Raw genomic sequence first — 72,089 nt, 5'->3', positions numbered from 1 at the left:
GCCATGAAACAGCAAACATTTGAGGGATGTGAGGCTTTGCTGGATTAGGGGGAAGTCTGACATCTCTGGATAGCCACTTGTTTACACTCGGTCTATGATGGTGAACTCTGTTCTCAGTGAAGGGCCTAAAAATATCCACCTCCTGATCTGTATGACCTCAGGTCATGTAAAGAGCTCACATAGCCCTCAGGATAGATTACTAGGCAAACACTTTCCTGTTAAGGAAAGTGCTCCAACAAGCATCTGGGAATTCCTATAAATGCATCACCCTGCTAAGGATCTTAAACTTCAGCAGTGACTTTCAACTGTACTTGGAGGTTTTCCCTCACATATAGGATAATTAAGTACTGTGTTCTCCTTCTTGCAATAAGACCACACTACATGAAAAATGAGGTATGGTACCACTATATGTAAGCCAAGTATCCTTGACCCCTAGACTCCAACAAATCAAACATTCATATTCAAAATCTTTCCCTCTGCATAAGGTTTATAAATCCCTGACTTCAAATAAACATGCTGGGGATGCATGCTGGCTGGTCATATGCTTTCTGATACCATCATCCTTCCATTACGGCCCCTGAGAATCATTAATTATTCCCCTATGGGCCTAGTCTCTGGCCCACTGGGCCTAGGCCTCACTGAGTCTTGGTCTCACCATGCCTGTGTCTTGGTTGCATTGCAACAAGCATGGACTTTCACCTGCACATCTGGGGTGCTTAGCACAGCAGCTTAACCAAGAATGGTAATACTTTTGTATTGGCATAGGCTCTGGAACACCTGTATTTCCACTACCACTAGTGGTCTCATCCTAAAAGAGCTAGCTAGTTGTAACAGTCTATTGAAAATTCTTTCCACACCCCAACCTAGTGAACATGGGTGCCACTCTAAAGTGCTCCATCTTCTACTGAGAGAAATGGATGCACTGTTCTCTATCTGGAAGTTGATCTCCAGGCCCTTGTTGAATGGAGATTAAGAGAATGAAAACATTCTTGAAATATGGAAGTAGAAACAGTAAAGAAAGCACAAACAAGCTGGCCATTAGGGAACACGCCTGTGATCCCAGCACTTGGGGAGGCAGAGGGAAAGAAATATCTGTGACTCTGAGGCTGGCCTGGTCAAAAAAAGCAAATACAGGAGAGCTAGCCATACACAGAGAATCCCAGCCTCAGAAAGAAGAAGAAGAAGAAGAAGAAGAAGAAGAAGAAGAAGAAGAAGAAGAAGAAGAAGAAGAAGAAGAAATTATTTAAAGTTTTTTAAAGCAGAAACTTAGGAAATCCTGGAATTTAAATTTTAAAGACTACAATAAGGAACTATAGAGGCAAGGTTCACACAGAAAAGAAAGATGAAGGAGAGAAATTTAAGATGTTCCATGATAAGGTCAAATTTAAACAATATGTATCTATAAATAGAAGAAATGGAAGACAGTGTGTTTTCACACTCCTTTAATACCAACACTCAGGGAATCAGAAGCAGTTGGTTTGTTGTGAGTTCGAAGCCAGCCTTGTCTACAAAATGATTCCAGTACAGCCAAGGCTATACAAAGCAACTGTGTCTGAAAAGAAAAGAAAACAAAAACAAAAAAGAACACACAAAAAAGAAATGGATACATATGTCAAAACAATGTTAAATATAAAAATCCCCTATCACAAAACATCTAGGAACTGTGGGACATTATGAAAAAAAAAACTGCTAATAATAAGATTAGAGGAAGAAGAATGAGAACAAAGAAGATTTTTTCAATAATATCATACAATAAAAAATTCTTAACCTAAAGAAGATGTCTATCAAGGCACAAGAAGCATACAAAATACCAAAGAGACTGGACCAGAAAAGAAAGTCTTCTTACCACAGAATAATAAAAATGCTAAACATGCAGAATATGAAAAGCTGCAACTGAAAACAAACAAACAACAAACCAAACTAACCAACCAAACAGACAAACCAAACAAACAAAAAACAACCAAGAAACAAATAAAGGAAGATCTATTGGAATTAATCCTGTATTCTCAATAAAGGTGCTAGAAGTTGAAGGGCTCAGATGGTGTGCTTCTGACTCTAAAAAAAAGTACAGAAACCAGCACAAATTACTAACTATGCCCAGAATCTTTCAATCAGCAAATGGAGAAATAAGATGTTCCATGATAAGGTCAAATTTAAACAATATGTATCTATAAATACAGATCCACACAAGGTGCTAAAACCACCAACACCACCAAAATACCAGGATTTACAATCTCTGTTCATTGATATCTCTTAATAACATTGACCCAAATTCACCAAAAAAAAAAGACACAGGCTCACAAAAATGGATGATAAAACAGAATCCACCTTTCTTCTAAATACAACAAACACAGCTTCACATCAAGATAGACACTATCTCAAGGTAAAGTGTTGGAAAAAATATTCTAAATAAATGGACTGAAGTATTAAGCTCATATAGCTATTTTAATATCTAACAAAACAGACTTCAAACAAAAACTATTCAAAAGATGGTAAAGGACACGACATATTAAAAAAAAACATCCAGCAATATAACATTTCAATACTTAACATCTATGCTCCAAACATAAGAGCACCCAAGTTATAAAAGAAACAATTCTGCAGGTTGCATCACATACTGGCCCTCATAAACTGAGAGGGGAAGACTTCAATATATTACTCTAACCAATGGACAAGTCCTCCTGACCACACTGAACAGAGAAATAATCCAGCTAACTAACAGCAAAAACTAAATATACCCAAACGATGTGTAGAGAACATCCACCCAAACACAAAAGAGTATTCTATCTTCTCAGCAACTCATAGACTGTTCTCCAAAACTGATGATATACTTGAACAGTGGAAGTCTCAAAAGATATAAGAAACTTGAAATAACCTCCTGCATCCAATCAGACCACTATATATTAAAACATCACTTCATCAATAACCAAAACAATAGAGAGCTTACAAACTCATAGAAACTGAACAGCTCTCTGAGGAATAAAAAAAAAAAAAAAGAAAAGAAAGAAATGAGTCAAGACTGAAATAAAAAAAAAATGAAAGACTTTCTAAAAGTCAATAAAATGAGTACACACCATATAAAAACTCATAGTACCCAATGGAAGTGTTGACCAGAGACAGTTAATAGCACTAAGTCCATATAGAAAAAAAATCAGAGAGATCTCTTACTAGGTACATAACAGCACACCCAAATTCTCTAAAATAGAAGTTAACACAACCAAAAGGAGTAGACAGTGAAAAACTATTAAAATGAGCCTTCACTGGTAAAACTGAATGATTAAAATTTGTGTGTTTCTTTTTAAATACAACATTTTGACACTCTACCTCCGTCAGGACAACACAAAGAGATTGCTCTAGCTGCAAACAATCTGAGAAGCCATTATTTTTGGTAAATCATCTCTGGATTCCTCAAAGAGAGAGTTAAGGATTGGTAGTACCATAATAGAAGGCTTTAGTACCATGTACGGTGCTATTTTAGAAGGCTTTTAAATAGAAGCACAAAATGGAAAACTAAATAACTTAACTGAAATTGGCTCACTGCCACTTATGATTATTATCATTTTGATAATTTAATTTATTCTTAATAGCTATATTGGCTTTTTGTGCCCACCCAAAGAGAAAGTGAATTCCTATGATGCAAGCTTTATGAGGAAAATTATAGAAACTTATATATAAGAATAAAGAAAATAATCAGATACAGAAAGAGGAATTTAGACAAGCCTTAGAAAGACAAAAGAAATATACTCAGACACAAACAGAGGATTTTAGACAGGAGCTTATCACCTATCATAAAAGTGCATAATGAACCTGGAAGGGGGCAGCACAAGGTTGTTAGAAAACCAACTTTAGTTTATCCAAATAGTATATGAGACATCAGGAAAGGATAGGCACCTCAAGGTTAAAATGAGATTCAGTGGAATTATATAGGCATATTAGACTTGGGAATATTTAAAGTAGTTGTCAGTTCCTATGATATGAATTTATCCTTTATGAATCAGATATTAAATTGTTGGGTAACTTATAACAGAATTAATCCCCAAGCCTGGAGAGATTTGGCAACCACAGTATTGAAAGCTCATTCTCAGTTACAATGGCAACAATGGTGGAAAGACAAAGCTAGACTTATAAACCAACATATCCAGCCAGTGGTATTGATATTTCCCAGGATCAGTTGCTAGGTGAAGGTCAATATGCTGAGTTACACAGGAAGCTGAATTTGACAATCACATATTGGTGTGATATGGTTAACAGTTTCAAATGCTTGGGATAAGGTTAAATAAACAGAAAAGAGCTCTGCATCATTTACTAAAAGTATAGAAGCCCCACTCCCCCAAAAAGCCTTCAATTATTTTTTTTTACAAAGATTGACTATCTGTAAGTGAAATATTATCAGATTCAGAAGTCAGAAAAATACTGATTGAATTTTTGGCTTTTGAAAATGCTAATTAAAAATGCAAAAGGGTGATTAGACAAGGCAAGATCAGCAGAAAGAAAGGAATAGATTAGAGATACAGTGGATATTGGATCTCAGGTTTATGATGCTAACCTGAAAGAAGTAAATTCTGAGAATCTTAAGAAAAACCAAAATGGCTATTTTTTTTTAAATTTTCTCCAGAAGGTGAATTTATTTATTTATTCCTAAAGTGCTCCATTGTGTTTCAGCTTTCCAAAAAGCATCATAGCAATGTGCCCTCCCTTTCCCCCACTTACGTTAACTTTAAGGTATTTAGTATTTGAATTAATTAGTTAAGTTTTTAACAAAAAACATTTACACTTTTCATTTTGTTGATTCTCCCCACTCGTGCTATGCCCTTCCCCCCCCCAGTAATCCCTCTTCTGTTTTGCTCTATTGGATCCTCCAACAATCTTAGAGCATCTTTCTTCTTTTTTTCTCTTATTCTTTTTTTTATTAATTACACTTTATTAATTTTGTATCTCCCCATAAGCCTCTCCCTCATCCCTTCCCGATCCCACCCTCCCTCCCATTTTTGCATGCATGCCCCTCCCCAAGTCCACTGATAGGAGAGGTTCTCCTCTCCTTTCTGATCTTAGTCTATCAGTTCTCATCAAAAGTGGCTGCATTGTCTTCTTCTGTGGCCTGGTAGGGCTGCTCCCCCATCAGGGGGAGGTGATCAAAGAGCAGGCCAATCAGATTATGTCAGAGGCAGTCCCTCTTCCCATTACTAGGTAACCCACCTGGACACCGACCTGTCATGGGCTACATCTGTGCAGGGGTTCCAGGTCATCTCCTTGGTTGGAGTATGAGTCTCTGGGAAGTTCCCTGTGTTCAAATTTTCTTGTTCTGTTGCTCTCCTTGTGGAGATCCCACCCTCTCCAGCTCCCACTATTTCCCACTTCCTACACAAAATTCCATTCACTCTGCCTGAGAGTTGGCCATCAGGCTCAGCATCTGCTTTGATAGTCTGCAGGGCAGAGGCTTTCAGAGGCCCTCTATGGTATGTTCCTAGTTTGTTTCCTGATTTCTTCTTCTGGCTTTCAGAGGCCCTCTGTAGCAGGTTTCTAGGTTGTTTCCTATTTTCTTCTTTCTCTATTGTCCATCCTCCCCGCCCCTCAGGATGAGGATCGAAAACTCTAGCCAGGGTCCTCTCTCCTGCTCAGCCTCTCTAGATGCACAGATTCCGGTGGGTCCGTCCTACGTTGCATGTCTATATGAGTGAGCATGGCTGATGTTTTAGTTGTAGTAAGCAAGATCATTTGAAAAGGGATTGTAGTCAACGTGATCCAATGTTTTTTGTTTTTTTTGTTTTTTTCTAGGAATGATCCAAAAAGAAGGCCACAGCCTTCTGGAATATTCATAAGATCTGGCAACAGCCAGCTGTGAACTAATGAATGTAGATCACTAAGAAATAGGAAAGGTAACCCTTTGTCATCCAGAAATGCCCTAGGGGGACTGTATTTGAAACAGTCCCCAGTTCCCAGTATTAAACACAATTCATTCATTTCCTTTCAGCTTTGGAGAAACTCATCCACAGAGTAATTAAAAGATTACTGTTGTTAAAAACACTATTGCCACCACAACTGGCCCAGGCACAGAGGAAGATGATGAAGCCAACCTTGGTGAGATCTGCTAAGCTAGGGCCAGATAGAAGGAGAGGAGGTCCTCCCCTATCAGAGACTGGGGAAAGTACATAGGGGGACAAGAGGGAGAGTAGGTGGGACTGGGAGGATATGAAGGAGGGGCCTGCATCTGGTATACAAAGTGAATAAATTGCAATAATAAATAGATAAATACAATTTTAAAAATAACATTTCTCTGGATGTAATCATGTATAGAAATGCTTCAGTAAATAAAACAAAAATTTCAGGAGAGATCACTGAACTAGTTTTCTAGTAAACTGATGTAAATGATCTGAGACCAAAGCTGAAGTTAGAAATAATTGGCATTGATATGGAAGGATTAATAAACACAGGAAAATATGTAATTAAAATTTCACCAAACTCTTGACATCCAGATTGGCCTCTTCAATAGGTACATATTCAGCTTTTAGAGACTGGAACTTTATCTCAGATAAAACAAAGTGCAAGATGGGTCAAGCGTATAGGGACAGACAGACAAATAGAAAAATTAAAGCCATATGTAGCTAATGAATTTATGGGGGTGTAATTTGTTTGCAGTAATGGAAAACACAGATTAACATTCCTGAAATCTCAAAAACAAACCATAAAATACAGAAGACCTCTGAGGAAAATGATAAAAGGTATTATCAAGAACAGTCACAGAATGTTCAGGTTGCCCTTAAGGAGATTACAACAGCTGTGAAGAGACATTGGATAACAGGAGAAAAACTACTGCATTAAATCAGCTTGTATATTTTAAAGAAGTTCTGAACTCAGCATTGAAACCAAGATATGTGTTACGTTGGGAAAGATGATTTGCCTTTGTTTTAAAAGGTAAAGAAAGATGGACACCATCAAAATTGATAATAATTAGATATGAATAGGAAAGATCTCCTGAATAAGTAGAAGTAACTGTTCATTGGATAGCTTGGTCATTCAGTCCAAACTGACTTATAAAGTCTAAAGTTTTCTTCTTAAATAAAAATCATATTTTTATTGTTTCACATTAAAAAATTAAGAGATTTTAAATGTTGTAAGTAAATTCAAAGGGTACAAACTTGTTTGAGTTGGAATAATTTGGAGTGAAAATAAAATATCTGAGCAGTGTGGTAATATACCATGCCTTTAATCCCAGCAGAGATAGGAGGTTCTCTACTAATTAGTTGTTTTCTAAATTCAGGAGTTAAAATGAACAGGGTGTGAGTGGTTCATGGCCTTAATCCCAGCATTCAGAAGCACATGCCTTTTACATACCACCTGGGAGGCAGAGATGGGCACATAGGATTTACAGTGATTTCATTTAAAAGCTACTTGTAAAAAGGCTGAAATTCAAAGTGAATATCTTTTGTTATTTAAAATTAAATACACTTGAAGATATATTTAATTGTAAACTTTTAAAAGATTTTTAAACTTTAATTGAGAGATTATACTTTTTCTATTTCCAAAAAAACCATTTTGCCCTATAAAAGATATAACCTGCCTAAAAAGGAACTACCCTCTCCCCAGAATTAGGGATGGGGCAGGATTTGGATTTTATGTTTCTAGGAGAATAAAAACATCCAACTAAAGAATATGGAGACCACTGGACAAATGACTCTTCTGAAGAAAAAGGACAGATCACCAAAGGATGCCCCAAAAAGGAGTAAATTGGACAAGTGGTATCACCCACCTTCATGTTGTCTCTTCTGCCTTCTGCCGACATAAGTGCAAATTGTCTTTATGTGTTTGTTAAAGGACAATCCAAAATCTCTATTTATTATCAGAAAAGCCACCTGGTAAGTAACAGAGGAAAACAGAAAACTAAGTGACTATTCTATTGCCACTAATTTCATAATCTTCTAGCATGATGTGACTTCTGTATTTACCACAAACTTCAATAATCAAGAATGTGTACTGTGTTTGTGAAAGAATGAGGGTATGAGAGAAAAAGCCAAAAACATATAGCCAAGTTTACATGAAAAGACCTAAGGAAACTCTAACATGAAAAATGTGCACTGGACCAGAGATACCTTTGATGTTTTTTTTAATACAAATTAAATAAACACAGATTTCACAACTCCTACAAGCCAAACACAAAGTGACACCTAAAAATCTCCTCTCCAGAAAGTCCTTTAGCTCTGGAAGTCTCTTAGAAAATGGAGGTGATCATAAAGATGGGCTATGGCTTGCAGTCCCTCATGTCTCCTTGTGGGTTCAGGCACATCCCAGCCCTTGCCGACATTCACACCCAAAACAATATTGGAGAATAATTTAATATGTTTCCTGCTGCGTGAATTATGTCAAGAGATGTGAAATCTGCCCTATCCACTTACCTAAATCCAGGCACACCTGACAAAATTCTGCATCTCAGAAATTCATTTTGTATGCTGGAATTGAATTTCTCTAAATCTCTATTGGGCCTGGTGGTAGTTGCAAGGTAAAACAAAAAAAAATCAAAATCAATAATCAAGTTTTGCGGAAGGATGATCACCACCACCTCTTTTCTACCAGTTTCAAAACTATTTGTAAAATTTGTCACACAAAACTGTATGTGGAATACAAAATTTATCATTTCTAGAAATAAAACCTTCAGTTTTCCAATATGTCTCTCTACTGCACACCAAAAGCAATGCCTGTGTGTGCACACTATATAGTGATATTATAAGCACCACAGCTTTCTACTTCCCAGGCTGCAGGGTCCCATCCTCCCTGAACAATCAACACTCAGGAAGGGTCAGAGTCCAAGAGACTCTGCCCAGGTCACCACATGGAGAACAACAGAACCACAGTCTGAACCACAGTCCATCTCAGTCAAAGCAGATCAGGCTGTGATAGCTCAGCAGACCTGCTCTGCCTGGCCTGGGAACAATGGCCCCACACTCACCATGGTATGGCATGGCGACTCACTCACAGCTTCCTACAGCTACATCAGAGGAAAATCCAAGAACAAACTAGAAGCTACCTCCCACTGGTGCTCCTCACTGCTAGGCCTGCCCAGAGTCTCCAATTAGCTTGAACAATACAGCTGAGTCTCAGGACAGTAGTAGCTCCTCTACCAGTGGATCAAAGGTCAAATGATGCAGATAGTAGAGGCATTCTACCTTTTCTCTAACCCCTATGGGCACACAGAAACTTAGAGTTGTTATAAAAGAATGAAAATCCCAATTGTTCGATTTTACCAATACAGACCCAGGAGCCAGATACTGGGGAGAAAACCTGCTAGTTCAGAAAGGCAGAGAAAGCACCCATCTGACCTGCTACTCACTTCACCTCTAAGAGAGAAAAGCTCCAAAAGCTCACCAGTTCAGATGACAGCTCAGGGGAGATAGGCCAAAAGAACCGAAGGCCAAATACTTTCTAGCTCAAAGCTCAAAAAACCCAAAATCTACCAAGCTAAAACTCCTTCCACTTTTACACACTGTCTTAAATACATTTCAGCTGAAAGCTCCACTTACTCTTTAATCCCTGTCAGCTGGTTTCTTGCTTTGCCTCCTGACCTAGGGTTAACATTATTTAGTCTGTGCATAAAGAGCTTTTGAATTAAAGGTATGTTCAAGGGCTGATGGAACCATGCCCTAATCACCTGTTTACAATAAACAGAAAGTCCTTGGAATTAAGGTTTGTGTTAGGGCTCAACCACACCAAACAAGGCACAGGTTTTTTACAGTTCACAATCTAAGGATCACACTGGGATGAAATATCCTGCAACACCCTCATCTTAGAAATGTTTTAAAATACAATCTTCCACCTTCCTAGGGCATCTGCTCATTCAAGATACAGGTCATTTATGTTGTGCATTCCATTACATGATCAGTGTCCAGTGCAGTCATCTCTACCTCATAGTTGGGAAGTCCTTCCACCAAACTTCAGTCAAAGCAAAACATTAACAACTATTAAGGAAACAAATAGCCATTAACTTGAAAGCAAGGAGTAGTTATAGGGAGCTCAATGAAAATGAGAAATAAAACAAAAAGGATGTGGCTGTTCCTAGGTATGTTGGAGTAGGAAGTTTATTATAGATAAAAGAGAGAACAGAGTCAGACACAGGAATATCTGGGACAGTCTAGGATTGACATGACCTTGAGCCATGTGAGAAGAGAAGAGAGAGGGAAATGGAGAGCCAGATGAAAAGGGTGGGAAGGTAAATGATAAATGAAAAAGACCATGTATCCAAAATGGTTGGAATACATAAGGAATGAGAGCTGGGAAGAGCGCAGCTCAACTTCTGGGGTAGAGATCTGTGTATGACACCCATACCTTGTAACAGGAAAAGATTGAGGTATGCTGGGAGAACCTGACAGCCACGTCTGCTTTTATTGTTAAGTAGGCACCTTAACCATTCATCCCAGCGTTTGAGATGTAAGAGCAGAGAGGAATGAAAAGGTTGAAATGATTTCATTATAACTTTAAAATTATTTTTAAAACTTGAAAGTGGCCTTATGGTCCAATATTCTTCAGAGACTTTGAATATGTTTTAGAGCACACCAAGTATTACTCACAACTTTTTTTCTCAGGTTGTGCACTTTCAAATGTGGGGAGGGGAAACATGCCTGTTAGTCACTACCACAGCAGTTTATCCAGAACTTCTGTGTTGTTTGAACTCATGCAGCTATAGAAATTTGCTTCCCAGAAACAAGTTCACCAACTAATCCATATTCTGGATTCCCTTTGTGTATGACTCCTCCCAAGTTTACAGTTTTCAATTTTATTGACCTTCTAAAATTGATTACCTGCCTCATTACCATCTTCCCTCCTCCCCCTCCCTATCTGTGTTGTGACTACACCCTCTTCAAAGTAGGTCAGTGAACTCAGTTCTCACACAGGTCCCTCTTTATTTGTAAATGCCCACCTCTAAAACTTCAGGGTGTTCAGTGGACAAACATTCACTGGTCTCTTTTACTTCACACTCACAAGTCAGGGCCCACCTAAAAAAACTGCAGGACTATGTTCTAGGCAGTGGGCAGTAGGGGCAGCATTCCATGTTCAAAGACAGTCTCAGTTACATAACATGTGAAAGGTAGATCTACAGGAGACATTACTTTAAACATAAATATCAAAGCACTAAAGAAAAAGGAATGAAATTCTTAATGACTAGGGATTATCAGAGAATATTAACTAATAAGAGACTAGAGCAGTGATGCATCAACAAAATAAAATTTAATCATACCAACAACTGACTTTTTAAAGATTTATTTATTTAGTATGTATACAGTGTTCTGCATGCATGTACACTTGCACACCAGAAGAGAGCACCAGATCTCATTATAGATGGTTGTGAGCCACCATGTGGTTGTTGGGATTTGAACTTGTGACCTCTGAAAGTCCAGCCAGTGCTCTTAATCTCTTAGTTGAAAAATACACATAGGTATACTGACTTTGAAAAACACAGGCCATTCTCTTGTACAGGGAAAGCCATTAATAAGATACTGTTTAAGGTTGTCCCTGTGTAGCATATTAGCTGATGAGACCTGTAATCTGACAGACACAGCTTTAACCAATAGCCTGTGTCTCAAAGTTGAACTGACAGAACTGTGTTAATGAGGATTGTACATACAGGCATAGGACAGTCCCTTAAATCAAAATTCAATATTCACTGGATCAAGCTACCTGACCCAAACTGTACACCCACCAATCTGGTCTGTTTTCATTCTCATTCATGAATTAATAAATACACATTGGAAAACTACAAATTAAAAAACCTCATCCTGCCACATTCCTAGATAATCCTGGTGAACAAACATGTATCCCCAGATCCTAATCTCTAACAGGCCTGGTTAGCATACTACTTATCTGTGGAGTGTTTTACAGGCAGGCTTCCCTCAGCTAAATTCTAATTGGTGCCACTAGTTTCTCGGCAATAGGAAATCTTTTATATCATCAGTTCTACTCTTCTATATCACAGTTTAATATTGGAGTGCTCTCTGACACATGACATACAATTGACAACCCCCACAAAATCCAAATGGATTTTTTGAACTGAAAGAACCAGACCTGACACCCCTCAAGGTCACCAGGAACTAGGCCTAAAAATCATCACCCAAAGGTCACCAGACTACTGACTCTACCGCAAGGTCACCAGGAGAGATGATGAATGTGCCCCTATCTGGAAAGGGTGGGAGAGAACCCAGTTTTCTGTGATCTCTGAATCTTTGGATAAGGACAAGACAGGTAGCTCCTGCAGCACTGATTCACTGATGTCCTACTTCCAGTTTTTCTGCTGCATGAGTAGTGGTATTTGTTGTCTGGCCCTCTGTTTTCTGCTGTGCAAGCAGTGGGTTGTGGCTGTTTGTGTCTTTTTGTTTGACTGTATTGTCTGTTGCTGCCAGCTGCCTTTTTTCATTAATTGGGACTGACTGAGTATATGTAACAGAATCCTTCTACCCCCCTTGACTTGATTCTTTCCCATTTCAGGAGGCTTGAGCCATGCTCCACAGGCTTCAGTGGCAGTGGCAAGGAGGCAACAAGGGATGGATAAGGTATACGGAGCCCCAGTTTTGGCACCTCTGCAAATGTCCTCTGGTCTCTGGTCTGTCAGAACTTAGCCTCTGCTCTGGCCTCTGGTCTGGAAAAGGTTGGCTGCTGCTATGGTCTCTGGTTTGGTAGAGATTGGCTGCTGCTTTGGCCTCTGATCTGGTAGAGATCAAAAGATATGTTGCTGCTCTATTCTATGGTCTGTCTGAATGTGGTCACCATTCCAAACTCTGGTGTACTTGGGTGGAGCCTGATTTGGTGATAGACCACCACTAATGGAACAGGATAGATGGCCGGTAGAGTGACAGGCCACTGTTCTGAGTTTTGGTATTTTCTTCTTCCATTCTCTTTGTGCACATTGTACCTGGTACATTCTTTTCTTGTGTTGTTCTTTTGTGGTTTTGTTTGTTTTTGATGGTCTCAGTAGGCCAGTGACCAAACAGCTGTGTTTCTTGGTGACTTTTCCTGCCCCATGCTCCCAGTACTACAAGTTGGGACACCTCTGGTCGCTAGTGGGAGCACACATTTCTACACGGTTGGCTGGGAAGGCTCAGTTGGAGAGGGGTCTGTGTGCAGCAAATCTTGCTGGGCTGGACCTCTTTGCCTCCTTGCTTCCTCTCTGAGAAAAGTTGGTGACCTGAGATTAGCTCTGGCTTGGAACAATGATTGCCAAATATGCTCTTAGCCAAAATGTATTGTGGTTATTACTCTTGCTATTATTTGGTTAGGGTCCCCTGTAGCCCACCCTGACCTGAAACTAAACAGCTATAAGATGACCTTGAATATCTGCTCCACCTCTTATCAACTGAGCTACAACCCTAATCCCTCAAACTTCTTGTATTGAACCATAGGTGACTTCAACAAGGAAGTGGACCGAACCTGAAAGGAGAAGGCTTGGCTGCACTGAGCTCCTGCGTCTGTGCCAGTGTACTGACACTTTCCAAGAATACCCACCTGAGCACCTTGGCACATGGTTCATTAGCCTTGCTGCACTTATGAAATTGTCACCTGAGAACTAAGCCAATTCTTTTTCTTTTTCTTTTTTTAAGATTTATTTTTTTATTTATACAGTGTTCTGCCTGCATGTGTGACAGCAGGACAGAAGAGGGCACCAGATTTCATTATAGATGGTCATGAGCCACCATGTGGTTGCTGGGAATTGAACTCAAGACCTTTGGAAGAGCAGTCATTGCTTTTTAACCTCTGAGCTATCTCTCCAGCCCAGCCAATTCTTTTTAGGCGAGGTCTCAGACTGGCAACTCCAAGAATTTTGTTAGAAAATCTTAGAAAGCACATGTATGATTGTGGTTTGCTTGGGTGGGGATGCAATACCAGGATCACATGACCCTCATAGACCACCAGAAGACGACTTGATGCAGGAGCAAGAGAGCTTTATTACAAGAGTTATTGAACTCGGGGCCCAAGTCTCACTGACACAGCAGTAGAGATCTGGGACCTTAAGCCCTGAGTGAGCAGGGGTTTTAAAGGGAAAGACTCTAAGCAGGTGGTTTCCATAACAGCAAGCAGGAGGATATATGTTTCCATGAGAGAAAGCAGGGGAGTCCATGCCTTGATGCTACAGAATTGGGTAGAAGCCATAGAGGAGAGGTGACCATTTACATGATCACAATTACCTGGGAGATTGTCTCTATTTTTTACTAAACATTTATTCTGTCATATTTCCTGGAGGCCATTGCTTGGAGAGCTAACTTTGTATTCTGCCAGGTGCACATTCTGTGATATTTCCTGGTACCTGAGTTAAGCTCCTGGTCAAGATGGTGCCTTATTTCAAAATGGAGTCACACATGTAACTTAAACTCCTCAGGGAACTTCTGTCTATGTGTTCTCCAAAGTACAAAAGGATTTAAGTGGAGGGTGCAGTAGAGGGATAGATGAAGAATTCACCATGTCTGGGGATCTACCCCTCCCCCACTGAAAATGAGTTGATTTACTTAATCACCAGTACAAGAAAAAACTAGCCAGAATGTATTTTAAGTTCAAGACCTAAAAGTGAGGCTGCAGGGGTCCTTTTGGCAATGCTTTTGCAGCATTGCATCAATTCACTTGCAATGTTTGTAAATTACACTGAGCAATGAAGGAAAGGAATGGGAGGAAAGTGAAGGGGAGGAGAGGGTAGGGGAATGGAGGGGGAGGGAAGGAACATGTTCAAAATCTTCCTGGCAAGAAAACAAAACGGAAAAAAATCCTGCTTAATGAATTTCCACCTTTTGTGTGTCCAAGAATTCTTAAGTTGTGTTTATTTGTACATCTTTTCATATTTACATATATGATGAAAAAGCTTGCTGAATAATCGTGTTTCAATGTCTTCCTTACATTTCAACTGAATTATTTTGGGGCCCTAAATCTAGACCTAATTCTTATCAATATTTGGAGGTTTTGCTTGTTTTGAATATGTTGTTTTATTTTCTTAGTTAATAGTGTGTCCACAATCCATTACACCAGGGTCATCATACTTGGGTCTCTAGAAAAGTAACGAAAACCAATAAACAGTACTAATAATGTTAGTGACTAAAATGAAAGTAACTGAGTGCATTGCACAATGATCTCAGATGATCTTTTCAGACAGGTCATTTTATGATGAAATCTTTTTTTCATGAGGAACAAACTGCCTGTTAAGCTTAGGGCTTGTTTACAGCATGCTCTTGAAAACAAGGTTCAAGATGCATCCTGAAGTCATAACATCTAATGATGTACAGAGAGAACACAATCAGCTTTGCGGATATGGTCTCCTAGTGATAAGTATGGCAGGGTGCAAAGCCCAGGATATTTTCTGAGGACCTGACCTCTCATAAAACCTAATGAAAATATAGATTCTTCTCAGAAAATGAACATGTACATAAAACCAATTATGTATAAAACATGTATACAGTGAATGTCAGGAGAAGGACCAGGATAAAACTAACAACAAATAAGTAGCACTGTTGTTGTACCTGTAATTTCTATTTATCTGGAAGGCAGAAACAGGAAGACTGTTAACCCCTGTATTTAAGGCAGAGCATCTGCATAAAGAAAAGCAATGCTTTGCTTCTCCTGTTCCTTTTCTTCCTCCTCTTCTTCCTCCTCTTTCTTTACCTCATATATGTGAAGGAAATGTTCTACCTCTGACCTGTATTTCTAGCTTCTGTACAAAACAGACAGATACAAATAGTCTTTGCATATGATAAAGCCATATGGTAAACCTCACTAAAGCTTAAAGGAAGTAACTTGTTATGAGATAAATGAAAGAGAACACAGAAAAGGCAACAGACATAGAGGCTGTCCTACTAGCAGCAGAAACAGAACAAAGATAAAAAATATTTCCGGAGAAGTTTATTACAGATGGCACAATGGCTGTCATTAACAAATAAAATGCTAAGTGCTCCCATCCTCTAGGTGGGAATTCTGTATTACTATCAGATTATGAAACCTTTGTTAATAGCATTTACTGTTTAAAATGCGATTTGTCCTTCTGCAGACAGTTACTGTTTGTGAATTAGGTACTCAATACTGTGCTAAGTCCTGAACACACAAAAATGATTCATGCAAACATCATTTTTTTCTCTATAAGCTTACAGTCTTGTGGGGTTATCCACCAAAAATAAACCTATAGACCATGCATAGAAATATGTACATCACTATAAATTACACTATGTAACCTAAAGAAAAGCAAGAGCTACTTAACACCCCAAAAGGGATAATATATATATATATATATATATATATATATATATATATATATATTCAAAGGCCTAGAGTTAAGAACATTTTAGTTCAGTAGGTGAAATGAAAGAAGGTGAATTTGTTTGGAATAAACTAGGGAAGAAGAAAGGAATAATAATAATAATAATAATAATAATAATAATAATAATTGAAGAGATGGCTTAGTGATGAAAAATACTTTCTGTGGGACTGGAGAGATGGCTCAGAGCTTAAGAGCACTGGCTGCTCTTCCAGAGGTCATGTGTTCAATTCCCAGCAACTATGTGGTGAATCACAACCATCTATAATGAAATATAGTGCCCTCTTTTGGCATGCAGGTGTACATGCAAACACAACATTGTATACATAATAAATAATAAATCTTAAAACAAAACACAACAAAACATTCTCTGCTTTTTTTTTCCGAGTTCCTAGCATGTTCATGGTCGCTGTCAATCTTCTCTAGTTCCTGTTTCAGGGAATTTGATGCCATTAGACCTCCTGGGATATAAGGCACACATGTGGTACACTTAGATTCATACAAGTAAAATACTCTTACCACTGATCTACACAAAATTTAAAAATACTCCCCTTCAAAAAAGGAGGTCAGCAGGCATAGTGGCACCCACTGGATCTCTGTGTGTTTGAGGCCACCCTTGTCTACAGAGCGAGTCCAGACCAGCTAAAGCTACACAGGGAAAAACTGTCTTGAAAAGCAAAACAACAACAACAACAAAACAAAGCAAAACAATACAAAAATAAACAAGATCATAAAGCAAGTGTGTTGACACATGCCTCTAAATGGAGCATCAGGAAGGTCAGGAATGAAGGTCAACCTGGACTATAAGAAACTCTGTCTCAAAAACAAAATAGCAATAGCAACAACAAAACAGCACAAGAATCTGAGTGTCTGGGAAGCTTTTGGACATTGAAATTTTTTATCTTAATTCCTGGCTACATAGGACGCTATTGAGGAGTGTAGTTGTTTGAATGATATGTTTGAAAATATGGTCCCCAGTTGATGGATCTGTTTTAGAAAAATTAGCAAGTATGCTCTTGCTGAAGAGGTGTGTCACTGTGGGTGGGCTTTGAGGTTTTAAAATCCCACACCATTCTCAGTTAGCTCTTTGCCTCATACTTATAGATCAGGATGTAGGCTCACAGTCACTGTTCTCTCTGGTTCTCTGCCTGCCATTTCTGTTTGCCACTATGGTCCTTTCCATGATGGTCATGGACTTACCCTCTGAAACTCTAGGTACCCAACCAATTGTAGGTACTTGAGGTAAGCAGCCTTGGTCATGATATCTTAGCACAGTGATAGAAAAGTAACTAAGACAAGGGGTTTGAAAACAGGAGAGAAATGCTTGGAGGTACACTTATCTCAAAGAGCCTTTTGTCCCGTAAAATTAATAGTAAAATTCAGGCCTCACAGCATCCCGACCCAGAATGCAGAACCTACTCGGGTGGGGCGGGGAGGGGCTTGCCTGAGGCGCAGCACAGGCGCACTGCGCGCCTCCATTGTCAAGGATGATGCAAGCGCCATTGCTATGGCTACAGACGCTGAGCTCATCCCGGGCCTGGTGGGCGACAGCGTCGAGGGCAGCGACGGGAACCCGCTTCCCGGGCGCGGTGGCGGCGGTCGTGGCACAACTTCATTGTGGTAGGCTGAGACCAGGAGAAGCCAGGTAAGGGTGTGGGGCGGGCGCAGCCTTGGGCTCCGCCTCCGCCCCTGGGCTCCCGCCTCCACCCCCGGGCTCCACCCCCTGGCTGGGCTCCTCCCCCACCTCTGCCTCTGGGCTCTGCCTCCTCCCCCAGCAGCCATCCAGTGGGCTAGGTGGTGCTGGGGCAGGCATCGCAGCTGGGAGGTGGGGAGGGGAGAGCGTTGGGTCCCGTGGCCGAGGAGTGGCAGGTCCACGGGTGTTGGCCATCGCGGAGCGGTTGACCCTGGCTGGCTGTGGGCATGTGTGAGGGACCCGCAGAATGGCAGTCGGGAGTGAGGCTGGGGCTGTGCAGTTGTAGGCTGGCGGGCTGGGCAGGTCAGGAGAGCCTGCCCAGGTCTGCCAAGAGCTTCTGTGGAGGCTGCTGGTACCTGGGACTGCGCCCTCGGGCAGCAGGAGTTGGGAGGGCAGGAGCACACTATGTGGAGTTCCTAGGGATACACTTGTGCCCTGCATCCTGAGGAAGAGTGATACTGGGGCCAGTCGTCCCGGAAAAGAAGTGCAGGGAGTCCAGTGTTGCCTCCTGCCTGGCCTGGGGCGGTGGGGTTGGGGAGTCTGGATATCCCAGTGGAATGAACACTTGCTGCTTGGAAAGGCCACAGGATCCTTGCACCTTGAAACATTTCTAGGACTATTGTTTCAGGACTTATGTGCCGGCATTACAGAATGAAGTGACTCTTCTTAAGTAAAGACAGCCAGCCTACCACTGCAGGTGCTCTCTCTCACTTAGCTTTCAAGTGATTTGATTGTTCTCTTTATTCCATCAGAGAATTCATCTTAAGGCACAGTTTGGTATATACATTGCTGTTTATACTTTGATGGACTTGCACAACCAGGAGTTTACAGGATTCATGTGGGCTTATTTTCCTATTTGTATTTCTTTAGGTTGCTATGTATAGATAATCAGCATGTAAGAACAAGGTTACTGTAGAGCTGGGAAAGCTCTTTTATTTCAAGTGTATTCCAGTTTTACACTTGCAAGGAATTTTCGCTACCAGCCCAGCTGCCCCTTGTCTCAGGAGGTGCTTAGGTTGTGTTTGCGTGATTTTTTTTTAATTTTATTTTATTTTTCTTATCAGTTACATTTTATTAACTCTGTATCCCGGCGGTGTCCCGCTTCCTCTTTCCCTCCCAGTCCCTCCCTCCCTCCCTCATCTCCACCGTGCCCCTTTCCAAGTCCACTGATGGGGGGACCTCCTCCCCATTCATCTGATCCTGTTTTATCAGGTATCTTCAGGACTGGCTGCAAAGCCCTCCTCTGTGGCCTAACAGGACTGCTCCTCCCTTGGGGGGTGGGGAGGCCAAAGAGCCAGTCATTGAGTTCCTGTTAGAAATAATCCTTGTTCCCCTCACTTTGGGAAACCAATTAGTTACTGAGCTACCACAGGCTACATCTGAGCTGAAGTTCTAGGTTATATCCATACATGGTCCTTGGTTGAATGTCAGTCTCAGAAAAGACCCTGTGCCCAGATATATTTGATCCTTGTGGAGCTCCTATCCTTTCCCCATCAGACTAACTCCCCTTCTGTCTTATGATTCCCTGTACTCTGCCAAGGGTTTGGTCATGAGTCTTTGCTTTGAAAACACTGCTAGTTAGAGTCTTTCAGATGCACTCAGTAGACTCCTGTCATACGTCCAATGCACATCCCATCTGTCTTTCTAAACGAGGATTGATCATCTTACCCCATGTCTGCTCAATTGATTATCTTTTTTAGGTGTATAGATTTCATTATGTTTATCATATCTTATAAGTCTATATAAGTGAGTATATCCCATGTTTGTCTTTCTCCTTCTGGGATATTTCACTCAGAATGATCTTTTCTAGATCCCACCATTTGCCTGCAAATTTCATGATTTCCTCCTTTTTGATTGCTGAGTAGTATTCCATTGTGTAAAAATGCCACAATTTCTGTATCCATTCCTCTGTTGATGGACATCTGGGTTGTTTCCAGGTTCTGGCTATTACAAATAAAGCTGCTATAAACATGGTTGAGCAAGTATCCCTTTTGTGTACTTAAGCAAACTTTGGGTATATACCTTGCAGTGGTATAGCTGGGTCTTGAGGAAGCACTATTCCTAATTGTCTTAGAAAGCACCAGACAGATTTCCAGAGTGGTTGTACCAGTTTACATTCCCACCAGCAGTGGAGGAGGGTTCCCCTTTCTCCACAACCTCTCCAGCATGTGTTGTCGCTTGAGTTTTTCATCTTGGCCATTCTGATGGGTGTAAGGTGATATCTCAGGGTTGTTTTGATTTGCATTTCCCTGATGACTAATGAGGTTGAGCATGTCTTTAAGTGTTTCTCTGCCATTCGATATTCCTCTGTCGAGAATTCTCTGTTTAGCTCTGCTCCCCATTTTTTAATTGGATTACTTGATTTGCTGCTTTTCAGCTTCTTTAGTTCTTTGTATATACTGGATATTAGTCCTCTATCAGATAAAGGGTTAGTGAAGATTCTTTCCCAATCTGTAGGCAGTTGTTTTGTTTTGATGACGGTGTCCTTTGCTTTACAGAAACTTTTCAGTTTCATGAGGTCCCATTTATTGATTGTTGCTCTTAGAGCCTGTGCTGTTGGTGTTCTGTTCAGGAAGTTGTCTCCTGTGCCAATGAGTTCTAGGCTGTTCCCCACTTTTTTTTCCAATTGATTTAGGGTATCTGGTTTTATGTTGAGGTCCTTGATCCACTTTGACTTTAGTTTTGTGCAGGGTGATAAATATGGATCTATTTTCATTTTTCTGCATGTAGACATCCAGTTGGTCCAGCACCATTTGTTGAAGATGCTGTCTTTTTTCCATTGAATGGAATTGGCTTCTTTGTCGAATATCGAGTATTCATAGGTGTGTGGATTTATTTCTGGGTCTTCTATGCGGTTCCATTGATCCTCCTTTCTGTTTCTATGCCAGTACCATGCAGTTTTTATTACTGTTGCCCTGTAGTACAGCTTGAGATCAGGAATGGAGATACCTCCAGATGATCTGTTGTTGTACAGGATCGTTTTGGAGATTCTGGGTTTTTTGTTTCTCCATATGAAGCTGAGAATCTTTTTTTCAAGGTCTGTAAAGAATTGAGTTGGTATCTTGATGGGAATTGCATTGAATCTGTAGATTGCTTTTGGCAGTATGGCCATTTTCACAATGTTAATCCTACCAATCCATGAGCACGGGAGATCTTTCCATCTTCTGATATCTTCTTCGATTTCTTTCTTCAGAGACTTGAAGTTTTTCTCAAACAGGTCTTTCACTTGCTTGGTTAGGATCACACCAAGGTACTTTATGTTATTAGTGGCTATTGTGAAGGGTGTTGTTTCCCTAATTTCTTTCTCAGCCTTTTTGTCTTTGGTATATAGGAGGGCTTCTGATTTTTTTTAGTTGATTTTGTATCCTGCCACTTTGCTGAAGGTGTTTATCAGCTGAAGGAGTTCTCTGGTTGAATTTTTGGGGTCGCTCATGTATACTATCATATCATCTGCAAATAGTGACACTTTGACCTCTTCCTTTCCGATTTGTATCCCCTTGATCTCCTTTAGTTGCCTTATTGCTCTGGCTAGGACTTCAAGTACTATGTTGAAGAGATATGGGGACAATGGACAGCCTTGTCTTGTCCCTGATTTCAGTGGGATTGATTTAAGTTTCTCTCCATTGAGTTTGATGTTAGCTATAGGCTTGCTATATATTGCCTTTACTATGTTTAGGTATGTGCCTTGTATCCCTGATCTCTCCAAGACTTTAAACATGAATGGGTGTTGGACTTTGTCAAATGCTTTTTCGGCGTCTAAGGAGATGATCATGTGGTTTTTCTCCTTCAGTTTGTTTATGTAGTGGATTACATTGATGGATTTCCCTATGTTGAACCACCCTTGCATGCCTGGGATGAAGCCTACTTGGTCATGGTGGATGATATCTTTGATGTGTTCTTGGATTCGGTTTGCAAGTATTTTATTGAGTATTTTTGCGTCAATGTTCATAAGAGAGATAGGCCTAAAGTTCTCTTTTTTTGTTGGGTCTTTGTGTGGTTTAGGTATTAAGGTGACTGTGGCTTCATAGAATGAGTTTGGTGGTGTTCTTTCTGTTTCTATTTTGTGGAATAGCTTGAGGAGAATTGGAGTTAGCACTTCTTTGAAGGTCTTGTAGAATTCTGCGCTGAAGCCATCTGGTCCAGGGCTTTTTTTGGTGGGGAGACTGTTAATGAGTGCTTCGATTTCCTTGGGAGATATAGGGCTATTCGGTCTTTCTACCTGATCTTGACTTAGTTTTGGTAGATGGAATCTTTCAAGAAAATTATCCATTTCATTTAGATTCTCAAATTTTGTGGCATATAGGCTTTTGTAGTATGACCTAATAATTGTTTGGATTTCCTCAATGTCTGTGGTTATGTCCCCATTTTCGTTTCTGATTTTGCTGATCTGGATAGTTTCTCTCTGCTTTTTAGTTAGTTTGGCTAAGGGTTTGTCTATCTTGTTGATTTTCTCAAAGAACCAGCTTTTTGTTTCATTGATTCTTTGGATAGTTTTATTTGTTTCTAGTTGATTGATTTCAGCCCTTAGTTTGATTATTTCCAGCCGTCTGCTCCTCTTGGGTGTATCTGCTTCTTTTTTTTCTAGGGTTTTCAGTTGGGCCATTAAGTTGTTTGTATGTGATGTTACGAATTTCTTCTTGCAGGCACTTAGTGCTATAAATTTTCCTCTGAGCACTGTTTTCAGTGTGTCCCATAAATTTGGGTATGTTGTGCCTTCCTTTTCATTGAATTCTAGGAAGTCTTTAATTTCTTTCTTTATTTCTTCCTTAACCCAGCTGTCATTGAGTAGTAAGTTGTTTAGTTTCCATGTGCGTGTCGGCTTTTTGTTGTTTCTGTTGTTGTTAAGGTCGAGCTTTAGTCCATGGTGGTCAGATAGTATACAAGGGATTATTTCAATCCTTTTGTATCTGTTGAGGCTTGCTTTGTGGCCCACTATATGGTCTATTTTGGAAAAGGTTCCATGCGGTGCTGAAAAGAAGGTGTACTCTTTTGAGTTTGGGTGAAATGATCTGTAGACGTCTATTAGGTCCATTTGATTTAGGGATTCTGTGAGTGCTTTTATTTCCCTATTTGGTGTCTGTCTAGTTGATCTGTCCCTTGGTGAGAGTGGAGTGTTGAAGTCTCCCACTATTAAGGTATTAGGATCAATGTATGATTTAAGCTTTAATAATGTTTCATTTACGAATGTCGGTGCTCTTGTATTTGGGGCATAGATATTCAAGATTGTGATGTCCTCTTGGTGGATTTTTCCTTTGATGAGAATATAGTGGCCCTCCTTATCTTTTTTGATTAACTTGGGTTGAAAGTCTATTTTATTAGATATTAGGATGGCTACTCCAGCTTGTTTTCTGGAACCGTTTGCTTGAAAAACAGTTTTCCAGCCCTTTACTCTGAGGTAGTGTTTGTCTTTGTTGCATAGGTGTGTTTCTTGGATGCAACAGAATGTTGGATCCTGTTTCCTTAACCATTCTGTTAGCCTGTGTCTTTTTATTGGTGAGTTGAGTCCATTGATATTGATAGATAATAGTGACCCATGCATGTTAGTTCCTTTTGTAATGGATGATCTAACCCTGATTCATTGCTTGTTTTCTTTTCATTTTTGTTGGGACATTATCTGTATGCCCTGTTTTCTTGGGTGAATTTGTTTTCATTGGATTGGAGTTTTCCTTCTAGTATCTTCTGTAGGGATGGTTTGCTGTGTAGATATTGTATAAATTTAGTTTTGTCATGGAATATTTTGTTTTCTCCATCTATGTTGATTGAAAGCTTTGCAGGGTATAGTAGTCTGCGTTGACATTTGTGATCTCTTAGAGTCTCCATGATACTTGCCCAGGCCCTTCTGGCTTTCATAGTTTCTGATGAGAAGTCTGGCGTGATTCTGATAGGTCTACCTTCATATGTTACTTGGCCTTTTTCCCTTGCTGCTTTTAATATCTTTTCTTTGTTCTGTAGATTTAGTGTTTTGACTATGATGTGACGTGATGTGTTTCTTTTCTGGTCTAGTCTATTTGGAGTTCTGTAGGCCTCTTGTATATTTATGGACATCTCTTTCTTTAAGTTGGGAAAATTTTCTTCTATGATTTTCTTGAAAATATTTTCTGGACCTTGGAGTCTGGAGTCTTCTTTTTCGTGAATTCCTATTATTCTTAGATTTTGTCTTTTCATAGCATCCTTGATTTCTTGGATATTTTGTGATTGGAACTTTTCTGATTTTACTTTTTCTTTGAGAGAAGTATCCATTTCTGCAAGTGTGTCTTCAGCTCCAGAGATTCTCTCTTCCATCTCTTGTAGTCTGTTGGTGATGCTTACTTTTGTGGTTCCTGATCTTTTCTCCAAGTTCTCCAGCTCAAGGGTTTTCTCATTTTGTGTTTTCTTTATTGATTCTAATTCTGTTTTCATGCCTTGCACCATTTCTTTCATGTGTTTGAATTTGGATTCCTGTCTCTCTACGATGGCCTCTATTTCTTTTTTCATTTCCTTCTTATATGCCACTAATTTTTCCTCTACTTGTGTATCTATTTGTTTGGCTATGTTTGCCTGTGTTTCTTTAAGGATATTGTCTATTTCTTCTTTCTTTGCCTCCAATTGACTGGCCATCTCTTTGAAAGACTTGTTCATTTCCTCCTTATGAGCCTCAAATAATTGGGCAAGCATGGCTTTAAAATCATTTTCCTGTGCTTCTGCTGAATTGGTGTATCCATCGATTTTGGGGTTTGCTGGTGAAGTCATGATGTCCTGATTTATGTTGGAAGTGTTCTTTCGCCTACCTCTGGCCATTGGCTTATCTGAAACCTTCCCTGTTTGTTTTTTGATTCTACAGATCAGACTGGTGCTGTCTCTCTCTGGTATCTGGAGAGTTCTTCAGGAAGCTGAGCACTCTCAGCGTGTGCTGAGGACTAGCTGTACCTGTGGGAGGAAAGTACACAGGCGCAAACGGGGCAAATGCAAGCGTGTGTGTGTGTGCGCGCGCGTGTGTGTGTCTGTGTGTGTAAGTGTGCGTGGATGAGTTTCTCGAGGGACAGAGTAATAGGCTCCTTCTTAAGAAATAATAGCATGAGAGGTGCAGCTGGCAGGAATTTCCCCCTCCCTTCAGTGCCTTGTTCCTAGAGAAGATCATAAATCTTGGGCAGGACATATGGGAGGAGGGTTAACAAAGATGTAGTTAGATTTTGATATAGAGAAGGACTTTGGCAGGCATCTGATTTAGCTCCTGACTTTCCTCTTCATTGGTTAGCAATAATAAAACTATATTTGAGGTTTCTTTTCCTTTGTTTGCTCTGATCAAAAAGTTTCTAGGCCAAGATTATTTGTGGGTACTGCTTTATGTTTAATTGCATTTTGAGTTAAAATGTAAACTTTGTATTCTTGGTAAAAGTCTGAATGTTCTGGAAAATATGCCAATTTTAAGGTGCCTTTTGTGAAATCATTATAAAAATACTAGCTTGATTTCAGTAAAGTTGCAGCAGAGTCAAAACCATCAAGGTGTCTCTGTCAATTCTTCGCCGAAACCGTGTCTTCCTTTCTAAAGCCTTGTTCTCCCGCGGAAGACGGGAGCCCGACTGGGCCGGTCCGTGGCAGGGAACCAAGAGGGAACTTGACACCTTCTGTGGCCTGCCCCTGAAGGAGAAATTCAGAAATAATTCCAGGAGTCTTTCTTCAGGATAAGTCTACTCTTTGCCCAAATGCTTAGACTTGCAGGGTCCTAACCATATTTAGATTGTTGAAATCATACACCGGGAGAATGGAGCTCAAAGGAACTAAAGGCAGATGGCACACGCAGAGTGCAAGATCTGTTCTAGCCACGTTCCTCCTTGAGCATCAGCCAGAGCTGAATGAATGACCTTGTGAAAGTAGGCAAAGACTGCTCCTGGCTTATGCCTCTTCTCCTTGCCTGATCATCAGAAGCCGTGCCTTAGACTCTCCCCTCAAACTCCTTGTGGGCCAACACAGGTGCGTACTGTGAGCTAAGCAGTGGAATTTGGGTAGAACACAAGGCCAACTGTTTCTGGAAAGGCTGCTTTAGGGTGGGATATGGGAAAATTCGCAAGAGGAAGGAAGGGTTTCACAGTTTGGAAGCAGAAGATCGTTCCACGGTTTGGCCTGTAATTGGAGGCCTCGAGGGAGTGGGTGGGGCTTCAGGTCGGTATTTAAGGGTGAGCAGCGGACTCCTTTACGCATTTGCCATAGTCTGCACTTTCCTGGGTGTTGTTCTGAGTACACACTGGAGAGGAAGAACTCCTGTCAAAGTGTCTTCAGCAGGATGGAAGATCAGGCAGATGTGGGTGGCTGCAGCACGGCAAAGACATCGCGGCGTCAAAAGACTGTTTCGCAGGCCAAGCAGAAGGAGGTCTTGCTCTCAGTTTTCGCCAAGACACCTTACCTGAGCTTCAGGACCAGGCAGGAACTGGCCAGGGAATTTGGAGTTCCAGAGTCCTCCATCCGCGTGTGGTTTCAAAACCGCAGAAATAGAACTGGCATGTTGAGGAAGACCTCAAAGCAGACCACCGCAGGCTCCAGCCATGAAGCCTCCCAACAGCCTCCTGAAAAGCTTGTCGCCAGGGTACAACAAGCAAGAGGCCCGCCCTCAGAACGGAGAAGGCCTTGAACACGGCTTAGTCCAGCGCAGATCAGCATGCTAGTGCAAGCTTTTGAGATCTCTCCATCCCCAGACTATGCCACGAGGGTGCAACTGGCACTGAGCACAGGTTTGCCTGAGGACACCGTCCACATATGGTTCCAGAACAGAAAGGCCAGGCAGAAAGGCCGCGCTGGAGGCAGCACAGCTAAAGGTGAGGACCTGCCTGCCTCTCCTGGCCCGGAAAGGGCTCCTGGAGCATCATGTTGCATTGAGCAGGAGGCTTCCCGGAACAGCTTGTTGACATCGGGTTCTGCAGGAGGCCAGTGTGCAGAAGCGTTGATGTCAAGACCCGAACTCACCTTCTTCACAGAGGCCTACCCAGAATCCAGCAACTCCTGCCCTGTCCAGCTCTTCCTGGAGCAACTGGTGAGAACAGTGGAAGAGGAACCTGGACCAGCCACTCTGGACCCAAATGTACCATGGGAGCAGATCGAACCAACACTCGAGGCTCCTCTCACAGAAGAAGAATATCAGGCTCTGTTGGACGATATTTGATCACATTGAGAACGCCCAGAATTGGGACTGTAAAACCCGGTTGCCTGGACCCTAACCTGACCATTGTCTCAGAGACTCCAGCCAGAAATAAGCTTGGAAAGATGCTCAGACTTGCACCTAAGAAAGGTGCAGAGCTCTAGCGATCCTGAGTAAGTGTTGGGGAAAAGATGGAAGGCCCTGGAGGTGCGAGGAACCTCACAAGAAGACCAACAGAAACAGCTGCCCCAGCCCCCAGGGGGCTTGCAGAGACTGGGCCATCAAATAAGGAGCATGCTTGGTCTGGACCTAGGGACCCTACATACACATAGCAGGTGGGAGGTGAATCCTTGTGCTTAATGTGGGTTGCCCTATGAGGGAGGTGTTGTGGAGTGGCCCAGCGGCGGTGGAGAGTTGTTTCTAACCTGGACTTTGTTGTTTCGAACCTGGACGGTTTTGAAGGACAGTTATATAATGTTAGCTTCAGTTATTATCAAGATAAATATGTAATTTGTCTGCTGTTGTACTCTGCGTCATTAAATTATTTTTAGGCATTACTATGACCTGTTATTCTTTTCATTTGGAAGTTAATGTAAAGAGGAGATATGATTATCTTTCAAGCTGAAAAGAGGTGTGATCATGACTCTTGGTTTTTAACTTGACTGCATATGGAATTAAGCAAAACACCCAAATTAAGGACACAATTGTAAAGTACTCTTGCTTGTGTGAAATAGTCTTCTCTACTTCTCTTCTGGATCTATAAAGCTGAAAAATATAACTTTAATCCATATCTTCATACTGCAAAACCAACCACTCATCTTTGCCTCATCTTCTACTGGAAACCTATACAAGGACATGGAAGAAGGAATGCTTTACTCTTTGCCTGTTCTTTTTCACTTTGGTAGCAAGTCTATTTCTTCATTGACTATAGAACCTTCTTCTTGAGGAGTTCTGTGTATATGAAGGTGAGTTGAGCCAACCAGCCTCATGGACTAAGCCACTGATAGATGCCTCGATTTTCCATTTTTAGGCATCCACTGTTGAATTAATTGACTCACAGATTGTAAATCATTTTCCTAAATCCTTTCCTATAAAGAGAGAGTTAGAGGGAACATAAACTATGCATATAATTATCTTTCACATAGAACTACCAAATTTTCTGCTTTTAATAATGTTATGTAATTCATTCAGAAATCACTTAAACAACAGTACTTTTCATATGAGGAGTTATAGAAAAATATTCATCATCATGCAAAGGCAAAATGCTACATACATTTTTGGGTATATTGATGGCATAGGAATTAAATTTTTTGATGCATTTATATTCTAAAGTATCATAATTGAATTACAAGTATTTTAATTTTTTGCAGCATTTATATATAGTTTATTTTTACCTCAAATTAGTCCCTTCTTCGTCTTAATTCACTCAACACACATTATAGTGTGTTCATTTTTTATTTTCTTAGGTTACAGAGATTCTATTTTATATGGGGATGACACCATGAAAATTAACTGTTCTATGCATGACACTGCTAATACCAAAATAGCATTCAAATAATGAGTAGACCTATCCGAATCACACTAGAATTCTCAGCAGAGACTATGAAAGCCAGAAGGGCTTGGATGGATATCATGCAGACACTAAGAGACCACCGATGCCAACCCAGACTAATATACCCAGTATATATGCAGCCATCCAGCCCTACAGAAGATACTAGAAGGAAAACCCCAACCCAATAATGTGAAATACACTCCAGAAAACACATTGAGGCCCACACCATGAGGGGAAGTCCATGCCTGACACTGCCTGGATGACCATGAACCAGAGTCAAGATAACCTAGAGACACACGATATCTGTAAACATGACAGACAAAAAATGACAATGAAAGATACTATGCTATAATCATTGATGAGTGCCTAGCCCAGTTGTCATCAGAGAGACATCACGAGGCATCTCATGGGAACAGATGCAGAGACCCTTATCCAAACACAATGATGTATCCAGGGGAACCCCACAAATGAGGGAATATGTATTGTAGGAACCAGAGATATTAAGGACACAACAAGCACATGGCCCACTGAGTCAACTGAGTTCATAGGGGATCAGAGACTGAAGGACAAAATCATAAACATTCTATGAGTCTTGTTAGCTAGGTTGTTGGCATACACCTTATGATTATTATCCTGATGTCGCTGAGGGACTTCCAACAGTGAGAATGGGGGTTTCTCTGACTCTTTTTCCTGCTTTAGCTACACTTTCTCTCCTCATGTATTGCTTTGACCAATTCTGAGGTGAGGGATTGTTCCTAGTTTTATTATAACTTGCTATGCCATCACATTTTTTTTTTCATTGAAAATAAAATGAATGGAAAAAAAAGAAGTGGATGAAGGAGAGGTGAGCTGGGCAGAGTAGAGTTGGATAGATTGTGGCTGGGAGGAGTGTAGGAAGAGGAAACTGCAGTTCAGATGTAGTGTATGAAACAACAACAAAAATAAAATGCTAAAACAAAATAAACTGTCAGCAGCTCGGGCTATTGGTGAGCACCTGCATTCCTAGCACTCAGGAAGTTAAAGGTAGGTGGATCTCTGTGAGTTCAAGCACAGGCTGTTCTATAAAGAGAGCCCAGGACAGCCAAAATTATTCAGAAAAAAATCCTGTTTTCAAAGAAACAAATAACTGTCAGCATTTTGTTTCATCTTTAGAAACTTTGTTATATGTCCCACTTTTTTATTTTTATTTTTTAATATTAGATACAGTTTATTAACTTTGTATCCCAGCTGTATCCCAGTCCCTCATTCCCTCCCTATCCTACCCTCCTTCCCTCATCTCTTCCCTACCCCTTTCTAAGTCCACTGATAGGGGAGGGCCTCCTCCTATTCCAACTGACCCTAGCTTATCAGGTATCTTCAGTACTGGCTGAAATATCCTCCTCTGTGGCCTAGCAGTCTGATTCTCCCTTGGGAGGGGGGAGGTCAAAGAGTGACCCACTGAATTCATGTCTGAAATAGTCCCTGCTCCACTTAGTATGGTACCCACTTGGATACAGAGCTCACATGGACTACATTTGAGCAGGGGTGCTAGGTTATATGCATACAAGGTCCTTGGTTGGAGAAAGTCTCATAAAAGACCCCTGTGCTGATATATTTGGTCCTTGTATAGTTCCTGTCCTCTCCAGGTCACACTAACTCCCCCTTCTTTCATATGATTCCCTGTGCTCTGCCCAAGGTTTGGATATGAGTCTCAGCATCTGCTTTGGTACACTGCTAGGTAGAGTCTTTCATTGGTCCTCTGGAGCAGGCTTCTGTCCTGTTTCTTGTTTTTGCCTATATCCATCCCATTGGTCTTTCTAAGTGAGGATTGATCATCTTAACCTAGGTCCTCTTTCTCATTTATCTTCTTTAGGTGTACAGATTTTAGTTTGTTTATCCTATCTTATAGGTCTAGCATCCACTTAAAAGTGAGTGTATACCGTGTATGTCTTTCTGCTTCTGGGACACCTCACTGAGGATTATCTTTCTGGATTGTTTTTTTGTTCATGTTTACATTTTATGACTTTTTTGAATGGTCTAGAATTAAACCTGTCTGTTGTATAGCTTGAAAAGAGGTTTCCCATTTTATAAGCTGCTCCACCACCTAAAGAATGGATTGCAAAAGCATTTTAGTTTCATGTTGTAAGACCTGGAGTCTCACTGCTCAAGAGCTCAGTATTGTGCCCTTCCCAGGAACACTCATAGACCACAACTTGAGGCAAAAGCAAGAGTTTTATTCCAATTTCTATAGGGTCCCCCCTCCAAAGACAGGAGACAGCCCTAAATATGCAAAGGACGGGGTTTTATACCTGAAATTCAAACCACTTTTGCTCTATACATTGATTGTTCAGCAAGAATAACATGAAGATAGTTTACACCTGGTTTTAGATAGTATACAGCTGGTTGTAGATAGTTGTTCTCAGAACAGTTGACCCTTTCCTTCAAGAGTTATCTACACCTGACTTCAATTCAAATAATCACTGTTGTTTTTCTCATTCTCAGGTGGTCTCTCACACACACACCCTTTTGCCTCAATTTTAACCCTAAAATTGTGGATCAACCTCATGGAGAGGTTGATACTCTTTCTGGAGCATCAGGACCTGAACTGCACTTATACTTTCCCTGACAAAGGCGAGTTCTGGTCTGAGAGTTTATTGTCCCTGATGAGTTTCAGTTTTAGTGGGTTGCTGTAGGCTTGGACTTTCCAGGTGTTGCAGGTTGATGAAGAGCAGGCTTAACGTGTGACACATGGATCCAAGCTGTGATTCTCTCTACTTTGACGGCAGTTGGGGTGGTGAGCAGGATGTAATAAGGACCCTTCAACTGAAGTTCCAGATTCTGGCTGCCATGTCACTGCACATATACCAGATCTCCCACCTGGAACTGATGGGGCACCTCCAAGGACCCGGGTGCATATGCACTGCCAACCTTGCTCCATATTTCTTTCTGCATAAACTGCAGTCCTTTTAGCCTGGACAAGTCAGAGTTACCACTAGTTATGTCAAGAGGGTCCCCAAGAAGAGTCAAGAAAGGAGAGCAGGAACCCCATATTCAAATGGAGTTAAGCCTAGTAGGGAGTGAGTATTTCTGACTCTAAAGAGGGCCAAGGGAAGAAGCACCACCCAGTCACCCCCAGTCTCCATTGTCAATTTTGTGAGAGTCTCTTTTAGAGTTCTATTTATTCTCTCTACTTGTCCTGAGATTTGGGGTCTATAAGCATGATGTAACTTCCAATCAAGCCCCAGAAATCTGGCCACCTCCTGGTTTACCTGAGCAAGGAAGGCTGGCCCATTGTCTGACCCAATTAGCTTTGGAATACCTTACTGAGGAAAAATGTCTTCCAGAATCTTTTGGTCACGACCAGGGTGGTTTCTTTCTTTGTGGGAAAAGCTTCCACCCATCCTGAAAAAGTGTCCACAAAAAACCAGGAGATATTTATTGTCATACCTGTCTGGTTTAATTTCAGTGAAATCCACCTCCCAATGCATTCTGGGTCTAATTCCTCTCAGCCGCTTTCCTGGGCTCTGGAAATTCTTACCTATGTTTACTCTCTGGCAAGGTTCACATGCCCTAGTCACTCTCTCAGTCAGGATGGTGAGGTTTAGTATTCGGTACGGGGATTGGAGGGCAACTTCAGCCAATTTCCTTGCCCCCAAGTAAGTCCACTTATGCATCTGAGTTATCAGTCTCTCAGCATCTTCCTGGGGTAGAATGATCTTACCTTTAGAGTCAATCCATGCCCCCACATCGGTGTTAAATATCCCATTTTTGCCATATTAACTTTAAGTCATTTTCTGAGTAGTTTACTCATTCTTCTCTGGGCAGTTCAGTTGTTAATACCACTGAGACAGAGTTTCCTCTAGCAGCTACTTTAGCTTCCTGATGGTCCATGTTATTCCCTTTGGCTGCCCTGGAAGTCCCCTTCTGCTGTCCTGGGAAATGAATAATGCTTACCTTGTCAGGCAGCAACAGGGCATTGAGCAAAGCCAGAATCTCATTTTTATTTTTTATCTCTTTACCGGCTGATGTTAGCAGGCCTGTCTGATGATAGATGGCCCCGTGCACGTGGGCTGTTTTTAAGACGTACCGACTATCACTGTAGATGTTTATCTTTTTGCGCTTTTCCAGAGTTAATGCCTGGGTTAAAGCAATCAATTCAGCTTGATGAACAGAAGTGCCTTCTGGCAATGCCTGGGCCCATATTACCTTATATCCATCTACCACCTCTGCCTCTGCCTTTCTCTTCCATTCTCCAAAGAAACTGCTCCTATCCATATAGTATGTCACCTCAGCATCAGGAAGAGGTTGATCTTTCAAGTCCTTTCACCATCCCTGTTCCTCTGCTAGAACGTGCAAACAGTCATGCTCCAGGGGCTGGATTTCTGGATCGGGCAATAAGGTGGCAGGGTTTAGCTCCATAGCCAGGGCAAGGGTGACTCTATCATTATTCAAGAGCAAAGCCTGGTAATGTGTCATGCAGGTGTTCGTGAGCCAGCAATCAGGTGGCTGCCTTATGACACTCTCAGGGTCATGAGGAGCATAGATGGTGAGGTCCTGTCCCAGAGTCAGTTTGTCTGCATCTTTTACTAGTGCCACCACTACTGCTATTATTCGAAGGCAGGTTGGCCATATTGCCACTACTGAATCAAGCGTTTTGGATAGATAGGCTACTGGTCTCTTCCAGGGTCCAATTTTCTGTGTTAGCAACTCCTTGGCCATTCCCTGTTTCTTAGCCACATAAAGATGGAAGGGTTTGGTTACATCAGGGAGTCCCAATGCTAGGGCCGACATTAATGCTTGTTTGATATTATCGAATGTGGCTTGTTCATCCTTTCCCCAGATGAAAGAGTCTTTGCCCTTTGTAAGGGCATACAGATGGGCTGCCATCTTGGCAAATCCTGCAATCCACAGCTGGCAAAACCCTGCTGTACCTAAAATTTCCCTCAGTTGTTTAGTATTCTGTGGAGGGGGAACATGAAATACAGTCTCTTTTCTAGCCTCTGATAGCCATTTCTTTCCATCTCTTAATATATATATACCAGATAACAGACCTGTTTCCTGCAGAGCTGGGACTTTTTTGCCAATACTCTATAGCCAAGGTCACCCAGCTCTTGTAACAGCTGGTCGTTGGCTTTAAGGCAGGTTTCTTTATAATTTGCAGCTAATAGAATGTCATCCACATATTGGAGAAAAGTTACCTGGGGATTGGTGGCCCAGAATGGGGCCAGGTCCCAGTGTATGGCTTCATCAAATATAGTAGAAGAATTTTTAAACCCTTGAGGAAGTCGAGTCCATGTAAGCTGGCCTGATACCCCTGAGTCTGGGCCTTTCCATTCAAAAGCAAAAATGTCTTTGCTGGTAGGGCTGAGTTGGAGAAAAAAAATGCATCCAGGACAATATACCAAACCCTGTCAGGGGAAAGGGAACTCAACAGGTTATACGGGTTGGGCACGGCAGGATGTAAGTCTGTGACCTGTTTGTTAACTTCTCTCAAGTCCTGTACAGGTCGATAGTCATTGCTCTCAGGCGTCTGAACTGGCAGCAACAGAGTATTCCAGGCAGATTGGCACTTTTTGAGAACCTCTAGGTCAAGGAGCCATTGTATGTGAGGGCGGATCCAGTCATGGGCTTCCTTAGAAATCAGATATTGCTGCACCACGATCAGGGTAGCCTGAGGCTTCAGCTCTATCTAAACTGGGGGCTGTTTCTCTGCTTTTCCTAGGCCAGCCGTTTCAGCCCATGCCCTGGGATGTCTCTTAGCCACCAGTCAATGTCTTTTTCTGGACTTACCACTTTTTCAAACAGGCTGTATTCATATTCCAGTTGAATTGTCAGTACATGAATGGGATCTCCTTTATTGTCTGTCACCTGTGGGCCATCTGGTCTAAAATGGATATGGGACTCTGTCTTAGTTAGGATATCTCACCCTAACAGCGGGTACGGGCATTCAGTGACAACTAAGAATGAGTGGGATACCTGGCCCACTCCAAGGTCCACCATTCTTCGGGTAGTCCATGAGTATTGTTTACATCCAGTGGCTTCTTGGACCCATGATTTCTTCTCTTTTTTAGCTCCAAAGTCTTGTAACAGAACAGAATGCTGGGTGCCAATATCCACCAAGAAGTGGACTGGCTTCCCCTCCACCTTAACAATTACCCTGAACTCGGGGAGGGGGACTGAACCCCATCTCCTCCTAATCACTCTCATCACTCAGGGTTAGGACCCAGGTCTCCAGGGCTCGGGTGTTTGGTTTTTCTGGCTTTTTCTTCCTTTTAGGACAATCCTTGATCCAGTGTCCTTTCTCCTTGCAATATGCACACTGATCCTTAGACAGAGGGCTTCCTGGAGTCTGGAGGGTCTTAATCTTGACAGCAAGGATCTTGTCAAGGTGAAGGGTTCTCTTGTGTGGCCATACAATCTGAAAAGTATGCCACTCTAAGGAACAGAAAGTTTGACATTTCTCCTTTTTAACTTCATGTGAAAGGTTATGTGCCTTATATCTCACCTCCGAGAAATGACCAAGGGTGAGGGATAAGGATGTAGTCACAGTCTGTCCCATAATAAAGTAGTCCATCAAGAAAGTCAAAGAGCGAACAATGATAGAGACAAAGAGAACAAGACAGGCAATTAGACAAGGACCCCTTTGCGGGTGGTACCACAGAACTCTGACAGGCTGCCTGGCAGCAGCCATCTCTGACAGAAAACAGAACAGAGAAGGACCATGTCATTCTGATCCTCCCAAACTAGAGCGTCCTCCAGTTCTTAATCAAGCAATATTCTGACACATCTGTCTATCGCAATGACTGATCAGATGACCAAAATAAGGTCCAGATAGGAGCCTAAAGAGAAACAGATTGGTAAGACAAAAACAAGCAAAGCAAAACAGAAATTAGACTAACCTGTTCCGAGTTCGACCTCCAGGCTCAGTCTGATGAGGGTTGGGGAAGGGGCACACCCTTTCCTGGCCAAACACACCAAAAATGTAAGACCTGGGGTCTCACAGCTCAGGAGTTCGAGATCGTGCCCTTCCCAGAAACTTCCACAGACCACAACTTGATGCAAAAGCAAGAGTTTTTTTGTTTGTTTGTTTGTTTTGTTTTTTTGTTTGTTTTCCAATCACGATTGGGTCACCCCTCCAAAGACAAGAGCTGACCCCTAGTATGCAAAGCACATGAATTTTATACTTAAAAAATCTGGCCACTTTTGCTCTATACATTGATTGTTCAGCAAGAATAGCACGAAGATAGTTTACAGCTAGTTGTTTGCAGTTTTTTTGCCATTTGTGAGTTTTCTCAAAACAATTCACCCTGCCCTTAATTTTTTAAAAACTATCTCAGAGCAATTCATCCTGCCCTTTGAGAGCTATCTGCCTCTGGCTTCAATTCAAGGCTATCTCAGAGAAGTTCATCCTACCGTTTGAGAGCTTCGTGACTCTGGCTTTAATTCAAGGATGGGAATAGTCACAGCTGTTTTTCTTTTACAGTTGTTTGCATTGTCAGATTGGCTCTCAGATGGAGATGAAAAGTGACAGAGAAGGAGAGAGTGGGACATGATAAGGGAAGAGAGAGAAGGGGGCACCCCAACAGAGAAGGGGGAGAGGGCAAGAAGGCAATAGCAAGAGAACAAGAGAGGCCAAGAGAGAGACAAATTGGGCAGGAAGATTCTTTTAAGGAGCAAAGTAACCATGCCTGCCCTTCCTGGCTGTCGACACATAATGACATCACAGGTTGCTAGGAAAGCCAGAAGCAGGTGCCTAAATACTAAGAGTTTGCATAGGCCTTTAATCCCAGCACTCTGCCAGGCAGAATCAGGCCAGTCTCTGTGAGTTCAAGGTCAGGATGGTCTACAGATCTAGTCCAAGATAGCCAGGGCTTAAAGGAGAAACCCTCTCTCAAAATACCAAAATATTCATATGTATAATTAATATATACTCACTAAATATAGTAATATAAACCAATATATTTAATAAATATGTTATATATACATTTTGTTTTAATCATATCCATATATATCATATATATGTATATATATGATTAAAACAAAATAATGTTTTAATTTATGTTTTAATCATATATATATATATATATATATATATATGATTGATTGAAATAAAAAATCTGAGCCAGGGTTTGTGGCACATATCTCGAATCCTGTCTTTCCAGGAGACACAAGCATGCTACTGTGTAAGTTCAATATCACCCTGGTTTACAAAGCAAGCCCAGGACATGCATGGCTACAGAGAGAAACCTTGTCTTAAAAAACAGGCTAGATGTGTGGCTAGATATGTCTGAAATCACATAGTGTGACAAGGCTATAAGAAAGTCTTACGAGGCATGGTGACACACATCCATAGTCCCAGCACTTGAGAGGCAGATGAAGGTAGGTCTCTGTGAGTTCAAGGTCAGCCTCGTTTACAAAGAGAGTCCTGGACTGGCAATGATGCACTGAGATATCATGTCGCAAAAATCAAACATTAAATTAAATTAAAACAATCAAAGCCTGGATTGTTGGCAAATGCCTCTAATACTAGCACTATGACTGGCAGAAGGAAATGGATCTGTGTTAGTTCAAGGCCTGCCTGGTCTAGAAAGTATGACAGGTCAGGCAAGGCCATACAGAAAATCTCTTTACAAAAAACAACATCCTGGAATATAAACAAAAAAACTTCTAGTATCTGAAGGTTGTTTCTTTTTTTTTTCACTTTTTAAAAATTTGTTTTTGTAAATTACAGTTTATTCACATTGTATCTATGCTGTAGCTCCATCCTTCATCTCCTCCTTTACCCAACCTCCTAACTTCCTCCCATTTCTGTCCCCAAGTTCACTGATAGGGTAGGTCCTTCTCCACTTCCATCTGACCCTAGCCTATCAGATTTCATCAGAACTGGCTGCAGAATTGTCCTCCTCTGTGACATGTCCCCCCTCAAGCGGTGGTGATCAAAGAGCCAGACACTGAGTTCATATCAGAGACAGTTCCTGTTCTCATTACTAGGGAACTCACTTGGAGACTGAGATACAATGGAATATATCTGGGCAGGAGTTGAAGAAGTTCTAGGTTATCTCCATGCATGGTCTTTGGTTGGAGTATCAGTCTTAAAAATACCCCTGTACCCAGTATTTTTTCATCTGTTGCTCTCCTTGTGGAACTCCTGTCTCCTTAAAAGACTTCCTTAGTCATCAGGGAAATGCAAATCACATTACACCTATCAGATTATCCATGATATCACATTACACCTATCAGAATGGATAAGATCAAAAACTCAAGTAACAACACATGCTGGAGAGGATGTGTGGAGAGGGAAACACTCCTCCACTTCTGGTGGTAATGTAAACTTGTACAACCACTTTGGAAATCAATCTGTCAGTTTCTCAGAAAATTAGGAATAGTGCTACCTCAAAATCCAGCTATACCACTCCTAGGCATATATTCAAAATTTGATCAAGTATACAACAAGGACATTTGCTCAACCATGTTTATAGCAGCTTTATTTGTAATAGCCAGAAGCTAGAAACCACCCATGTGCCACTCAGTTCAGGAATGGATACAGAAATTGTGGTACATTTACACAAGGGAATACTACTCAGCATTTAAAAATAAGGAAATCATGAAATTGGCAGGCAAATAGTGGGATCTAGAAAAGATCATCCTGAGTGAGATATCCTAGAAGCAGAAAGACACACAGGGTATATACTCACTCATAAGTGGGTATTAGGCATATAATATAGGATAAACGTGCTAATATCTGTACACCCTAAGAATCTAATCATGAAAAGAAACATGGCCTTGGATGAAGTAAATTATTTACGATGTTCACTTATAATGTAATGGAGGAGGTCACCAGTTGTGGTTGTGTTCTATATTTTGAAACAATGGAGTAGCTATTGAAATTTGCTGTATTTGTATTAAATCCAATCACAGAAGTTTATTAGGTCATTCTTATAGTCTTTCTGTGGCTGCTGTTGATCTTATGCATCTAATCACACTTGGTGATAGGTATTTTCTGCTGCAAAGTATAGAATGGGATCTCCATCATCTATGTGATCCATTGATTATTGATATCAGATAGGGTGTGATCATGCTTTTCAATGAAGGGTCTCTGAGAAAGTGTGGTGCTTTTGTTTTTCATTTTCACAAATACCTTTAAGTTGTTTGTTTTCAAGCCTGATTTGTATGTCAGTAATTAGGCAAAGCTACAATTGAAGTCTTGATTCTCATATGTCACCCTTCTGAGTACAAGTCCAAGGGTGGAAGATGTTTCCCTAATGTGTTCTATTTTTACCAATATTAATGTTAAAATGCTTAATCGTGTGTATGTAGGTATGTATGACTGTTTGTATGTATATCTATATATATGTATGTACTGTTTGATGTTCCATCCTTCATGGTTCCATTATTTACTATATGACACATGATGTTGAAGTACTGCCTTCTGAGAGAATTATCTAGAGGTGCTAAATAATGTAACAGCAATGATATTTATTTCAAAAAGCATATTGTGTGTGTGTAATGTTACTATGGGTTCTTAGGCCATAACAGATGTGTGAAGACTTGGTGACAGCTTTGTGGGGTTTACTTTGGTCATTGTTTTACAATGTTCAAAGTCATGTTGCCAGTTTTGTTTACCACAGACATTCCCCACTGAGTTCATTGATACTCAAATAAACTTTATTGAAATATTACATCAGTAAACTATTGTCATCTATCCAGATTATAAACCTATTGTCATATAAGGAATAATAAATGTTATATCCAAATTAAAATGATATAATGCTGTCATTTTTTTGAAATGTGTTAGTTCATTCTTAGGAGTAAAGACTTGTTCATAACACTGTGTCAGATCTACAAGTGATTGTCAGAGAATTGTCTCAGTGAGCATAGTTGGTTGTTTCTAAGCCTGATGATTTGAGCTCAATTTCTGGGTAGCCAATATTACTCCTATAGAATTTTTCTAATATTTCTATACTTGGGCCTTTGTATTTGCAAATTCACACACCAGTACATACATAAATCATTTTTAAATCAAAATAAGGGCCAGGTTTTTTCACTTGTCAAAAGACTCTTTGGGTTTCATGTTGAAAACTCATATATGGGATGTAAACAAATAGTAAACAACAATAAGTTGTCCTCTCATGGCACATGTATACTCAAACAATTTTCAATGGATGAAATTAAAGCAAAGGAGAAAACCCACTTACTGACAACATCAGAAATGATTTTGCAATTGTAAATAAATGTAGAATTTGAAGACTTATTACTGTTCATTAAAAGAAAAAAATGTTACCTGTGTACATCTTATTTTATCTTTTCATTCCTTGATTCAAGAATAAGTCATTAAAAATATTTTAGCTTTGCTCAGAGGTGCATCCCTGTCATCCTAGACCTGGGAGTCCATGGCAACCTAAACTTTCTGAGATTATGGTCAGCTTGGTCCACACAGTGAGCTCTCTTTTGTGTTTGTTCGTTCATTTATTTGTTTCTTTTTTAGACAGAATTTCCTTGTGTAGTCTTTGCTGTCCTAGACTTACTTTGTAGACCTGGCTTGCCTCAAATCCAAGTCTCTTCTTCCCTGAGTGCTGGGATTACAGGTGTGTGCCACCATGCCCAGCTCCAAAGAATGAGTTCTAAAACAGGCATGGCTATGTAGAAATATCATGTATTTAAATTATCCCCCAAAATGTACTCTGTATCTCAAATTATAGGGTTTTTCCCCCTCAGGGATAGTGTCCACAGACCTGGGTCCTGGTACTGTTCCTGGTCCTGGTCCTCAGAGCCTAGCTCTTGGCCCAGCTGTGGCCCCAAAATTCTGCTGTCAAGCACTGGCCCTGTTGGGCTTTTTTTTTTTTCTGGGGCTCAATCTATCCCAGTAGACCCTCTGCGCACCAACTACACATCTGGCACCATCTCCTATAGATGGATGCACATGCCCAACTCGCAGGAAACTCTCGACAAAAACAGGCTCCATACCCCTTGGCTAAGCCACCCACTGTGGGCCGATGGGGAGGCCCCATCTCTGAATACATCACTTAAGTTGAGCAAGCAACACGTTTTAAATAATAATATGAAACCAACAACAATAACACAAGAGTGAAAAACAGCAATTTAAAAATATACAAAATTAAGGGAATCTTTTCTCTAAGGGGAGCAGGCGTTGGGTGCAGCTCAGCCAGCAATTGTACCAACTATATGTCTACCTTGGGCAGCGGGGACAGGGGAATGGGTGCCCCCAAGTGCACTAAAGTGGAGAGAAACAGTAGCTCATCCACCAAGTCCACAAGGGCCTGTGCGTCCTCTGATGCTAAAGCAAGAGGTTGCACTGGTCCAGCTTCTGGCAAGACTGGGGATCCTGCAGCCATGGGATCCAGGATCTCAGCATCCTCTTCGGGCTTAGCATCTGCCCCAAAACCAGGCTCCGTTTCTCCTGTGCCACCAAGGTGTCTTGCATGGACATCTCTGCAGTTGAGGCCCCAAGTAGCCCTGGATCTGAGCAAAGAAAGGGGTGAGCCGTCATCTGGGATAAGGGAGAAGGCACGCAGAATGGGGTGAGCTAACCCAAGATGGCCTCTCCATGCCAAGGAAGGCACAGTCCCCTCTCCTACCCGCAGGACAGTCGATTTGACAGTCTTCCTCCTCTGCTTCCTTGGCCAGAGCTTCAGGACACTTCCCCTGTGGGACACGGGGTTGGAATCAGCTGCTACCTCACTAGGCGCCTCCCTCGGGTCCTCATCCTCTTCCTAATTCTCCTCCTTCTTCTCGGGCTTCAGCTTATCTAGGGCTTATCCATTGACCGGAGGATCTCCCCAGATTGGCAGTCCAACTCTACAGTGGGCACATGCATCCTGGCATAGTCCAGCAGCCGTCTCACGATGGCCAGGTCTGGGGGCCCCAGAGAAATCCTGGGGGAATTTCTGCAGCCACTGGGACAAGAACGAGAAGACGGCACTGTGGGTGAGAGCAGGGCAGAGGGACATGGTGTTGGGAGCCTGGCCTCACTTCGTGGCTGCGGCAGGGGGGGAGGCATTGGTATACCCCAGGTCCCTTCCTTTTCTGTCCCTCCCTCTGCTGCTCAAATACCAGGAGCCCAGTGGGAAACCTCTGTCCTCTACCAGCAGGTGAGGTCTCGGGGACAGTCCCTAGGGAGAGAACCACAAAGGTGAGGCTCCTGGCCAAAACTGGCCCTCCACCCTGACCCCAAACGCCCCTACTCACTCACCTCTCACTCCATCCCAAGCCCACTCATGTCTTTGTCTGCTGGTCCACCTGAAGAATCTATACCTGACAGTCCACGGGGGTGTCACCTCTAAGGCCCCATGTCTCCAACCCACCCAGACATCTAGAAGGAACTATTAGAATCTTCCCAGGGTGGGGTTTGGGGGTGCTAGGGGCTTCATCCATAGCAAACACGGCAAATGGGGTCCAGAATTCTTTACATAAATGGGGAAAGGACGCTCAGGGCATGACAAAGTGTGGTGTCTGACATTCCCTGGGGAAGGTGAATGGCCCCTGTTACAGCCCCACCCCAGCCTCAATCGCCCATGTTTGGCCATGTCACTTTAAGGGGCCAGGCCTTAAAGTCTGAGTCCCAGGCTGCTGGGACTCAGATGTCCAGTTCTGTGAGGGCACAGGGCACGGGCCCTGGGAAACAACAGGAGAAGATCTGAGGGCTGGCTAGATCCCTGGCTGGTCTGTCCAGGCTGCTGTTGCTCTCCTACCTTTTCAGGATCTGGTCCAGAACCATCCAGATGATGGCAAACTTTGGATAAAGGGCCAGAAAGAAGCAGAGGGATACCCTGTCTTCCCTCTGCACAGCCGCGGGCAAATAGGGAATCATCTGCTGCACATAGTCCAAGCCATCATTGCTGAGCATGGGGATGCCATGCAGGAAGGCTCACTCCTATTCGCTATGAGGTAGGACCAGGGCAGGAGGGAGGCTCTAAGTGTGCAAACCCCCAGGGGCTCTAACGACCCCTTTCCCTACACCGAAGCGGGAAGCGGACATGATAAGCATCCCTCAGTGTCCCCACAGGAACACTCTCTCAGGCTGCGTCCATAGTGGACGGGGGTGGTGGTGGACCAGAAATCTTCCCTGCTGCAGGGCAGCCTTGGTTACCTTGGTCTCCCAGGAAGGAACAGGCCAGAAACATGTCAGTGAGCGCACCACATGTCTCCAGCAGTGGCCCAGGCGACCACCGTTGGCTTCCAAGAGACCTAAGCCTTTGGAGGTCTGGAAGCAGAAGAACAGACTCCTCTCTCCAGCTCCTCTGGACGAGCTGGTCTGTCCAGGCAGCTGTTGCTGCTGCTGGCGTCTGGTTACCTGGCAACTGTGTTCCGAGTTCCAACCGGAACAATGCTGAGGAAGCATGGTCACTTCTTGGAGTCACCTGCCCAAGCCTCCCCCTCATGGGCTCTCCCTGGGGGCCACCAGCCTTGCAGGCTCTGCTGATTAAACCATCAATACTTCCAGAGAGAAAGGATGGAGAAGATGCCTCCCGTCACCACTAGAGGGCAAAAAGACATATGAGAAGGTACAAGGATGAAAAGAAGAGCAGCAGCAGAGAGGGATTGCTACTAGGACTGCATAGAGGTTAAGAGCACCAGGTGCTCTTCCAGAGTCCAGGATTCTCTTCCACCCACCAGTGACAACACAGAGCCAGCACCCTCTGCTGGCGTGCAGATTAATTAGGAGACAATGAAACAGGAAGAATATTGGTCCTGGTACTTGCCCTGGTCCCTGCCATACTGGAGAGAAAACTTATAAATGCAACCAATGTGGTAAATCATTTTTTGTAATACTCCTCTCCAAATGCATGAAAGATCGCACACTGGGAAGAATCCATATGAATGTAATTAGTATGATAAAACCTTTGCCTGTAACTGTCATTTCCTAATAGATAGAAAGAACACACACTCGTGAGAAACCTTGGGAATGCAACCAGTGTGGTAAAAGATTTTCATGTAACAGTCATCTCCTAATACATAAAAGAACCCATACTGTAAAGAAACCATAAAAATATAACCAATGTGGTAAAGCTTTCACATATGATAGTAGTCTCCAAAAACATAAAAGCACACACACTGGAGAGAAAACCTTATGAATGTGCCCAATGCGTCTTCGCATTTCAGAGTAGTCTTTGAACATATAAAATAACACGCACTGGAGAAAATCTTATTATTGTAATCAGTATGGTTTCACCTTTGTACAACACAGTCATCTCCTAATACATGAACAAATGGATACTGGAGAAAAACTTTATGAATATAACCAATGCTTAAAGGCTTTCCATGTAAAAGTCATCTCCTAAGAAAACATATTGGAGTGAAATCCTATGAATGTAACCAATGTGGCAAAGCATTTGCATGGCAGAATAATCTACAAAGATGAGATTCTGATCATCTATGTGGTCTATTGCTTATTAATATCAGGCAGTATGTGATCATACTCTTCAAGGAAGGGTCTCTAAGAAAGTGTGGTGCATTTGATTTTCATGTTTTCACACATTCCTTTAAACATTTGTTTTCAAGCCTTGCTTGGATGTCAGGAATTAGTCAAGGCTACATTTGAAATCTTGGATTCCCATCGGCCACCTTTCAGAGTACAAACGCATGGGTGGAAGATGTTCCCCCAATGTGTTTTGTTTTGTCAATGTATTTTTACCAACATTAATGTTAAAATGCTTGAAGTTCCATGCTTCCTCATGTTCCCTTATTTACTATATGGCACATCATCTTGAAGCACTGCCTTCCCTCTAAGAGAATTATAAAGAGGTGCTGGATGATGTAACAGCAATGAGATTTATTTTAAAAAGTCATGTTTTGTGTGTGTAATGTAAACTATGGGTTCTTGGGCCTTAACAGATATGTGAAGAGTGTGTGACAGATTTGTGGGGTTTATTTTGACCATTATTATATGATGGTCAAGGTCATGTTGCCAGTTTTGCAAACCACAAACATTCTTCACTGAGCTCATTGATTCTCAAATAAACTTAGTTAAAACATTACATCAGTAAAATACTGCCCTATATTCTGAGTATAAACATATTGTTATCTATGGATTGGAGAAAATGTAATTATTAGAATAATAAATGCTATTTGCAAATGAAAATGATTTACTGTGTTTGTGTTTTGGAATATGTTAGTTCATTCTTAAGTGCAAAGAGTTGTTCATAACTCTTTCTCGTAACTACAAGTGAATGTCAGATAATTACCAATGGATAAAGTTAGTTGTGGTTATGCATAATGATTTGAGCTCAAAATCTGGGTAGCCCATATTACTCCTACATATTCTTATAATATTTCTATACTCGGGATGTTGTGTATGCAAACTCACACACCAGCACATACATAAATAATTTTTAAGCCCAAATAAGGGTCAGGGTGTTCACTGGCCAAAAGATTCTTTGGGTTTCTGGTTTACAAATCACACAGGGGATGGAGATAGAAAACAGCAATAAGTTGTCCTCTCACTGGCACATACACACCATGATATAGGTATATACATACAAACACACTCAAACATTTCAAATGGATGAACAAAGCAAAGAACTCACTTATTGACAACATAAGAAATGATTTGGAAGTATAAATAACTAGAATTTGAAGAATTATTATATTTTATTAAAAGAATAATGGTTCCTTTGTACATCTTATTTTATCCTTTCATTTCTTGATTCAAAGATAAATCATTTTAAAAACATATCTCATCTGAGGCTCAGAGGTGCATCCCTGTCACCCTAGACCTGGGAGTCAGTGGCAGGTCCTCTCTCTGAGGTTGAGTCCAGTATGGTCCACAGAATAAATTATTTTTTTTCTTTGTTTCTTTTGGAGGGAGAATATGCTTGTGTATCCTTGGCTGTCCTGGACTCTTTTTATATACCAGGCTGGTTTTAAATTCACTGAGATCTGCCTGCTTCTTGCTCCCTGAGTGCTGGCATTACATGTGTGTGCCACCATGCCTTACTCCACAAATTGAGTTCTAAAACAGCCATGGCTATGTAGACATATCCTGTCTCCAAATGATTCCAAAAGGTAGACTAGATCTCAAATTATGGGTCTTTTTCCAATATAAATGACTTTTTTTACAAATTCTTTTGTTACATTTACTTAAATCAAAAGAACTGTGGTAACAATGAAAATAAGAAGCAATGTGGAAAGTCCATTCATTCAGCAGTAAAAAACCATTGATTCCTTCTCCAGACATTTATCCAGGACATCACATTCAAGTGCTAGGAAACAGGTGGGGCAATGCAGCATCTTCATCCTCTGTATTATAATGGCACCAGTGGGAACTAGAGGGTTAGTGGCACTGCTCCTTTTTAAACCCAGTTTAATTCCCAGCACTCACATCACATGGCTCAGAACTACCTGTGTTTCTAAGTAGAGAATATCAGATGCAGTCTTCTGGTCTCCTAGAGGACAAGACAATGAAAATGGAGAAAAAGACACATGAACATATGATTCCCTGATATAAAACATATGTTCTTCACATATATCTTATTTTTTTTCTCTAAAAATTAAAAGTTATTTAATTTAGGTGCATAAGTTTTGCCAATGTATATACCATATTCATGCTCAGTATCAGTGGAGGCCAGAGAGAATGTCTGTTCCCCCATGACTGTAGTTACAGAGAGTTGTGAAGTATCTCTTGCAGAGGCCATGTGGTTGTGCAGGCAGCGCTCTTAGGTGCTGAGCCATCTATTCTGCCTTAGCAACATATCTTTAGTGGGTGTTTCTTGTATGCAGCAGAAATATGGATCCTTTTTTTCCTGTCCATTCTGTTAACCTGTGCCTTTTCAATAGGGACTTGATACCATTGATGGTGAGAGATATTAATGAAGTGAAAGCTTCATTTAAAAAAGCTAACTGTAACACCTGGTGAAAACCTCATTTCCACCTCCCACAGTGAGACCAAGTGCCTGGCCTAGAGTACAGGCCCTGAGCTTGAACTAGCCTACTTTCTTGACCTCTCTAAGTGGTTCTAGAGAGAAATGGTACCTATGGTCTCAGGGTCCATCTGTTCTTTGTCCCAGAAGCTGAGAGCCAGTTCCCAAACCACCAGTTTTCTTTATCAGAAACAACATACAGTGTTTTATGAGAACATGAAGATATTAAAAAAGAAATTAAGTAATTAACACTCATAAAAATGAGTTCATGTGGTATTTTTGTGCTGTATAAAATTCTCAAATCTTTTATTCAACTAAATTATGATGAGTTTTGTTTGTTTTGGCCTTGGTTATCCTGGAACTCACTCTGTAGACCAGACTAGCCCCTAACTCACCAAGAATCCTCTGCCTCTGTTTCTAGAGTGCTGGGATTAAAGGCAAGAGCCACCCACCATCCAGATAATTCTGATTATTTTTTACATAACAATATGACTGTTAATTTTATTCAAACATTATTAATGGTTTATTTTGTTTTAAATTATGTGTTTGTATAAATGTAGGAAGACAGCCAACATTATCCTATATACTTAAATGTTTATATGTGCATACATGTATGATACACATAAACACAAACATACATATATGTATATATAGAGTGTGAATGTTCACACAGATTATATTTCTGCATTATTGCTCAGTTTTTTTAATGAAATAGTATTTTTTAAAACATGTGTTGAAAGATTATGGTGCACATGCCTGTAATATCAACATTTGAAAGAGGAAGAGAATAAGGAGCTCAGAAGATCTTCAGCTCTATACCAAGTTACATGCTCATTGCTTCTAGTAAAATAGAAAGCATTTATAGGTTTATTTTTAAAGATTTATTTTTAAGTTTATTTTATTTTTAATTAAGTATATTGTAGGGATATGTGTGGAAGATTGTTCACTGTAAGTGCAGGTATCCCTGGAGGCCAGAAGATAATTTCAGACTCCCTGAAGTTTAAGTTAAAGGAGCTTGTGACCTGACTGGTGGACACAGAAGGAAGTGAAATTTGCTACCCTAGAGCAAAGGCTCATTTATTTGTTAAGAGCCCTTGTTGCTCTTGAGGACCTGAGTTTGAATGTGTAAAGTTTAAGAACTCTGCCAACAAAAGATCTCCACTTTAAGTTGTTAATTACACCCTAATTGTAGGCTGAATGTCTCTTCTCTCATTGGAAGTACCCTGCTGTTTAAGGTTGCAGCCCTCCCAGTCTGGATAGCCATTCTGAGCTGGACATTAAGGTGCAGGACTCTCACTCCCCATCAGAGCCTAACTATATCTGTAGAGTGCCTTTAGACAAAGATGCCAATGACCACATTTGATACATGCGGCCTTGGACACAGATCCCATCTAACTCTCCATTCCCTTCACCTAAAGGATAATTAGGTATTGTGTTCCTGTTCCTATGATAGGATTGTGCTGTTTAATGCAAATCAAGCATCTTAGAAGTGACTAATTTTAAATAATTATGCAACCTATCCTTGGAGCACTTCCCCAATTTCAAGGAGTATATAGCTTTTATTTTCTGGAATTAAAATTGAACTTGCTTTCTACAGGGGTTCCCAGAATGGCCAATCGCTTTCATACTTGCTCGCCTTCCAAGCTTTACACCCAATCTTCTCTCCCTCCTGCCTTCCTGGGTTGGTGGGAAACAGCCCCTGAGGCAGGAGGAGAACCATCTTATCTCTGTAATGCTTAGGATCAAAAGTTTCAAACATCATAGCATTTCATATTTCAGATGTTTCTGGATGTGAGATGCCCCATCAACCAGTGACTTGGGGGGAACTCTATAAAATGAGTTACAGCTAATGTTTATTTCACAGTAATGTTGCAGGCATGATTCAGTGTACGGAATTTTCTGAGCCAAGCAGATTGGTTGATGGAGAAGAAAGAAGAGCAGAAATTTGAGTCCAGCCTGGGTAACTGCCCTCCCTCACAGAAAAGAAAGAAGATATAAAGAAAAAGAAAAAAATATATAATCTTCTTTGCTACCTTTCTTCCTTGTGGGTTCATTTGATAATCATTACTCAATGGAGAACATGCTGCTATCTAAAGTTTGTATTTCCTGAGATGTAGGTTTCAAGCCTGGGACAAATGGGAGAGGTGCCTATTTAACATATTAAAACTGTTCTAGCTGCCAATTTTCTCTCAGAAATCCCTCAGTCCTTACTAATTGTAATATGGTTTTCTTGGCTGACATCCCCCAATCTCTACCCTGAATTTTTCTGCCCAGGGTGTCTGGGCTAACCTCTCTTTCCCATATCAACTTGTAGATGGTTTAACAAGGTCAGATAAGATGTTTTTAATGGCTCTGATGTAAATAATTTTAGAAGACCATGTGAAGTTAGGAAAAGTACACTCTTAATAGTAAAGCCAGGAACTCTTTAAGGTTGATGAGCAGAAACAAAAGCCCCAGGTAGCACTTACTGCCTGGGCACTCTCCAGCTGGGCCTGTAACTGAGACAGCAATTGATTTCCTAATATTTGTTTTTGCCCTCAGCTTCTTGATATGATTTAATAAAAGTTATTAATGAGCAGGTACAAACCCCTTCAATATTTAAAGGAGAGTTGGCTGATTGTTTTTTTACATATAAAAGTTTAGATTTGTGATACTTCTAAGACTTGTGTAAGATTATTTTTTTATTATAATTGATTCTTAGTTACCCCAAATTTCAGCTTGCCAATAAAGAAAACCTGGCTGAGAAGTTACATTTCTTGGGCATCTTGTTAATTGATCACAAGTTAGTTACTTACAAGTGTATATCAGGTCTTGGGAAAAACTTGTTTTTCATATTTGTTTTTCATCTGTAATACGTAAAACATTTGATTATGTGAAGGTATTGGAGGCTTTGTGGTTTTTTTGCATATATTCATTGTACTCATTCACTGAAAGAAAAATAGAATGTAACCACATTGTGTGTTTAATACTGCTTGAAAGATTTTACTGGGATTGATAAGGTGTGGTGAAAAGAGTAAAAGTGTGGTTTGAACTGGCACTCTGGGTCTTGTTCAATCCACCAAGATGTATGTATGTAGGATGGTTTGGACCTCACTCTTTGGAGTTTGTTTCATCCACAAAGATGTATGTATATGTATATATGTAAGGTTGGGATAGAACTTGCTCTTTTGTGTTTGTTCCATCCATCATGATATATGTATATGTAAGTAAGGTGGTTTAGTGCTGGCTCTTTGGAGTTTGCTCCATCCACTAATATGTATGTACGTAAGGTGGTTTGGCACTTACTCTTAGGAGTTTCTTCTATCACCAAGTTGTATATATGTAGGATGGATTGAATCTCGCTCTCTGGAGTTTGCTTCATCTACCCAGTATGAGAATGTGTTTGTATATATGTATGTATGCAGGCACGAATGTATGTATGTATGCATGTGATTGTGTACAGTAAAAGAAGCCTGTAAGAGAAGGTAAATAAAGAGAAGCTTAAATAAAGAGAAGAAACTTTTTGAAACCTACCTGCTGGAGTCTGTCGTACTTCATCTTTAAGAATAAGTGTGTGTGTGTGTGTGTGTGTGTGTGTGTGTGTGTGTGTGTGTGTACCTGAGGGCTACATATGATCAGGGGTTTTAGGGTTTCTCCATGCATGGTTATTGGTTACAGTATCAATCTCTGCAAGGGTCCCAGGGTCCAGTATTTCGGGGTCTCTGTCTCTTTTTGGATCTCCTTTCCCCTCTAGGTCTTTCTTTCTTCCCATTCTTTTTTTTTTTTTCAATGCAGTTTATTCAGGAACATTGAACAATCCTCGGACCCCGGGGAAAGCCAGCCCACAGCTTAAATAGCCTCTGGGTAGCCAACCCAGGCGTGCCACGGGGGCAATGCAGATAGGTCCACATACATGGAAGCAAGCCAGATCCTCGGCCTTAGCCAAATGTGGAGTTGTTCGTGACAGAGAGCACTCACCATCGGGAAGGTGGAAGGCGGAAACCAGCTCCATCTTTAAGGCATAGCATTCCGCAGCTCTCTACAGTTCCCCCTTTTTGTTTTAGACGCATCAGGCAAGAGTAGAGGTCTGATCCCATTCTTATATAAAATTTCATGTATTCTGCCCCAAATTTGACTATGAGTCTCAGCCTCTGCTTTGACACTTCGATCAGTGGATTCTTTCAGAGTTCATCTGTGGTAGGCTCCTGTCCTATTCCCTGTCTTCTCTTGCTTTGGATATCTATTGCATTTGCCATTCTGAGTGAGGTTTGAGCATCATCCCTAGAGTCTTCCCTGTTTTCCAGCTTCTGCAGTATAGATCTCAGTATGTTTATTCTCTATGTCTAATAATCACTTATGAGTGAGTATATACCAAGTGTGTCTTTGTGCTTCTGTATTATCTCACTCAAGATGATCTTATCTAGTTCCCACAATTTGCCTGCCAGAAAACTTCTTCAGCTGATAAACACTTTCAGGAAAGTGGCTGCATACAAATGTTACTCAAAAACATTGCAAGACCCCCCGAAGGTTGTCTTCCGTCAGGGAGACCCCGTACCCAAAGATCAACGAGTCCAGTTGTTCGGATGCAACCAGCAAGAGGTTTTATTGAGTACACGGGTACCCGGGGCGACAAAGTCTCTCGGAAGACTTGCGCGCCTCTCGGTTGGGGTGACAGGTTTTTATAGGGCTCGGGAGCAGGAAGCGCGGTTACAGAAGCGAGAAGCCTAGTTACAGGGGTCTGATTGGGTGGTTTGAACATAGCCATAGTTAAGTCACGTACCCAGAACAGGGAAGGCGGGAAGGCAGATTGTGAGCAGGGTCACGTATCCGGAACCGGGAAGGCGGGAAGGCAGATTGTGAGCAGGGTCACGTATTATGCTAGGACTTTATTCTTTCATTCCCCCATTTTTCTTCTAGCTTAGAATGGAATCCTTCATTCTGCGGGTCTAGGGAGAGTCAATCTCCGTCTCCAGCTGCTTGAGTTGATGATACTGCTGGGTTAGCACTAACGTCTGTATGACGGAGAGCCGGTCCTTCATAAACTGAACTAACCTATTTAGAATGCAAGGCCCGAAAAGTAGAATTAAAAGAATTATAATTAAGGGGCCCATGAGAGAGGAAACAAGAGTGGTGAACCAGGGGGCCTTATTGAACCAGCTTTCATACCAACTTTGTCTTTCATTGAAGAGCTTTTCTCTCTGATTAAGTTTCTCTCTAAGTTTGGCCATATTGTCTCTGACTAGTCCGGTGTGATCGGCATAGAAACAGCACTCCTCTTTTAGAGCCGCACATAGTCCTCCCTCTTGCAAAAAGAGGATATCTAGCCCTCTACGGTTCTGTAGAACTACCTCAGACAGTGAGGTCAAGGATTTCTCCAAGGCACTTACTGATTCTTCTAACGCCTGTAGATCAGCATGCATAGCTTGTTGAAGTTGTAGGAACTGATGGGTCGCTGATAGGGTGGTGGCCCCAGTCCCAATCCCTGTGGCTATGCCCCCAACCGTTAGTCCCCCCAGCATTATTGCCAGGGTTAGAGACAAAGGTTCTCTAGGGTATCGAGTCCCTTTTTCAAAGTGCCTATAAACTTCTTCTGGTTCATGGTAAACTATTTTAGGCCATAGTTCGATTAAAATACAAAATTCAGAACTATCATTCCAGCCTTGGGCTGATATATAAGGGGTCAGGCCAGTGTTGCAGGCCCACAAGGTATTATTGGGGGCAGCCAGGTAATAACTTCCTGAGGTAAGAGGGGCAGTGGAATTACAAAGTGGCTGACTGGCAGCGGGTATGGTCCCTACACAAAGTCCTTGCCCGGATACCTCTGACAGGGTTAGCTTATGCTGCACAGAGGGATAGCAAGTTGCTGGCGGTGTGGTATGATTAGAGAAATTGCCCATTATAGCTAATCCCTCATAATAGGGTGGGGTAGAAACCAGGCATAACCAACATTCTTGAGTCAGGTGGGGATCGGAGCGGTTTAGCACCTGGTAGGCTCCTGCTATTAAATCGAGGAGCCTACCTCCTGACCCAGGTCGCTGAGGTTGCATCGTGGGGCCTGTAATTAACCGAGCGGAGCTGGGGGAAGAAACGGAAGTACTTGGGGGTGATGTTGGCCGGGGTGGAGGTCGTGGTAGAGAGGGCTCCTGTAAGACTGGGTTGGGTCCCACAGAGGCAGTTGTGGGTGAGGTCTTTTTAAGTTTGAGTTTAAAGGTAAGGCCCATATCCCATCCGTGCATATAAAGCCTGATGATATAAAGCCATTCAAAACCCCTGGTGCTAGTTGTCCAGGGCGCTTTCTTTCCCTGCTCAGTGAACTGAATGAGCAGGGGATTACACCACCCCTTTGTAGTGCTACTGGTGGCACATTTTGTCTTTAATTGATCTGGGATATAATTGGGGGTCACCCCTGGCTGGCGATCTTTTCTCTTAACAGTTATATAATCCCAATTGGAGGAGGGAGCCCAGTAGGTGTCTCCCGTAGTTTCACAGGACCAAGAGGCACAAAAGTAGTCATTTGCCCACCCACATTTATAGTTGAGGTTTTTGTTCCTATGACTTCCCGGACAGACATAGATCCCTGCCTGACCATGTAGGTCTGCTCTCTCAATCCCGTTGCAACATCCCGGAACTATGGGGCGACGGCCCTCTAGCTGGGGGGCGCTTGACCCCGGAGTGTACATGACCTCGGGGGTTCCCCAGTCGGGGCTGGCCCCTAGAGCAAGAGCACAGAGATCTACCTCCAGACTGGGCCAGTGGGGTTGGGCTCCAACCTGGGAACTGGTGTTAACAATGTGCCCAGCTTGATTTTCGATAATCCAGGTATAGTTAAAAATTTGGTGCGGGGAAGAGGCCTGGGTTGTTGTAATACTCAGGGTAAGAAGCAAGACTATTAGGGTTCCCCCCCCCGAGTCAGTCTTATCTTGAGAGGATTTTGAGTGCGGTGGAGTTTCCATCGGGTTCCCGAGTCCGAGGCATCAGGCGGCTGCTCAGGGGTGGCGGCCTTGATGTGGGAGGCGTGGACCCAGGCGGCGTTGCCGTCTACTTTCAGAGCTGTGGGTGTCGTCAGCAGAACAGTGTAAGGTCCTTTCCAGCGTGGTTCCAGGTTCCTTGTCTGGTGTCGCCGTACCCAAACCACGTCTCCAATCTGGAATTTGTGCGGGACCGCAGGTTGACTTAGCTGCTCTCGATATGCGGCCGCCAGAGGCTTCCAAACCTCCCGTTGCACAAGCTGTAGAGCCTGCAAATGAGCTTGAAGAGAGGGGGTATCAGCAAAGGAGGCTATTCCAGAGTCAAAGAAATGGGCAGCTGGTGGCGGGGCACCATACAAGATCTCAAAAGGAGTGAGCCCATGGGGGCCCGGAGTGTTTCGAGCCCTATACAACGCTAGGGGAAGGAGGGATACCCAGTCTTTAGCGCCAGTTGCAAGCGTTAATTTGGTTAAAGTCTCCTTAATAGTTCTATTCATACGTTCTACCTGCCCTGAGCTCTGGGGGCGGTATGCACAATGTAATTTCCAATCAATCCCCAACAATGTGGCCACTGACTGACTTACCTGGGAGACGAAGGCAGGCCCGTTGTCAGAGCCCAGTACTTGCGGCATTCCATACCTAGGGAAGATTTCTTCTAAAAGTTTCTTGGTGACAACTCTGGCAGTCTCATGTTTAGTAGGGTAGGCTTCTGCCCACCCAGAAAAAGTGTCTATAAATACCAGTAAGTACCGGTACCCATAGAGTCCAGGTTTCACCTCGGTGAAGTCTATCTCCCAATGAGTGCCAGGGTGGTGTCCTCGGACCCTGACCCCCGCACCGATCTTGTTACGGCTTGCATTGACTCAGGCACATGCCGTGCATTCTTCAGCTACTTCTTGTAGGATTTTATCTTTACCTAGCAGATAGTGGGCGTTTTCCTCTCTGTCCAGGAGGGTTTTCATCTTTTTGGAGCTAAGATGGGTCAGTTGATGGAGATACTTGATCAGGTCCCGGGTCTGTTGTAGGGGCCACACAGGTCGCTCGTTGAAAGTCCAGAGTCTTGTTGTGGGGTTGTATGCGGCCCCCATTCCTTTGAGGAGGTTTTGGTCCTCCTCAGTATAATGGAAATGGAAGGAGGGTTTTTGGACGGAGTGGGCCTCTGCCATGGCCAGATCTATGGCCATGAGGCAGGGAGCCTCTGAATTTCCTTGCATCGCTACTTCCCTGGCTGTCATGTCCGCCAAGCGGTTGCCCCTGGCTTCCAAGCTGTCCCCCTTTTGGTGACCTGGGCAATGAATAATGCTCAGCCTCGAGGGTAAGAACAAAGCCTCTAACAAGGCCAATATCTCCGTCTTATTTTTAATCTCTTTCCCTTCGGAGGTAAGCAGTCCCCTTCTTCGATATATTTCTCCATGGATATGAGCAGTAGCAAAGGCATAACGGCTGTCTGTATAGACATTTAGCTTCTTACCTTCCGCCATTCGGAGGGCTTGGGTCAGGGCGATGAGTTCGGCCCGTTGTGCTGAGGTTCCAGGTGGTAGGGCCTTGGCCCAAATTACCTCAGTTTCGGTGGTGACCGCAGCCCCTGCTCTCCGCTCTCCGTTATCCAGGAAACTGCTCCTGTCGGTGAACCAGGTGAAGTCGGCCTCCGAAAGGGGTTGGTCAGTTAGGTCAGGTCGGGTGCCATGTACCTCTGTAAGTATCTGGAGACAATCATGAACTTCTGGACCTTCTGGTAGGGGAAGCAGCGTTGCTGGGTTGAGGGTTACCACAGGACCAAATTGCACTCTCTCAGTGTCTAGTAACAGAGCCTGGTAATGAGTCATGCGGGCATTAGAGAGCCATCGGCCCGGAGGTTGTTTTACCAGGGCCTCAACCGCATGTGGAGCCAGGATAGTTACCGGCTGCCCCATAGTCAGTTTGCCAGAGTCCTTGAGCAAGAGGGCGATCGCAGCCACCATCCGTAGGCAAGGGGGCCAACCTGAGGCCACTGGGTTGAGTTTCTTAGACAGGTAGGCAACCGGACGCCTCCAAGGTCCAAGTTTTTGAGTTAGGACTCCTCTAGCATACCCTTGTCTCTCGTCCACGAACAACTCAAAGGGCTTGTTTAAATCCGGCAATCCTAATGCAGGGGAAGTTAGCAGGGCCTCTTTTATTGATGTGTAGGCCCTCTGTTGTTCATCCCCCCAAGTGAAGAGAGTCCCTTGTTTGGTAAGGGGGTAGAGTGGTGCGGCCATCTCTGCAAACCCCGGGATCCAGAGGCGGCAAAACCCCGCCGTACCTAGAAACTCTCTTAAGTGCCTCGGATTTTTGGGTTCTGGTATTCCCAAAATTGTCTGTTTCCGTGCCTTGGTCAGCCACCTTTGCCCATTTTTGATCTGGTATCCCAAAAAGTAACTTGTCTTTGGCAAATCTGGGCCTTTTTGGCTGAGGCCCTGTATCCTAGAATTTCTAAAGTTCTCAAAAGGGCCTCTGTTCCCTCCTTACATTCTTTCTCAGTTTCTGCAGCCAGGAGGAGGTCATCCACATACTGGAGTAAAATTAGGGTAGGGTGATGGACCCTGAAGTCAGCCAAGTCCCGGTGTAGAGCTTCATCGAAAAGGGTGGGGCTGTTTTTGAACCCCTGTGGTAATCTTGTCCAAGTAAGCTGGCCTGATATTCCAAGCTCTGGATCCTTCCACTCAAAGGCAAAAAGAGATTGGCTCTTTGGGTGGAGCCTCAAACAGAAGAAAGCATCCTTGAGGTCCAGGACTGTATACCAAACATATCTCGGGGGAAACCCAGTCAACAGATTGTATGGGTTGGGGACTGTGGGGTGTATGTCCTCCACTCTTTTGTTGACTTCCCTTAAGTCCTGTACTGGGCGATAATCTCCTGTTCCTGGCTTTTTGACTGGAAGGAGAGGCGTATTCCAAGGAGATTGGCACGGTACCAATATGCCCTGATCTAAAAGTCTCTGAATGTGGGGTCTGATTCCCTGGTAGGCCTCATGTGACATTGGATATTGTTTGATAGAGACAGGAGTCGCAGATGCCTTTAGAGCAATCACCAAGGGCGGTTGGTGAATGGCGAGACCCATTCCTCCAGTCTCCGCCCAAGCCAGGGGAAATTTCTCTAGCCAACTAGTCACATCCCGCGACTCAGGTTTCTCAGGCTCGTGGAGCCGGTACTCATCTTGTAAGTGCATGGTTAGCACATGCAAGGGCTGTCCCTGCGGCCCGGTAATATGGGCTTTAGTCCCCTCAAAGTGGATTTGTGCCCTAAGTTTCATAAGTAGGTCTCTCCCCAGCAGGGGGTAGGGACAATCAGGGACGTGCAAAAAGGAGTGAGTTACCTTACCGGTGGCGAGTTGTACCTTCCTCTCGGTAGTCCAACGGTACCTCTTTCCTCCGGTTGCTCCTTGAACCCATGCTGATTTGTCAGTTAGGGGTCCCGGTGAGGTGGTGAGTACCGAATGTTGGGCTCCAGTGTCCACCAGGAAGGTGACAGGCTGCCCCCCCACGTTAAGAGTTATCCTGGGTTCAGGGGGAGGCTCCTGACCCCGACACCCCTAGTCTTCCAGATTGAGCAAATTGGTCTGAGGCTTGGGTCTTTGAGGTCCCTTTTGGTGGCCCTTTGGCTTCTTGGAACAGTCTCGGGCCCAATGCCCTCTTTCCTTGCAGTAGGCTCATTGATCCTTGTCCAGTCGGGGACCCCTATGGCCTCCCAGGTCCTGTCTACTCTGCCTTTGTTCTGTCACTACAGTGGCCAACAACCTGCTAAACTCTTTATTTCTCTTCCGCTCCCTGACATTCTCCCTTTCTTCTGCCTCTCTCTTCAGCCTTTCGTCCCTTTCTTCCTGTGTCTCTCTCTTGTTATAAATCCGCTCTGCCTCCTTCAGCAAATCCTGCACTGTATTCTCTCTTAAATTGTCAAGTCTTTCTAACTTCCGTCTAATATCTGGGGCTGACTGCCAAATGAAAGACATGGCTAAGTTAGTTGCCTGATCCGGACTATCTGGATCGTAGGGAGTATACACATGATATGCCTCCTTGAGGCGTTCTAGGAAGGCAGAGGGAGATTCTTCAGACTTTTGAGTCACTAATTTAACCTGGGCCAAATTAGTTGGGCGCTTTGAAGCCCCACGGAGACCAGCCATGAGCAACTGGCGATATTGACGTAGGCGTTCCCTACCGCGCTCAGTGGAGAAGTCCCAATCCGGTCGCTCCAAGGGAAAAGCCGCATCTATTCTGTGTGGCAGCTGGGTGGGTTGTCCATTGTCTCCTGGAACATTTTTACGTGCCTCTATGACAACCCGCTGCTTTTCCTCAGTGGTCAGCAGCATCTGGAGCAGCTGTTGGCAATCATCCCAGGTGGGCTGGTGAGTCACTAAAATAGACTCGATCAATGCAGTGAGCCTAGAGGGATCCTTCGAAAAAGCAGGGTTATTATTTTTCCAATTATATAAATCAGACGCAGAAAAGGGCCAATATTGGAGCTGGCCCGTAGCGGTAGGGCCTGGGATGTGGAGTCGGGAGTGACTTCTCGTCTTCCCCTTAAGCGTCCCGCCACCGGGGACGAGGGGGGCTCTCCCTGGGGTCCCCCTCTGGCGGTTGCCTCCCCTGGTTCCTGTGCCGGGTTTGGGCCCCTGTAAGGAGGGGGTTGTTCGGTCATCAGGTCCAGTAGAGGGCCATCATCCGCCGGCAGGACCGGGGGTGTCTTCTTGTGGCTAGGGTCCTTTTCTGGAGTAGGTTTCATAAGGACTGGGTAAAGGGTGGAGTTAACTGGGGTAGGAACTAATGGAGGCGGGAGAGGGGGGCAGAATGAGTGGGTTTTGGGCAAGGGGGAGGCAAGAAGGGCTTCACCCACGGTGGGGGGTCCTTGACCAGAGATTCCCACGTGATGATATAAGGGACTTGGTCTGGATGCCCATGGGGCCCAGGATTCATGACTTTGGCCTTCACCTGCAAAATAATATCTAGGTTAAAGGTGCCATCTCGTGGCCAGCCCACGTCAAAGGTGGGCCATTCAGATGAGCAGAAGATGTCCCACTTTTCTTTCCGCCCTTCCACCGAGAGATTGTGGGCGATGTCACGGACTTCCTTGAAGTGCTGCAAAGTTAAACTTTTGGGGGTGGTGATAGTTTGTCCCATGTTGGTAGACAGACAAACAACACTCACTACACTTATGACAAAGATCAGGCAGACAGAAGACAACACAAACCGCGCGGTACGAGATCGGCGCCAAAGCGAACACAAAAATTCAGATGGAGACCGTATCGGAGGTCCGGTTCCTCCGTCTCCCAGGTGAAGCACGTAGCCTTCTCTCAGGGGCATCGCCCCAAAGAGTCCCACTCGGCTCGTGTTTCCAGACAGGAGGGAACCCAAGAGAAGGGTTACCTTTCAGACGGGGAAGCAAATGATTCCCCTACCAGGCACTCCTGAGACGTCTCCCAGGAGGCACGGAAAAGAAGTACGAACCCGTCGGCTCCTTCTAGTTTCCATCTGATACAGATGACCTGGCCAAGTCCAGACCACAGGGGGACTCGAACCCCCTGGAAACGAACTCACACAAAGACAGACCGTTTAACACAACGATACACAAGACTCACAGAATAGGAAGCCGGCAGGTCTTACCTCCCGAGGCTGGGTCGGTGGTCCCTGGGCAGGGGTCTCAAATCCCGGATGAGCCCCCAAATGCAAGACCCCCCGAAGGTTGTCTTCCGTCAGGGAGACCCCGTACCCAAAGATCAACGAGTCCAGTTGTTCGGATGCAACCAGCAAGAGGTTTTATTGAGTACACGGGTACCTGGGGCGACAAAGTCTCTCGGAAGACTTGCGCGCCTCTCGGTTGGGGTGACAGGTTTTTATAGGGCTCGGGAGCAGGAAGCGCGGTTACAGAAGCGAGAAGCCTAGTTACAGGGGTCTGATTGGGTGGTTTGAACAAAGCCGTAGTTAAGTCACGTACCCAGAACAGGGAAGGCGGGAAGGCAGATTGTGAGCAGGGTCACGTATCCGGAACCGGGAAGGCGGGAAGGCAGATTGTGAGCAGGGTCACGTATTCGGAACCGGGAAGGCGGGAAGGCAGATTGTGAGCAGGGTCACGTATTATGCTAGGACTTTATTCTTTCAACATCAGCAGTCCTCTTTAATACAAAAGACAAAATGGCTGAGAACAAAACAACACCCTTTACAATATGCACAAATAACATAAAGTACCTTGGTGTGACTCTTACCAAGCAAGTGAAAGACCTGTATGAGAAAAAAAAAATCCTATTGGATCTTAAAGCTCCTCAGTCCCCACTCTTTCATCTTTTAACCTGCCTGGTAGGAATAAGAATATTTTAAAGACACATATATATCTCTTTCTTAGGTGAACATCTCGTGAAACTATGAACTCCATGAAATTCTAATTTCCCTTTAAGTCTCTTTCTATGAAAAGGCTGATTCCTTTAGATGAGATTTTGTTTGCTAAATAAACAGTATTTCAATGTCTGAATACCTTGTGGGAGAAAAAGAAGCTGAGAATGAAAGAGGGATTTAAGGATGGGAAAAATTTATTATATGGCTTGGTTAGATTACTTAGTGCTGTGTATCTTGCCTTCCATCTAAAATTGTTAGGACCTCAAGGATGAATTAGTTACCTTATAACTTCATCACTGGTCAAAATTATGGAATAAATATGGTAATTTGTTTTCAGTTTTCATTTTATTTTTTTTTGTCATTGTTTTCTCTTTTTATTTTAAAGAATAGTCCCACTGTGTATCTCTGGCTATCCTGAAACTCAGTATATATCCTCTATATACCCACCATCCCTCCAGAGTGCCTGCATTATAGGAGACATGTCACGGCTTGGTAATTCAGTTTTTCTTTAATTGGCTTATTGAGGATGAGTGGCTGAGCCTGACTGGTTATGGTAGTTAGGACATGAGTTGTGTTCCTAACTTCAGTAACAGAAGAAGGCTCCCATCTAATGCAGCCCTCCTGGTTAAGTGTAACTGCTCATCTTACTCATCACATCATTCTATTACATCACTAAATGAAGCTGAAGCCACCTCAGCCAGGTATGGTGACACAGGCCTGTAATCCTGGTGCTTAGAAAGAGGAGGCAGGAATTTCAAGGTTTCAAGTTCACCCATGGAGTGAATGATGAGTGGTATAGTAGGAGATCTTCAGAACAAAGAAAGGCAATTAGTAGCCCAGGCCAAAGTCCATAGTCTTCCCTGCAGCTACAGAAATTCAGAGCCATGGCACTAGCAATTGTTTGCTGAGCTATTTACCACCTTGGCTTTTCTAATGTTTCTTTTTCAAGGCAGCTTAGGTCACTTCAGGGTCTGATTCCTGTTAGTCATTAATGAATGCAACTCTCCTGCAAGTGGAAAAATTAGCCTCAGGCAGGGATGAACTCCCTCATTACATATCCAATGGAAAGTCTTCAGCCATGAAACCATATACACAATATCAACAGAAATGGATTAATGTTTAGTTCATATATTTGGACATAATTGCTCACATACTTATAAGGAAAAATTGGAATGGATGAATTTGGGAAGGGATGAAGAAAGGACATGGAAAGGGGAAATTGATGTAATGTATTTTAATTAACGTACATCAATAAATACACCAACAGAAATGGACTCAGCAGGTATTGTTTATATATTTATACAAACTTACATACTTAATAGGAAAAATTGAAATGAAGTATATGGTAAGGAATGGAAAAAGGACATTTAAAGGAGGAAATGATGTAGTGTTAATTAAATGATGTTTAATTAACATATACAAAAATAAATTTTAAATTAAAATTGCCTAGAAAGATGACATAGCAATGAAAAGTACTGAGTCGTGTTACAAAAGATATAGGTTCCAATTCAAAAAGAAGCTCCTAGCTAAAACAGCTCTTTAAATTCATTCCCAATGAATCAGATGCCCGCTTCTGGCTTCTGCCTATACTATACACAGTTACATGGAAAAAAAAAACTTCCATATATGCATACATAAAATATAAATAAACCTTATGAAATGAAATCTCCTGTTATGATGTCATAGCCCTGAGATAGACTGCAGCCAGAGGTAGTTGAAATGAACTCCTTCTGGTCCTGCATAGAAGCAGCTGTGTCTCTCCTCTGAGCCTGCCTTCTCAGAGACAAAAGCTGTCTTACTCTGAAGTAAGAGTAGCTCACCATATCTGTTCATCTATGAACTGCAAACACAGTGCTTACAGGTAACTTTTCCTTGATGTTTTCTGTATTTGTGTTCTCTTTTCTTTGTATGTGTGAGCATTGTGGCATCGATTAACTCTTCAGGTCTATATTTCAGGGTATACATTTTGATCCAGAAGACAGATTTGCTCTGTAAGTATCCCAGTACTTTAAGGGTGAGACTTGCAGTCTAACATTTTTAACAATTGAAATTGTTCAAGAAAAAACCTGGGTCCTGACCCTAGAAGAGATTTAAGGTTGACAGGACCTATGGAATGCACAAATCTGTTTTAGACTGCTCCCCTTTAAGTAGTAGTCAGAGATGAATGCATGCTACCATTTAAGATATTTTTATTCAATAATCTCTTAAGTGTATGGAGTAATTTCTCAGTATAAAAGTTATTAATTCTAGAATATGGTTGATGTAGAGGTCTTCTCCATCTTGACCTCCAGTGCAGGACTTCTGGGGTGCATCTTTTTTTCCAAAGTGTTACATTATTCTCTTAAGACCGGGTAAGAACACTTTGAGATGTTTTAAAAACAAAAGACAACATATTAAATAATTGATTATTTTCATGAATTCACGGTCTCTCTAATAAAACAGATTAATATAATAAAATTAAACTGTTTACCTACTTTTGAGTAATTTTTCTTGAAATGTATATTTAATCAAAAATAAGAGCCCCTCACTTTGTCTCACAATCACAGACATTCTTTGTCAGCATAGATGCTATTGCTGAAAACACATTTTAGGAAGTTTTGGCTGTTAATTATTAATTTATGGGCAATATAATTATTCAAAATTTAATTACATGATAGTAATTATTATATATAAGATATGAACTAAATACTTGTTTCCCTTGTTCTTTTGTAGAGTATAACATGACATTTGGTGTTATTTGAGATTCTTCTACGGAACAGAAAAATAACTGGATCTCTGAAAAACAAGAGGGGGCAACTTTTAAAAAGGTTGAACCAGTCCAGAAATCAATGTAGAGATTTCTCTTAAAGGAAAAAAAATAAATCTGCCTCATGACCCTGCTCTCTTATTCCTTGACAATATGCACAAAGGAATTAACACCCCACTCCAAATATACTTGCTCAGTCACCTTCATTGCTAGTCTATTCAGGATAAGTATGAAATGAAAACTTATAAATATCTTTTAAATGGATAAGGAAAATGTCATACAAATAAATCAATAGACCTAGAAAAACATATTGTTTTTGGTTACCCAGAACCAAAAAAACCAAAGATCACTTGTTCTCTCTACTCTGAGGCATCTACTTCCAAATCTTCAGCTGTGAGTATTCACAATGGAATAACTGTAGAAACAAAGAAACATGGTAGACAATCAATATAGTGGCAAGGTGAAATTGATCTGATTGGGATAATGTGGGGGAGGTACTCAAAATATGAAGGTGGATTAACATAAAGGAAGGAAGTGGAAGAACTTCCAGTAAATATATGTGAGAGTCTTAAGCAATAATACTGAGTTATCTACATAAAAATAAGTATAATACAAATAAGTCCATGCATGAATATAAACATGTTGTTTAAATGGAAAGTATACAATGATCACTTTAATAAACCAGCATAATATCTACCTAATATTTTCATTATATCTATAGATAAGCATAGTTCACCAGTGACCAAAAAAGCCTTTTTGTTTTGTTTTTTTATTTTGTTTGGATTTGTTTTTGCCAAAAAATCATGAGAGAAAACCAAAACCTATTAAAAATTTTGGATAACACATCTGCTACAAAAGAATCCCCACATTTAATGCCTAGAGAATATGCAAAAAAAAGGTTGTGAAAATATTGTTCAAGACAGAGAATCAGAGTAGGATCTGGGATTGTGACTGCTTTTAATGACAGAAACTACACCCATAAGACTTACCAGTATATGTGCATAAACATTAACTGAATAGGAAAATGCTAATAGACATACTGAGGTGCTCCGGGAAGGAATCATATTCCTCAAACCTAGGCAAAGAAATATATGAGCATGGGAGAAATATTCTTCCTAGTAAAGAGCATAACAATCAGTTATTATCCAGCACCAAAAAAGTCACCCTGAAAGCATATAGAGGTCACATTAAAAGATATATTTAGAACTCTATATGCATACATATGTGTAATTAATAGCAGTAAATTAAATCAGACAATGGATGTGTTTTTTCTTCCAATATAGATTTATTTATAATTTCTATATTGTAACATTCTTCTTTTTCCTTTTTATTTATTTATTTTTTATTTATTACAATTTATTCACTTTGTATTCCAGCTGTAGCCCTATCCCTCATCCTCTCCCAATCCCAATCTCCCTCCATCTTCTCCATCCATGCCCCACCCCAAGTCTACTGAAAGGGGAGGTCCTCTTTCCCTTCCATCTGACGCTAGCCTATCAAGTCTCATCAAGACTGTTTGCATCATCTTCCTTTGTGCCCTGTAAGCCTGCCCCTTCCTTTCAGGGAGAAATGATCAAATAGCCTGCCACTGAATTCTTGTCAGAGACAGCCCCTGTTTCCCTTACTAGGGAACCCACTTGGAAACTGAGCTTCTATGGGCTATAACTGAGCGAAGGTTCTAAGCTATCTCAATTCATGTTCCGTGGATGGAATATCAGTCTCAGAAAAGACTTCTAGACCCAGGTTTTTTGGCTCTGTTAGTCTTCTTGTGGAGATCCTGTCCCTTCCAGATCTTCCTATCTCCCTCATCTTCCATAGGGTTTTCTGCACTCTGCCCAAAGTTTGGGTATGAGTCCCAGTATCTCTGTTGAAACCCTTGTGGGTAGAGTCTTTCAGAGGACTCCCGTGGAAGGCTTCTGTCCTGTTCTTTGTCTTCTCCCACTTCCGATGTCTATCCTGTTTGCCCTTCTGAGTGTGGTTTCAGCCTCTTCCCTAGAGTCCTTGTTGTTTAGCTACATTAGGACTATAGATTTTATTATGTTTTTCCTATATTATATGTCTAATATCCAATTATAAGTGAGTATACACCATATGTGTCTTTCTGCTTCTGGGTTACCTCACTCAGGATGATATTTTCTAGTTCCCGCCATTTGCCTGCAAATTTAATGATTTCTTTGTTTTTAATTGCTGAGTAATAGTCTCAAGTTCATATGGAAAAAAAAAAAAAACAGAACTGCTAAAACAATCCTGTGTAACAACAGATTGTCTGGAGGTATCTCCATCCCAGATCTCAAGCTGTACTACAGAGCAACAATAATAAAAACTCCATGGTACTGGCATAGAAGTTGACTGGTAGATCAATAGAATCAAATAGAAGACACAGAGGAAGAACCAGAACTGCCCCGAGTGCTGTGGGAGAGCTCCAGCATGCCATGAGATCTTGTTGGGGAGCAGCAAGTGGCTGAGAGGCCAGGGTGGGAGGGCTGGGCGTTCTCAAGGCTGGGTTTGCAGGCAGATGTGCCAGATATGGGAGGACAGGCATTAGCGCTGATGAAATGCGAACCTCTGCAGATCTGGAGAAGGTGCAGTCCTGGACTGGAAGCCAGGGTCAGGGACTAAAGGGCTGTGTCTGTTCCGCACACTCTAACCCTAAAGGAGACTCCCTAAACCTAAGGAAGTGGCTCCTGTCACTCAAGACTCTCCGGCCAATCAAGGCCTCTGGTTGGACCCGCCAGACAAGAGAGGAGGCCTATCCTTCCGGATGCCTTGCTGTGGGTTCAGCTCCCGCTGCTGAGCAGGCTCACGTGGTTCTGGTTGAAGTGCTCTGAGCGCCGCCTCCGCCGCCGCTGCTTGGGTCTGTGAGAGAAACTGAGGCAAGCTCCGAAGTTGCAACATGGTGAGTTAAGGGAGGAGAAGGCAGCTGAGCGACGGGAGCTAGTGTGCGGGGCCTCTTCTGGGACTGGCTGGTCAATTGCGGCCACCGGGGAGGGACTCTGTGGTTCTGGGCTCTCGCTGGACCCAGCGGTGGCATCTGAGTCACTTCACTGAGGGGATCGCATTTGCGCAGAGCGTTTGCAGCAGCGGTTTGTGTGCAGAATCATCCTCATGGCGAGACGCCAAACTCGGAGCACTTAATTTGTCTTTGATGTTCCAGTTTCTCTTGCATCCTCTACAAGTTCTGCTCTTAGCATTTAACCTTAGGTGTGAGATCCATTTGGAGATAGTTTTGTGGGGGTTGTAAACAGCATCTCCTGTGTTGGGTAGCACTCCAATATTAAGCTGTGATGAGGAAGAGTAGAATTGATGATGTAAAGTATTTCCAATGCTTAGGAAATAGTAGGTGACACTGAATAGAATTTAGCCGAGGAGGACTGCCTCTAAATCACCCCACAGGTAAATAGTATGCAAACCAGGCCTGTTAGAGATTAGCGTGCTAACATACACATGTTGATCGGGCTTGTCCAGAAATTTTGGCTCCAATCCTAGCAAAGGAGAGAGACAACTGTGATTTACAACCAGCTACAAGGCAGATCCTCATATCAAAGAACTGGGCTCTACCAAGGTGCTCAAGGCGGCCTTATAACATCACTACCAACATTACAGTTTGTGGTGACATAAAGGTGTTAAAGTAAGTTTTATTCCCCTGATGTAATTGTCCTCCAGGAGACTAGTGCCTTCATCTGCTAACCTAGGCCTAGAGCTGCAAGCTTCTAGCCTCCATACAATCCAGTCTGGGCCTAGAATGTTTTCATCCTCTGAGACTTAGTGCTGAATAAGCTCACCCTTTCTAGTTCTTTCTGAACTCCTGCTGGCCTGTTCAACTCAGCTGTTCTGGCTCAGACTCCCCTCCAAGGTGACTGAATCAATCTGGCTTTTCATAGTTTATGACTGAATTGCTCCGCTTGACCTCATACTAACTTTGGCAATATGTTATAATCTTTTGGATGCTTCTAATTCTGTGGCTCTGTCTGCCTTCTCCTGTGTCTAGTTTCTCTCTTCAGCTTGTGTCTGTAAAAGGCTCCCAGTAAATCTTTTTCTGAATTCTGGAAGCTCAGCTTGACTGCATTGCCTCTCAACTCACTGACTCAGCTGAATAGCCTGAGGAGAAATGACTAGAACTCAAACATCTGCATGCTTCTGTTTCCTGAGGGCTAGGATTAAAGGTTTGTACCACCACACCCAGACCTACGTTTTCTTTTCCTGAAGCTTGCTCTGTACCTGGCTGGTTTTGACCACAAAGATCTGCTTATCTCTTTCTCCTGGGATTAAAGTGTGTCTGTATTCCAACCATATCATATAGACCTAGAAAGTCTTTGGATGTGATTTCTTGCCAGAGCAGCCATGTTCTGAATTGAAATTCATTTACCTAAAGGTCCAGCGGTCTTTTTGAGAAAATAATATTTTTTTTTCCACAGGGGCAAGTCTATACTTGTTGACAACACTTTGAAAAGGAAAAACAAAACAAAATTGTGTTCATGGCTGACCTGAATAATGAAGGCATTCCATGAAGCCTTCATATAAGGGGAATGGCATAGTTCTTTCTCAAATCCATTAACATTTTTGGCATAGCCAGTAACAGACTGGGGCCTAGGACTTGTGAACTTTCACTAAGTTATCCATGTATTGAGAATAAAATGGATTTCCTTCTTAAGTCAGGAACGTGTTTGGGAGTGTAATACTGTCCATTGTAGTTACAGTGAAATGATTTGCATGTGGAGCATGGTTTCTGCCTTCTGTTGAGAACAGGAAGAACAATTTATTATGTACAATTGCTGGGTGAAACAGGGTAGCAATAGCTAGATCAAAGACAAAAGTTTAAGGCAGTCAGCTGCAGGGGTCACCCTATGAAGAAGGACATGATTCCCACGGGGTTGGTGATTTTTTAAATTTCTAGCATGTATTAACTATTGGATGTGAGTGAAACCAGATTGGTGAGTGTTCAATTTGGGTATGGTAGATGGAGCCAGTGAATATTGAATTTATAATAGGTCTATCCTATGCATTTATTTACAGTCTTCCTAGACAGGTCTATGTCTGCTCAAAATTTGAGACTCTGCTGTTGGTGGGAGCTTTGTATGTCAGGTTACCAATCTCAGCAGCTAACACTGCAGGTAGAATCAAGGTCAAAAAGTATCTGACCAAGCCATTAGCTCTACCATAGAAGGGCCTGCTTTTGTTCAAAGTCAGTATATCTACATTTCTTTTTAATTATATTTATCTTTCTAAAAATGCCAATTGTTGGTATTACTTACTAAGTTTTATTTTCTTTATGCATCACTGCTCTAATCTCTTATTTGTTTCTCTTCTCCAACATTTCCCAGTCATTAAGAATTTCATTCCTGGGATTAGAGAGATGGCTCAGTGGTTAAGAGCACTGTCTTCTCTTCTAAAAGACCCAGATTTAATTCCTAGCACCCACATGGCAGCTCACAACTGTCTGCAATGCCAATTCCAAGAGATCTGACACCTTCCCACTAATGCATTGAAAATAAAATTAAAGTAAATAATTTTTTAAAAAAGAATTTTATTTCTATTTAAAAAGGGATTTCTGATTAGTTTCTGTTTAGAGCAATGTCTCCCAAAACTCAGCCTTTTTTCATGCTGTATATTTAAGACTTTCTTTGAACACCTTATCATGCCTCTGTGGCCCAGTGTCTTGCAACTCATTTCAGGCTGGACCTTAACCTGGTTAGTGAAATGGAAAAGAGACCAGTGAATGAGGTTTCTCAAACATCCCTGGCTTTTGTAGGGTGGGTAATTACAAATAAAGAGGCACCTGTGTATGAATTGAGTTCACTCACCAACTTTGAAGATTGTGTCTTCATTGCACAGCAAGGGGTGGAGAAGAAGGATGGTGAGTGCTTTCCTGCTTGGATAGAAGTGTCAGTTATTCAATTTTAGATGATTAGGAAAAGTCAAGACTGGCACTACTTGGAGTTCACAGACCAAGGCAATCAAGATTCTGGAAGAGGACCTATACTTATTTCTAGAAACCAAATTTCTGTAGTTACACTGGTTCAACAAACACAGAAGACCTGAACAAACTGGAGTGGCCAAGCCTAACATGAATTAAATTATTATTCTAAGAATGGCTCACCCCAAGAGAAAAGGAGTGCATAATAATTGGTCAGCTCTGCTATGCATGTCTAGTTCCAGAAAACTATTGGGTATGAAATCTGTTTCAAATTTTTAAAACAGTTTTAGAGATTATAGTTGAATCATTTCAATTGCCTCATTCTTCCCTACTATTAAGTCTCAAATGCTGGGACAAGTGGCTGAGATACCCATTTAACAAATCAAAGCTGGCCCAGCTGCTGGTTCTCCCAGCATCCTTCTGTTTTTACTTGTCGTAGGGTAATGGTTGACATGTCCAGCCTTCTAGCACAGGGGCTGAGTTCCCCTTCCCCTGAATGGTCTTCCTTATGTAACACAAGCATTTTGCTTACCTGATCTTTTTCATCTATTATTTAATATCCTAGCCTCTTGGTCTGGCTTTCCCCTCTCCTCTCCTCCCTTTCCTCATAAGGCTCACAGTCATGTCCCCTCTGGACTCTCCCAGATGTCTCTGTCCATTCTGTCTATTCTGTCCCTTTTATGTATAATAAACTTTCTACCATACCATACCATACCTAAAATCATCCATGTCCTTACCTTTTTTTTTTATCTTTTTTTCATTCATTTCCCATTTACCACTCCTTACTTTCAAATTCATGGGCACTTTTTGCTATAATTGTTGTTAGTGTTTGACTTTGACTTGTTTGGCTTTGGGATTTCTCAGCTATGAGGTAGAGATAGCTGCACTGAACATTGATTGTGTGTTGGAACGTGCACACAAAGGAACCTGTGACTTGGAAGAGGAACTGTCTTCTTGTGTCTTGGAGACTGGAAAGTTGTAATAAAATACAGATTTCTTAGAGTAGGGCTCTGTCTGCCCCTAAGGTAGAAGGGCCCAGCTGGGAAGGTCTCAGCTGTCTGAGTCATTTGATCTGATCCTCCAGTAGAGGAGCTGCTACTGTCCTGAAGCCCAGCTAGGTGGTCAAAGGAGCATGTGGTCTCTCCTTTTAGAAGATCCATCTACAGTAGCTAGTGGGTCAGAAATGTACATTAGCAGTCAGTTTGAGTTGCTTTTGTAAGAGTTTTGAAGTCTGTGTGTATTTAATTTCTGTACACATATAACCAAAAGTACATATGGTCAAGTACACATTTTTCCTGGCAGAGTTTCCTTGGTCTTTTGAGGAAAATTTGAATATATGTTTGGGCTTACTTATGATTTTGGCTTTTTCTCTTCATCTCCTAATTTTGTCACAACTGTTGTACACATTCTTGATAGTTGTAGCTCTGAGATACGTTTTGAGGTCACAGTTGCCCATGTGTGTAATCTTACTTCATTATTGTATTTGGAATTCTGTTTTGTTTTTCATGGGATATAGCTTTGGAATCAGCTTTCCTCTTAGAAATTCATAGAAATTTTCTTTATATTTTGTTGAATTCATATTGGAATAGAAAATAACCAACTTCTTTGTTTTTTAAATACATCATTCCATTGGTGTTGTTTATTACAGTATAAAAGTGTAGATATTTGTCGCACCTGTCTCGTTCAGCAAGGAAGACACAACCACCAGCTCTTCCTCAAGCAGTTTATTCAGGCCTTTGTAAGCTTCTTCTCCCCCCATACCCCAGGCCCTTCCCAATTATATAGGCAACCACATCAGCCAATCACAGCCAACCACGCTCACTCATCAGACCTGCAGCAGGCAGCCAATGGGCCAGTGCCACGCTTGCCTTGACCAAATATGGACTTGTTTATCAGCAGTCAGTACATCCGGCAGGCGCCATCTTTTAGGCGCGGCAACTTAATAGCCTAATAGCCATGGCTTGCCACAGATATTATCCTACATAATAATTTGTTTAGCAACCTACAGTTAGTATATAAAATTGAAAGTGATATGAAATAATTTACACAGCTATAGAAAGAAGACTTCAGTATAGAGTTTACTGGCACAAAATACATTGTTATCAGAAAAGCTATCCCACCAAGTATAATTTAAGAAGACAAAAAGTGTAAATAAAACATGGTCCATAATTGAACAATAAATTTGAATGTGATATGGGATCTTCTATTAGCATACAAAATAAACTCTTGAATTTGGGACTTCCCATGCATACAAACTAAAATTAGGTAACATCAAGTTGTGTTGTTATAGTCAATGTAAAACTGCAAGTATTTAGTGTATGTATTCTGATGTATATGCAGATATTACCTACACCCACACCCCCTCATTTCCAAAACAACACAATATACCATGTTTTCACACATTCTCCTAGTATCCATGTTATGTGTGCCTGCATTGCACAAAGCTCTCATAAAATGACAGAGTTGTGATTGATCCCAAGAGTCTTCTCAGTACATTTTCATGTATTTTGATTTTTAAAGAATTATCTGAATTCTCATGCTTATTGCATTTGTATTTGTGGTGGCATGACTTTTAAAATAATCTAATTCCTCATTTGTTGAGGCCAGGAGGACAGTATGGTAGTCAAATCAGTATGGCAGTGTCAAATCAACAAACTTCTCTCTCTCTCTGATTTCAATCTTGCTACATTCCCATTTGTCCATTGGGTAGGAGAGCTTCAGTCATCTTGTCTACCTTATAGTTCGCAAAAGAAAATGAAGGGCAGAAACAGCACAACCTAGGTGAAGCAATCACTTTCAAAGAATTTTTGTAACATAGTTTTATTTGATATGTGGAGAAGGAAAAATAAAATATCAGGCTTTTTAGCGCAAGAGTTGTTATAGAAATAAAAAGCAAATATGCTTTTATAGTATACTATAAAAATGGAAAAAGTTGGTTTATTTTGACAGTATGAGAGCTTTCTGCTAATGAGTCATACTGCATGAGGTGAAAATGAGTTAAGAAACATACTGACTTGTTTTGATTGAATTGAAATGATGATAATAAATTACAGTTGAATAAAAATGTAATAGTCTTAGACCAGTGACACTTTTCTTAGTTTTGTTCTGATCAGCTAACCTGCCTTAGATGGTAACACTTTTATTTTTATTGGGAAAACATGTTTAAACACTTAACATTTTAAAATATCAGTTTTTATATACTTAATGTATTATATAGTTAATGTATAAATAGTGCATAACATTACGTATTATTTCTATTGTGAATATTATTCAAACTTTATTTTTTGTTGTTTTTTTTAAAGATTTTATTTATTTTATTAATGTTCTGTCTGCATGTGCACCTGCATGCCAGAAGAGGGCAACAGATCTCAATATAGATGGTTGTGAGCTGCCATGTGGTTGAACTCAGGACCTCTGAAGGAAAAGAGAGTTTTCGTGTCTGCTGAGCCACCTCTCCAGCTCCAAACTTTAGTTTTATTGTAGAGAAGAAAGAGTACTCTTTTGGAATTAAGTGAGCAGAGACCCCTATAATTCCACATAACATTAGAAAATTACCTGATTTTTTTTTTTTTTTTTTACCTTTTGGAGCAGGAGGCTGAACATAAGGAGTTGCCTTGTAGGGTCCTTCCTGGAGCTGGATAAGAACTGGCAGCCAGAATCAGCCA

The 72,089-nt window shown here is 41.9% G+C and overlaps 1 protein-coding gene across 1 annotated transcript; it reads right to left on the bottom strand.

Annotated features, from left to right (window-relative positions):
* Positions 1 to 53,344: 53,344 nt before the first annotated feature.
* On the bottom strand, positions 53,345 to 58,555 carry LOC132650601 (uncharacterized). The gene is given in 3 exon segments (XM_060375950.1): positions 53,345 to 55,815; positions 55,818 to 58,050; positions 58,223 to 58,555. Coding segments are annotated over 3 exon segments (5,037 nt in total).
* Between the last annotated feature and the right edge of the window lie 13,534 nt (positions 58,556 to 72,089).

The sequence above is a fragment of the Meriones unguiculatus genome (genome assembly GCF_030254825.1).
Source record: "Meriones unguiculatus strain TT.TT164.6M chromosome 13 unlocalized genomic scaffold, Bangor_MerUng_6.1 Chr13_unordered_Scaffold_28, whole genome shotgun sequence".
In the NCBI taxonomy this organism is placed as follows: domain Eukaryota; kingdom Metazoa; phylum Chordata; class Mammalia; order Rodentia; family Muridae; genus Meriones; species Meriones unguiculatus.
The sequence above is the reverse complement of the archived record's forward strand: the minus strand, read 5'-3'. Positions and strand labels throughout refer to the sequence as shown.